The sequence below is a fragment of the Vanellus vanellus genome (genome assembly GCF_965231255.1).
Source record: "Vanellus vanellus genome assembly, chromosome: 15".
In the NCBI taxonomy this organism is placed as follows: Eukaryota; Metazoa; Chordata; class Aves; order Charadriiformes; family Charadriidae; genus Vanellus; species Vanellus vanellus.
In genome coordinates this window covers 2780991-2851732 of record NC_138920.1, presented here as the reverse complement: position 1 = coordinate 2851732, position 70742 = coordinate 2780991, and the positions used below count along the sequence as shown (strand labels likewise).

Below are 70742 nucleotides of genomic sequence, written 5' to 3'. Positions count from 1 at the left end.
CGAGTTAGGGAATGTGGAAGCCTGGGAAGGATGGCAGCTGTCCCGTGGTGGTGACCCCGGCTCTGGCAAGGGACAGGGGACGAGTGTGTCGTTTCTGGGGTAGCTCATCCCCAGGGATGTGGTGCATGGTCAGTCCCGCTGTGCCCCAGCGCTGGCCATACCTCCTCCGTGGATGTGGGATGCCTGGCATTTATGGGTGGGCTGGCAGAAGACACCAGAGCTCTGACCAGCCCTGGCCACCGCAGGGGTGGAGAAGCCACCTCCTGGTCCAAACTGCTTCTGTGGGCACCGTCTCTGGCTGGTGACAAGGCACTACTTGGGCAGCAGTGACTTCAATTCCCTGGTGGGGACACATTCAGGTCCCTCCCGCACTGCGGTTCCCGTGAAGCTGACGGCCCCAATTCCATTGGTGTAAATGCAGCAAACATTTGCCACAGGGAAAACGGAAGCTTTCCAAAAACCTGGAGAAACTTTGGAGCTTGATCTGCCAATGCCTGTGGGCAATCCCAGCCAGAGAAGGGACTGAGGTGGCGTGTGACCATCTCGCCATCTGGCTGCTGTTGTTAGCAGCCAGCCGAGGAGCCTTTTGCCTCGTGAAGGGCGGAGAAAGTCACCCCCAACCCTCCATGATGGTGACACTGAGGAGCTGATGTTCTTGGTGGCTTGCAGGGAGGGTCTGGAGTGGCTCAAAGACCATATTGGCCAGGAGCTGCTTCCTTCTAAGATGGAATAGACCTTAAAAGATCATCCAGTTCCACACCCCTTCCCTGGGCAGGGACACCTCCCCCCAGCCCAGGTTGCTCCCAGCCCCGTCCAACCTGGCCTTGAACACCTCCAGGGATGGGGCAGCCACAGCTTCTCTGGGCAACCTGCACCAGGGGCTCACCACCCTCAAAAGGAAAAATTTCTTCCTTATGTCCAACCTAACCCTCCCCTCTTTCAGTTTAAAACTGTTGCCCCTTGTCCTATCACTACAGGTCTTGGTAAAAAGGTGCTCTCTCTCTGTCTAATAAGTCTCCTTTTTATAGTGAAAGGTCACTACAAGGTCTCCCCAGAGCCTTCTCTTCTCCAGGCTGAACCCTCCCCAACTCTCAGCCTGTCCTCCCAGCAGAGGGGCTCCAGCCCTCCCAGCATCTCCAGGGCCTCCTCTGGCCCCGCTCCAACAGGTCCATGTCCTTCTGCTGTTGGGACCCCCCGAGCTGGAGGCAGCCCTGCGGGGGGGGGGGGGGGGGGGAGGGGGACGACGACTGTCTCTCCAGAGCAGAGCCAAGGGGCAGAATCCCCCCCTCGCCCTGCTGGCCACGCTGCTGGGGATGCATCCCAGGGTGCCGGTGGCTTTCAGGGCTGCCAGCGCACGTTGCCAGCTCACATCCAATTTGTCACCCCCCAGTATCCCCAAGTCCTCTGCAGGGCTGCTCTCAACCATCCATCCCCCAGTCTGTGCTGGTACTGGGGGTTGCCCCAGCCCAGGTGCAGGACCTTGCACTTGCCCTGGTTGAACTTCATGAGGTTCACATAAGCCCACGTCTCCAGCCTGTCCAGGTCCCTCTGGATGCCATCCCGTCCCTCCGACGTGCCAACCACACTACTCAGCTTAGTGTCATCCGCAAACTTGCTGAGGGTGCATCTCGGAGATAAAAGCCTGATCCTGCCTCTTTAGCCCAGCGTTGCTGAGGATTTCAGAGCAGACAGGATAAAGTGAGGGTGAGGATTTAAGCTCGTTTTGGTCCTTGCTTGCCAGGATGTAGCTCCTGCTGCCACCCCGCAGGTTTGATCCTGAGGGCTTTGCCAGCTGCCTTGGCAGGAGCTCCCCCGCAGCTCCCCGAGCGCCACCGGGGCCGGCCCTGGCAGGGCTGCTCCGACTCTGGGGAAGCCTTTGCTCTCTTCCCACGAGGCCTGGCTGATCGCGCCGTCTGTCCCTCTGCCCAGCTCCTGCTCCAGCCAGGACAGGCAGCCAAGGCAGAGTCTGGCCAAGCAGCCCCAGGCAGCCGTTCCGCCAGGATCACGGCACGGCACCCTGGCTTTGCCGGCTCCGTCCACGCTGCCACCAACCCATGGTGATAGCTGGTGCTGTACTGAAATTCTTTAGGCAATGATCCTTTAACGCGATCCCTCTCAACTTTTGTTCTTGGGGGAGCTTTCAACTCTTTCTTGCTGCCCCCGGAGCTATCACAGCTGCCTGCGAGCCCCCGTCCCCTTTGGCCCAGCCCTCCCGGTGTGCCCCGGGTTTGCTCGGAAGCAGGATGGCCCCTGACAGCCCGTTATCGCGGGGTTGGCTGCACACGATGGGAGTGTGGTTATCCCGGGGCCTTTAATTGTAGAGATAAGGAAAACCAAGTTAAATTTGGGAGAGGGGGGGCAACTGAAACTAATAGTATATCTGCTGTGTCTTCAGGAAAGGAAAGTTATCTTTGGGTTAGGGTGGGCACCTCTGGAGTCCGGACACTTCAGCTCCTGACTTTCCTGTTGACTCACCCTGTGATTTTTTTGGGGACTCATCTCTAAGCAGGTGGGTGCCGGGGGGAATGAGCGCTGCTCCAGGGGGCCGAGGCAACTGAAGTCACCTGTGGCTTGAGACCTGCTCAAGGGGACAGGTAGTGTCACGCTGCTGCTCTGGCCGAGCCAGGGAGGGAGAGATGGCTGTTGCAGGGCTGACTTGACTACAAACTTGAACATAGGAAGTTCCTTCTCAACATGAGGAGGGACTTCTTTACTTTGAGGGTGGCGGAGCACTGGCACAGGCTGCCCTGTGGGAGTCTCCCACTCTGGAGCCGTCCCAAACCCACCTGGATGCCGTCCTGTGCCACTGCTGTAGGTGACCCTGCTTTGGCAAGGGGTGGGACTGGGGGAGCTCCAGACGGCCCTTCCAGCCCCCACCTCCAAAACTGGGAGACCAGTTTTGCTACTGTCCAGTGAAAGCTGCTGTCAAGTTTTAACAAAATAAAAACAAAGAGGTTTTCTACTCTCTGTGTTGACTGTGTAGTTTATCATCTGGCTTTGACCTCGCTGGAGGATGAACTTCTTGCTGGGGGCTCTCCAAGCTGAGCCCTTAGAGCGGAGGGAGCGTTCTGGTGCCGTCCAGGCGAGGAGTGGGGCTGTGCGTGCCCAGCCAGCCCGCGGGCCAGCAGCAAGCTTGTTCTAGGCTGGCTTTGCTGAGGCAACGGGGAAAATCGCTGCCTGGCTTGGGTGCTTTTCTGGATCGTGTTCCCCTTGCAGTCGGACTGGGACCACCAGCCTGCCCCTGTCCCTCGTGTGCCAGCTCTTGTCCCCAGCTCTCTGCTGTTGTGTGGCATGCATGTCTGCAGGGGGTGGGGTGGGAAAAGACTTAAATTTGCACGTAGACCACTGGCCGAGGCAGGCTGAGAGTGCGTCCTCCCCAGTGAGGTGGGCTCAGGGCGCAGCACAGGGGACTCTGCTGTCCCCAGCCCCGTTCAGCCCTGAGAAGCTGCACGGTGACACTGGGGTCAGCTTCAGCTCAACAATTCTGCCGGCCTGGGAATGCCGCAGGCAGTGCTGCCCCGGCTCAAAAAGTGGAGGAACCTGCTCCTGGCCTTGCACTGGGCCAGGGCATGGTGGCCTTGGGGGACTGGACCCCCCCCGCCCCATGCCTGCCACAGGCTGCTGGGTGCATCCCGCCCCTCTCCTCCTGCCTGGGGACCTGGGGAAGAGCAAACAGCGGGGAGCCCTGAGACATCACCAGCAGGTACCAGGGAGCAACAGGGTTTCTGCTGCAATTAGATATTTAATAAATGTATTAAATAACTAATCGTAATATAATATTAAGGGATATTTACTAAATAGGCAAGTGCTCCAGGCAGATGCCAGATTTCAGGTTGCAGGCAGGGAGAAGCGGTGTGTAGTGGAGCCGTGGCTGTGTACCGCAGCCTTCAGGGCTGTCCTGGATGCCTTCTGCCAGCCTGGCCCCGGGGAGGATGGATGCGCACGTCGGTCCCGTGGGAGGGAAAGCCCCGCAGTGCTCGGCACGGCGCACACGAGAGAGTTTCCATTCATTGTCCAGCTGGATATCAGCCCCTCTTCATGTTGTTTCCCTCGCATATTATTATACTTTAATGCTGCAGGGGAGGGGGGGGGGGGGTCTGGCTAATTTAATCGTGAGTGCGCTGGAGGATAACGTGGCTTTGCTACAGTGGTGGCAGTGATGGGGGGCTGGGAGGCGAGAGCTGCCTTAGCTGAGCCTGCAGCTCTCGCTGCAGTCGGAGGAAACAACTCTATCATGTCTCTGTGCCCCAAAACTCTCCGCTCGGTGCTTCCAGGGGACGCCAGGAACCCTCTTAGGATATGGAGCAGGGAATCCTCGTTGACCTCTGATTCATCATGGCGAGAAGCTCCGTCAGTCTCAGCCAAGCCATTGTGAATGCGCCGTCCCAGCCGAGACCCGGCTTGTTTGGCTGCAGCCTCTCCCCCCTGATGGATCTGGGTGCAGGGTGCGAGCGGAAGGGATGAACCAGGGCGGTGGGGGGCTGCCACCCCCAGGGCAGTGGGAAACGCGTGGCGCCGGACCCCCGAGCACCGGCATCTGGAGCTGGGCACGGTTGGAGCCATGTCATCTGCCCTGCACCTCTGGGGCAACTGTCACCTGTGGCTTGAGACCTGCTCAAGGGGACAGGTAGTGTCACGCTGCTGCTCTGGCCGAGCCAGGGAGGGAGAGATGGCTGTTGCAGGGCTGACTTGACTACAAACTTGAACATAGGAAGTTCCATCTTAACATGAGGAGGGACTTCTTTACTTTGAGGGTGGCAGAGCACTGGCACAGCTGCCCAGAGAGGGGGGGGGGAGTCTCCCACTCTGGACGCATTCCAAACCCACCTGGATGTGTCCTGTGCCACTGCTGGAGGTGCCCCTGCTCTGGTAGGGGGTGGGACTGGGGGAGCTCCAGAGGGCTCTTCCAACCCCCACCATTCTGGGATTCTGTGATTCATGCTCCAGCTCTGCCTTCTGCAGCCGGGGGCGGCAGAGATCAGGAGGAGCCCCCAAAGCCTGGGGGATCCCACCCATGGGGAAAGGCTCCCCTTGGTTTTTCATTCTGCCGCCTTGTGGAGCAGATGTTGTACCTCCTGAGGCACCGAGGAGAAGGCAAAAGACACGATTTTCCCACAACGGAAAAATATGAGCATGCCTGAGCACCAGAACCTCAGGAAACGCCCAGGCCAGCCGCCCTTCCCAGCAGCCTTGAGACTGGAGGGGCCACTTCACTGGGGGGTCTGAGCTTGAACTTGAGCTGTTGGAGAACTGGCACAGACGCGTCCTGCCCATTCTGTGTTGCCCAGACCAGATGGGGCTTCACCAGGGTCCAGGACCACTTGCAGGCTCTATGCCACCTTGGTCGACAGAGCCGTGAATTGGGCATTTGGCCTCTAAATGCACTCACGGCAATGTGCCAAGCAGGGCAGCACACAGCTGTCCCCTCTCCCCGCAATGAGTTCTTGATGGCATTTTAATGCCCTTTAATGTCTCTGGACCAAAAAGCATTTTCTCCGCGCAAATAGCACTCTGCACCTTGTGGTGGCCATCTGTCTGCGCCTCTCCGAGAGCTTTGCAGTCGTTAATAAAATTAGTGAGTCCTAACCTCCCCCCGAGCTGGGGAAAATGTGTTTCCTCAGGGGTGAAACAGTAATGAGCAGAGACTCACCCAGGGCTGGGATAACGCCGTCCTCGTCCTGCCCCGCTGCGAGGAGGGCAACGCGCTCGCTGCCGTGTGCTGATGCCGCTCGCTCCTGCACGCTGATGGCCAAGCGCTTTGTCCCGTGGCTCCTTGTAAGGTCCTTGTGAAGCAGCAATGGTGACACCTGTGACAGTGTCATCTTTTGGGGCTGGAGGGTGGCAATGAATCGCGGCTGCATCAGAAGAGCATCCCTGCAGATACACACACACGGCGCGACAATAACAGTGACGATGTTCAAAATTAAACCAACCTCAGGCAGGGCTCGAGCAAAAGCTGGCAAGGGCTTCTTGGGACCCCGCTCGAGGAGGGGAGGGCGGCCGCGTTGGTGTGGCCGTCAGTGGGTTAGTGGTGGGGTTTAGGGATGGCTCGTGCCATCGGTCCTCAGATAGGGCAGCAGCACCGCACCTTTTGCCCTGCCCTGACAGCAAAGCTTAGTGCCACCAGCCATGCTCGGTGCCCGTTCAGTGCCGGGGAGTCAGGTCCCAGCCTGACTTTGGGACAGTGTTTGGCTCTGCCCCTGCCAGCTCTGGTGAACGGGTCCCCTGGGACACACCACCCATGAAGAAGGGGACACGATGCGGGGCTCGGTGCAGGTGGAGGGCTGCAGGGCGCAGGCACTCAGCCCTTCTCTGCTGCTTTCGGACACGGTGCGTGATGCCCTTGGAGATGCCGGCAGCTGGGACAGCCCATGGCACAGATCAATGCTGGAGTCACCTTTTCACTATCCCCTCCAGCTCGTCTGAGCCCCCGGGATGTGGAAGGGCCACACTACCAACCAGTCCAAATGCATTATTCCTTTTCCTTTCCCTTTTTCAGGCCTTTGCACTGAAGCCAAGTGAAGAACCTCAGAATTGCACTACACGCCGTTTAACTCAGCTACGATTTCGCTAGCAGCAAAGCATCTCCGCCGCCGCCAAGACCTTGAGGGCTGTTTTTTCCCCTCCCTGCCCATTGCTCCCGTCTCCGTGCCTGGAAGCCGGTGCTCAGCAGTAGCTCTAACTCACTGTCCGTCCCGTTGGACCGCTCCCCACCATGTTTCAGCGTTTCACCAGCCTCTTCTTCAGTGACAGCAGCACGCCAGAAGGCTTGGAGGAGCCCAAACCCTTTGTCGAGGAGGAGGAGGAGGAGGATGGCTGGCTCGTAATTGATCTTGCAGGTGAGAAAAGCTGGGGGGGACTCTTTTCCCACAGCCTCTGCTGCACTTTGTCTCTCCGGAGCTGGGCAAACCCCTTGAGATGACAGCAGATGAGCTTCCACCACGTGTGATCAGCTCTGCCCTTCATCCTTCCTCCCCTGGTCCCCTTGCCCTGCCCACGGTGCCCAGCCCTGCGGTCACTGCAGCAGCCCCCGACCTGCTCCTCCTTTTTCCCTTTCCCAACGATGGTTTCTGACTTTCCACCAGTGTGGGAGCGGCAGCAGCCCCGTCCCCAGCTGGGGCTGCTCCTGCCCGGGAGCCTCCAGATGCCTCCGCACCAGGATGGCACCCTGGCACAGTGCCAGCCCGGGGAGGTCACCCAGAGTTTCGGTGTGATTCTGCCCGCCGGGGGCTCGGTGGGGTTGGGGGACGCCAACCCCCCGCCGGGCTGTCTGCCTGCGAGCTGCGGCAGTGCCGTGGCCTCGGCTAGGCTGTGCCGTGGGCAGCCCTTTGCCAGGAGGAGCTGGGCTCGGATGCTCCCTGCGATGCCCCTGCCGAGAGCAAACTGGGAGCCTGTTCCCCCGGGGGAAACCCCAGTTCATGGGTGCTGGTGGGGGGCCAGGGTTTTCCCCACGCGGCGGTGCCTGCCTGTCCCAACTGGGGACATGCTGCCAGCGATCTGGCCACGTTTGGGTGATTTGAGTCCATCAGGGGAGCAAATCTCAACTCCGAAGGGTTTATCTTCCGAAATCATTCCCAGTGCCCATGCCAACAGCACTCAAACAAGGGATGTTTGACACAAGGTCCCCATTCCCAGGAACGGCGACAACCATCCGGAGCCCCGTTTGACATCAACCAGGCGGATCAAATTCCTTGTGGGTCGAGAGCTTCTCCAGCTCCATTAAGACCTTGGCGTTTCTGTTGTAGGGTCGATGACTCAACTAATTGCAATGATAATTTCATGACCTTTTGCTTGCAAGTTGAGCAGCGAACTTAGACAAACAAGCCTGCCTGTGCAGGAGCTCCTCAACGGCCATGGTCTGCTTTTGCAGCCTCTGGTTAGATGGGGTGCCCCAGCCCAGGGGACCACAAATGTATCCTGCGGGTTGAGGAGGAGGGTTTTGTCATCCCTCTTGCAGGCATCTGTTCTCCGAGCGGATGCTCCCTGCCTGTCCCCCGTGCACTGAGCAGAGCTCATTTTCATGGTGTGAGTCATTTGTTAGGGTTCCCCCCCCCCCCCCCCCCTGCAGTGAGCTGGAGAGGGGACCGGAGAGCGGACAAGCCTGGGATGGGGGATAGGGACAGCCCCGTGCCTGGTGGGAGCGCTGCAGAGAGCTGGTGGAGGTGGATGGGTGGTGTGGGCACGGGCAGCCATGGAGGATTCCATGTCCTCTGGGCTCTCTGGTGACTGTCCTGGGGGGGTCACAGCAGTGACACAGGAGGGGGCTGGTTGCAAGGCGGTCCCTGGAGCAATGGGCACACAGCTGCCACGTGTCTGGGCCAGCTGGCGGCAGCTGCAGCGAGCCCAAAGCATGCCAGAAGGAGCCAGGAGCTTCCCCCGACAGAGAAATGCTGGGCTGTGCCCTGATCCCCTGGGTCCCAGCCTGCAGCCGGCTCAGCGGGGACCCAGGGACGACTTCGGTACAAAAGGTTCCCTTTTTGTTTTTTTTCCATTCAAGCGGCCAGGCTCCTGGTGCACAGCCGCCTTTCCGCAGTGTGCTTGCCTGGGACCTGCCACCCCACAGCTAATCCCCATGGGCCGCCTTCTGCCTTTTCCCAGAGCATTCCCCGGCCAGTGAGGGACTGATTTATTTCAGCCCTATTTCTGAGGCTGGAGTTATGCAAAGCACTTTAAAAACTAAACCCGCCGGCTCCAGCCCCCATCCTTCACCTTCAAGCCACGGCGGCCGGCAAGCATCTCACAGCCCGGCTCCCTCCCAGTAGCGGAGCAGCCTAACGAGCCTCCGAATTCATTCCCTCTCGCCGGGTCTTTGACTCACATGTTGCAAAATACACTCCTATTAACCAGATCTCCCCGAAGCGTTTCAGATGCCCCTCTCGCCCCATCGCCCAGCCTGGCTCCGCTCAGCACCCAGGGAGGGAGCAAAGAGCATTTCCCGGTGCTTAGCGATACGGCTGCAAGTCACCCAGGGATTTGGGGATCCCGAAATATTCCTTGTGACATTAAAACCCACCTTGGCGAAGGATGGGGACAGGTAGCCATGGATAGCTAGGACAGGGTTCAGCCACACCAGGTCCCCTCCTCCCCACGCCGGCATCCCCCTTGTTGTGGGAGCGCTGCTGGACTGGGAACGCTCCAGCTGGGCTCAATGGTTGTCTCCCGGCTGACAAATAATCTCCAGCCCGGCATGTCAACAACTATTAATAGCTTGTTATCCACTGACCTGAAGAAAGACGCTCTCATGTTCGCAAGGCTAATTGTGGCCTGGGCTGGGGCATCATCCACGGGAGGAGCCGGGGACGTGCCAGGTGGCGAATGCCATCCCCATGCTTCCTGCGCTTGTATTTCTCCACCGCAAGAACACATTCACCTCTGATTTCTCCTGCGCCTTCACCCGGCCTCAGGGTCACACATGTCCATATACATACTGCACCGCATCCGCCCCGCTGAGGCCGGTTCCCTCGAATCCCCCTGATGAGGCTGGGAACGGGTCTGGGTGTCCCGCTGAGCCCAGCATCAGGTGCGCAGGCTCCCTTCGCATATCACAACTGGTAATTCAGCCCAGAAAGGCACCAGCCCAAGTGCTTTTGCTGGGAGGAGGTGAGGAAGGGAAGGTGAGGAAGGCTGGGGAGCCGGAGGGGGGTGGGGGGCAGGTCCTGGATCAACCACCTAAAATTTGACCTCTAATGGATTGAAGCTGAAGGCGTGGCGAAAACCCTTGCTGAAGAATTAATTCCCCTGATTTCTTCCAGAAAAACAAGGTGTGAGCTTTTTTTTTTTTTTCCTCTGTGTGTGCTTGGTTTCAACGTTTGGAAAGTGCCGGGTGGTGTTTGGAAGCGCAGGTGGGCCGGCGTTCCTCTGGCACAGCACGGCACGGCTCAGGTGCTGAAAGAAAAGGCAAAAGCAGTATTTCTCGCCGGCTGAATTTCTTCCTTCGTTTTGAGAAGGAGAAAAAAAAAAAAGAAAAAAACAAAAAAAAATGGCTGTGGTAAACCCCGCTGGTTTCCCCCACTTTTTGGTTAAACTGCCTAACCAGAAGCATTTCCATTGCTTGCTGGCTTAGCAAAGCCGGACCCAGCAGCCCCAGCAGCCCCCCCCGGTGCGGAGGGTGCTGGTTGGGGTGCGGTGCGGGGCACTGCTGGCGTCTCCCTCCCCACGAGGTCCTGTGGACGCCGTGCCCGTCTCTAGTGGTGGTGATGGCGGTGGGGTGTCTCTTGCACTAACGATGCCCCTTTCTCTCCTCCCTCCCCTCCCCACTGTACATGGTATGTGTGTGTGTCCCCGCTGCCCCCCTGCATGGCTCTGCACCCCCGCCACCCCCAGGCAGCCGTGCCCGCCCCGGCGCAGCCCGGCGAGTGGGTGCTGGCGGTACTGGGCGCTCGGTGCGATCCCGCCCGGCACCCCCAGGTCCGCCGCTGCCGCTGGCCGCTTCCCCGGCTCCGGCCGGTCCCTGCTTGATGGACGAGAGTTGGTTTGTCACCCCTCCCCCCTGTTTTACTGCAGAGGGGCCCGGCCCCGACATCGTGGGGAGCAGCCCCATGGAGGACCTGCTCATCGAGCACCCCAGCATGTCCGTCTACGTCACCAGCACCCTCGAGGTGGACGGGGAGGGCCCCGAGGACGATGCTGCCGGGTGAGTGCACCTTGGGGTGCTCAGTGGGGACTGCTGGCCCCAGCACCCGCTGGGGGACTGGGGTGGACGATCAGTCCCAGCATCCCGCATCACCGTGAAAGGCCAGGAGTGTTTTGCCCATGCTGCCCAGAGATGGAGTGGGGCTACGGGAGACCTCGGTGTCCCCATGTCCCACCTCAGGGAGCACACTGCATGCCCGGCACGTTGCCCCGGCCGGTGCTGTGCAAGGATGGCAGCCTCTGTGTCCTGAAATACTCCGTTAAGGGCATCTCAGCGCCATGTTGAGACGGCCATGGGTGCAGGACCGTGAGCTCGCTGCTGGGCTGCAGTGGGAGTTGGCTGTGTCCCTCTCCCCTGTCCTGAGCAGAGTCTCCTGGTGATGCCGCCTGTCACCCCACCGCCCGTCCAGGGGGGGTTTGCCTGGCTGGGCTTAAACACGGGGTTTTGCACAGGTATGACACAAGCAAAGCAAACCCAACTGGACAAGGTGGCCTTTGGGCACAGTGGTTCCCCCAGGACCACTGACTCCCTGAGGCAGGAGGGTGCTGCAGCCCCCCTGGTCCACCTCCTGGCACAGCACTGGGGTGTCCCACAGCCGTGGTGGAGCGGCACATCACCAGCCATGGATGCAGACATTTCTCCCTGCCCCAAGGTCCAGCTTAGCTGGGGGGAGTAAAGTTAAAACAGAAATGCCCCAAATCTCCCCACTGCCATCTCCTGTGGCTGGAGCACCCCACAATCCTTCCCGGGGCCACAGTCTTGCTGCAGCCCCTGAGGAGCTCTGCTCTCTCCCCGTGACTGCCCTTGCTGCCCTGTGGCACCAGGAAAGCCCTGACCATGCACATGCTCAGCCCTGCCATGGCCGGCCGAGCCCCGGGTCCCGCTGTGCCACAGGGTCCCCGCTGCCCCCAGTCCCAACCCTCCAGCATCTCCCCCGCCGGAGCCTCTCACCCAGGCAGGGGAGGAGGAAGAATTTGGGGTGAACCTCCATCTGGGCTAGGGGACACCGTTCCTTCAGGGCTTCTCTCTTTGCAAAGTCTCCCAGAGGGCCACAGCTTGATCTGAAGAGCTTCAGAGGAACCTCAACGCTGGAGAGTGCAGAAGGGGGGCCAAAGGGAGCTGGAAATGGGCCAGGAGACCAAATGGGTCACAAGTGGGATGGAAATGGGGCCGGGCTTGGCTTCTCTCTGCTGGGTTCAAGGGACTTAGCCACGGTGTGGGACTGTGGGGACGCCCCGTTCCTGGTGGCACCTGGATTTATCCCGGGTGTCCTAGAGCCTGCCTGTGCTGGAGCCTCCCCCCTGCTCGGCAGGCTGTGGGGCAGGAGGGTCTGGGTCCATCCTGGGGGCACAGCGTGATGGTTGGGGGGTTGGAGACCCCGCTCCCCTTCTTGCCAGGGTGGGTGAGGGCCGAGTGCTGGCGGCCACTGATGGCTCCTTTCTCCGCAGGGAGGTGCCGGAGCCCCGGCTGGAGCGCCACGTGCCGCACCACAGCAGGTCCCTCTCGGTGAAGGCCGCCATTTTGGAGAAGGTGGGGCAGGCGCGGCGGGTGCAGCGGGCCAAGCAGCTGGCGGAGAAGCACCAGCTCAGCCAGAAGGCGCTGCAGCGGCAGAACCGGGCCCGCCAGCGCCCGCTGCGCCGGGCCAAGCAGTACGCCGGGACCTTCGTCCACCAGCCCTGCCAGCGCCACTGCAACTACTGACCTCGCCGGGACGCCCGCGCCGCCGCTCCCCCCCTGCCGCCTCCCCCGGCGGAGGGAGACCTCACCCCCCCGCCCCGACACCAGCCGCCCTGGGGAACGAACACCGGTGACACCGGGCTGCGGTTTCACTCCACACATCCCCCCACACACACACCCGCATCCCCCAGACCCCCCACGCCTTGTCTTCCTCACCCCGCCCTCCATGGCTCCCCTCACCTTTCGCCCCCGACGCCGGCCGGGACAGCAACCCCCGGCGCTGCCGGCACCCTCGCAGCCATGCCAGCCTTCACGCGGGAAATCGATATTCCCGGTGAAATCACTCGTTTCCGAAATCCACAGCAAAGCCTGTTTGTCCTGACGAGCCTGTGACATCAGTGCCTTTCTTCATGACGTCATGACTCCGCGTATAGCCAGGCTGGGATGTCACAAGCAGAGACACTGAGCGGAAGTGAGAAGAGCAACGATGCAACAAGATTTGGGATTTTTAGGAAAACCTCATCAATGACACTAAATAATGCTTCCTCCCCCCAAAACCAGCAAATAACCCCCTCCCTCCTTGATTTCTTAATTACGTTTTGACCGTGACAAGACAAAAACCCCGCTGCCGGTCCCGAAAGGGCTTGTTGTGGGGAAGAGCTGGTGGAAACCCTCATGGTGGGATCGGCCCGGCGGCTCGCGGCGCCTCATGGTGTTTTTTTTTTTTAAAAAGACAACCTTAAAAGCAATCTCAGGAAACAAAGCACCGTCCCAGCGCCTCGCCGGAGCCATTGCCGGCCACATTGGCGAGGGGTTGTCCGGCCCAGGGCCAGCGGGAGCGGCACCATGACTGGTGGTCCCGCCGAGCTGCTGGCTGCCTCGTCCAAGCAAGCCCCCTCCTCCTGGAGCCTCTCATCTGCCCAAGCCGCACCTATATACATACGTATAGATGTGCGTGTATAAATTTCTCTATATACTCGGAAAAGGCACCGTTTAAGCCAATGAGCGGTGTGAATCCCTGGGAGGGGAGCGGAGGCAGCGACCTGCGCGGCTTCCCCGAGGTGGCAGAAGCACGTCGAAGTTGGTGGTGAAGGGCTGCCGAAGAGGAGGCCGGAGGGAAGAGGCTGAATTAAGGCAAAGATGGACCTGGGAGTGATCGCAAAGGGACAGGATGGGGCAGGCCTGGGCAGCGGGGCCGGGCGAGGGGATTGCTGCAGCGGAGCTGTAATGGGAATGCCTCCTTCCCCCACTAAAAATTCCATCCTTTCCCGGGAAGGGCCAAATTCCGCCATGGGCAATACTGATTTTTAATGCAAATCCCTCCCCTCCCCGTGACAGACTCATTCTGCCTTTCGAAGGACATGGTCCAGACTTTTCACTGGCTCCAGCACCAGCTGAGATGGCTCCAAACACAGCAGAAATTTGCTGATCCCCCCCACCAGCTCCCTCCCTCTAGAGACTGGTTTTGCACCCTGTGCCCTGGGGAAGATCTGGCCACCGTGTCCTGCTCGTGGCCAGCCGACAGCATGGATTCCCATCCTCTGAGACAAGAAATATCCCCTCCCTCCCCCCAAAAATGCTGATTTCACAGGAGTTTCTTCCATTCACCATGCTATATCCCTTATTATCAGCTTGGGACCGAGGTTAAAGGAATCATGATAAGCCCAACCTCAGACAGCTGACATTTATTGATTTTTTTTTTAATGAGATTAAAAATAAAACAAACCCTCTTACAAGCACCAGTCCCCAGCTCTGTGCCTGGGAGCCTGGACCGCGGAGGGGCGGGCTGACGATGCTCACCTGCAGTGTTTATCTTTCACTCCGATGACACGGCGTTCCCAAAAGCACAGAAAGAACGAAGAAACGATTTCAAATAGCTCTTTTCAACCTTTCCCTTTCAATTCTTCCAGACCAGTTTCTTGTTTCAAGCCTTCCTGAGACCTGGCGCCCTCATGACACGAGTGATGTGATGCCTCCTGCCCCTCCGGCTGTGGCAGCTGGTGTCCGCTGGGTCAAGCGTGGCGCTGCCTGCTGTGCCGGCGGAGATGCTGGGCCGTGTTCCGCGCCTGCCACAATGGTTTATTCCGCTGCTTTTTCAGCCTTTCTGCTAAACACGGCGGCACCAGAGCTGGTTTTTCATAGCCGGTGGTTTATCAGCAGAGAAAGAGCAGGCTGGGGAGCCCAGCGTTACCCCCCCCCCAGCCCTCGGCATCGCCCACCGCTCCTTGGGCCTTGCCGCAACCACCGTCCCTTCGCTGCCGAACCCAAGACCATGCTGGAGATCGCCCTATTTCATCTCTGGTGTCTTCTCGGCGAAGAGACTGATGACTCCTTGACTTAAGGGGAACGTTTACATCCTTTGGCTTCCTGGGCTTCACATGAAATGCCTTTTTTTCCCCCTGAAGTGATGCCTGGTATAAGCCGGGAGCATGGCATTTGTAGGGACGCTGGCACAGGTGCGCGTGAAGACAAGCGGGCGCTGAGCCCGAGCTCATGCATGTCTGATGAGATGCTGCCTTCCCCATGCCGCTCCTTCCCGTGTCACTGGGGGATGTGCTCCGTGGCCACCAGGCATCGCCGTTAGAGGAAGCATTTTCTCTCTGGCCCCAGTACACACCGAGAAGTGGACAAGCCAAGCAATGTCCTGCCTCCCAGCCTGTTCTCCGTTGCAAATTCTCCTCCTGCACATCCGAGATGCTGACAGTGCTTCTGGAGCGCTCCCGAAATCAGAGGCTGGCTGCGACACCGTCACCCCCTCCGCAGGTCCCGGGGGAAGACGGGCTGGGGGCAGCAAGGCTAGCTGGGCACCGCGTCCCCGGGGCGGATCCTGACGTGGCTCTCCTACCAGGCCTTCCCGTGCCCACCAGTCTGCTTGCAAGTGGTACCCCAGTAGGAGAAACCCCCTCGTCGAAATCCTCCTCTGTGTCCCGCTCATCCATCACGTCCCAGAAACCCTCGGCTGTGCTCCCGGGGGCCTCAGCGCAGCCGCGGCTGCCGACAGCCGGCACCCGGCACCCAGTTCAAACGGCTGATGCTGTTATTCCGTCCTGGTTTTCGGAAGCAAATGCAAACTGTTTCCTTTTCCTTTCTTCTTTCTGTGCCAGTCTGAGACATCTTTCACCACGCTGTGCCCAGCCAGCACAGGATGTGAAGCAGAACTATTGTCACACTTTATATCAAGAGTATGTTTATAAAGGATTAATAAATTATTAATAATGTTTTCATGAAGAGGTTAATCCAGAGTCCTAGCATCCCGCAGGTCAACGGAGCGTGCTTACCACAGCATATATGGGATCCCGCGATCCCCCTTCTGTTGTTTGCACACTTGCTTGTGTATTAACATCTAATAATCACCTATTAACCCCCTGCAAAGCGACTGTCGATCCACCGGTGTGACCAACCCTTCGTACGCTGTGGCAAAGGTGTGTTCAAACTGCGCTTTGCAGAAGCCCTACGATGCTCCTCTCCTGCCCGACGGTGAGCACAAGACCTGCCCAGATACCAAATCTCCTGCCCAGTGTTGCCAGAGCAAGAAAACCCCTTTACACTGAGGTTACGAGTCTCCTCGAATCTTAAAACAAATGAAAGGTGCTTAAAAACTGAGAACTTTTCCTGTCTGTGCACATGTCTGCATGTGTAGATATTTCACAACACGGCATGGGTGTTTGGTAGGTTGTTTCGGGGTGCGGGTTTTAATTTTTTTAGGGGTTTGTTGGTTGGTTGTCGGGGTTTTTTTTTTGCACCCGGTATTTTCAATTTGTGACTAGCTGTGCGACGCTCCCGGTGGGAAGGTGAAGCAAACGCGGCGCTGGCTGGCAGGGAGGCTGGTCGGTGTCCTGCTTGGAAGGCGGGGAGGAGCCTTGCTTTCTTTTCTTTACTTGCTTAGGGGGAAACTACAGCATGGACTCAGGGACAAAAAAAAAAAATAATATGCTGGGGTCTTTAAAAATGTGGGTTTTTTTTTTTCCCGGGCTTCTCTGTTCAGATGTGGGGTTTGTTTCTGTCTGTGAGGCCTCTGGTTGCGCCGTCCTGAAGGATGCTGCAGGGATGTGGCCAAAACCTTTGGCAGCACGTGTCGGTGAGAGGCTGCGCAGGCTGCCGCGCGTTGGAAGAGCTGCAGGGTTCGACGCTCCAACATAACGCCTGCATGGAAAAGGAGCTGTGGCCACTTGTGGTGAACCCATCGCTGAGCAGCAGCTCCTCTGTGTTTGCCCATGTCGTGAAAAATCACCTTACAGCTGCTAGAATGCGGCTGGTCCCTCCTCGGGCTTGTTTGTGAAGAACCAGGTACGGATTTTAAGCCCTGAGCCCCCGAGGATTTGGGAAGTGAAGCAGAGCTGTGCTTTCTGTGCCAGCAGCAGCTGGCCTGGCTCCCACCGCGTCCCTGGGATCAGAAGGCAGCCGGGATGGGGAAAGTTGTTGGAGCAATCATGTAGAGAAATGCAGGTGACAGGCAGATCTGTGGGAAAGAATTTTTGTATTTCTTGCAATGAAAGCATTAAAAAAAAAAAAAAAAAAAAAAAAAAAGAGGAAAAATCCCCCGGTGGAGAGACCTGGGCAAATCTCTTCTCAGTAAATGGCAGCTTTGCCTGGGCAGCGTGGCAGTGCCACCACCATGGCTGCCGGGGCTCGGGTGGGCGAGCTGGATCTGCCCCCAGCAGCAGCTTCTCGGCCCCGGGCGCTGGCACCGCAGCGAGGAGCGGGCATGGACGGGCAGGCTTGGGGGCATGGGGCACTGTGGGCAGGCAGGGGCAGCGCTGGCAGCACTGCCTGGAGCTTATGGAGGCAGCAGAACCGTGTGGTGGAAAGGATCTTTCCACCACTCGAAGTCCCTGTGGTGGAGGGGATGTTCTCTGAGCAAGGCATGAGAGATTTGCATCTCAGTTGCCTTCTTCGGGTATGGGGCAGGGCAGCCCAGCTCCGTAGCAGTGCGATAGATGAAACCCCCCCGAAGCGAGCGGCGAGGCTCTCCCCCAGCCATCAGGACAAGATGACCCAGGACAGCCATCAGGAGAGGCAGCCGTCCTGGAGAAGTGCCACCTCTCGAGATGAAAACCAGATCACGCCAGGACACGTCTAAACCCGCATAGCCCCATGCGAGCCACCTCCCGGGGCAGCTCCCCGCGTGGCTCTGCTTGCCGCAAAGGCAGGCTACCAGCCACGGCACACCAGGGCACCTCACTGGCAGCCACGTTAGCCACAACAAAGTCCTCTCACTGAATTTTGGCTCTCACCTGCACTGCCAGGCGGGGGGGAGCTGCCAGGGGAGGTGGGGCAAAAGTCCTTGTCACCCAGTGCTCTGAAACGGGCACTCACGAATGCGCTTTCCAAAAAAGCTCTGCTGTAAAAGCTCGATCTGGAAGGAAAAGGATTCTTTCCGTGGGAGTCAGCGTTTCTTTTTCATCGTGGATAACATAAACACGTGGCTCATCCCAAAGATCACCGCTGTGGGACTCTTCGTTCTTCATTTAGGCATGTTTCTAATCAACAGATAATCTTACATTTACATCTTAGTGATACCTTTTCCTCTTCCATCCAGCCCCACTGGGGAGAAAAAAAAAAACAACCACTAGATGTCTTGTCTTACCAGTCAAAACAAAACAAAACAAAAAGATGAAAAAATACTCCAGTGAGGTTCTAGACTTGAATCACAGCTTTGCATTTGCTCCTGTGGAGGATAAATATCCGTTCCAGTGCCCTGCATAAAGTGGAAATGAAATTTCAGGTGAATTTATTGAAAAACAAGTGGGTCCCCAAAGATCAAACCATATAACAATTAGAACACAGCCAGTACAAAGTGGTAGGACACCTCAAGTCAAGAAAAAATGGTTCTCAGCATCTGCCTGGTGCTGTCTGCCAGAAGGCAGTGCCGAGCCCCAATTCCCTGGGCTGGAGCTGGGGTGGTGGCCGTCACCGAGGCTTCCCTGAGCGTCCAGATTTAAACCAAGAGGCCACCCGTGTCCAGCTGGTGCCACGGTGACTCTCTAGCCACCGGGGATTGTCAACAGCAACCGTTTCCACAGGTGGCACAGATGTGCCTCCAGTTTGCTGCGCCTCCTTTGCTGTCCACCCTCAGAAATAGCTGCTGGCGGTCCTCAGAGCTTTCCCCCAAGTCCTTCTCCACCACAAGACTGTGTCTGGTGACCTCCTCAGCACAGCTGCTTGCAGGGACCAGAGCCCGAGGACAGACACCCACCGCACTCACAGCCTCTCCATCCCACTGTCACACCGTCCGGGGACATTAAAGGGCCTTAAGTGGGATCAATCGTCTTGGGGCTTGTCTTCTTCCAGGTGGAGCTTTGCACCTCTGCCCGTTTCTCACAGATCTGCTCAGTACGATGTCAAAGTCACGAATAATTTCCCGGCGTCTTCAAGGGCTCAATCCTTGTCCCATTAACATCACCAGAGCTGCTCTCACGGGTCGCATGAACATGGGCCGCAGAAGATGCATGAAGCGGTGGGAGAGGCTCCGCGTGGTTGGCAAGTCCCTCTTTCAACGAGAGGTGTCCTCAAACCCACCAGAGACGCTGCCTTCTCCCCGGTTCGACTCCAGGATGCCAACGGCGGTGGGAGCACGCATCAGCCGCGGGCTCTGGACAGCCAGACGCAGCTTGGCCGGGAGGTCTCCCCGCGGCGGCCCGTTTCATGCCGTTCCTCGATGCGTCATCAAACAGCCTTTTTTTTTTTTTTTTTTGCTTCTCATTAACTAAACCCACAACTCTTTGCTTAAAAGGATGAAGATGACAAAGATGAGCAGCTCCATTTAATAACAAAGATGGCTCTTACGTGCAGTCCTTCTTTAAATTCTTTTTTTTGCAGAGAGGTGACACACAGGTGTCCCCCCGCCCTTACACTCGCTCTGAGCTAATACCTCCTGGGCTGGTCGGGGGGGTGTGTGTGTGTGTGCTTTTCCAGCTTTTCCAGCCCCTTACCCAGGGCAAGAGTGATGCTACCGCATGAAAACACTGCCACGAAGCTTTGGCTCCCTTACAGCTAACCACGAAAATCCCGCTACCTTCCACTCCGATCGTATTTTATCACCTGGGGGGGGAGGGAGATTTTATTCCTGGCAAACGGAGGGGGAAAGCAGCACAGTAAATTCTAAGTGTAGCTTAAAAATGGGTTGCGCAGGGGAGCCCAAAGTTTCTCCGCTCTTTCATGTCCACCTCGCGCATCCACGTCAGGGAAGCCGGGAGCAGCTATGCCCAAGTGTCACGGAAAAATTCCTCCTCGGCTTTGTATCGACACAATTACCCTTCAGGAAATCTAGGGATGAGGGAACAGCACAAGGCGTTACAGTAAAATAGTAATATTTTCTCTTGTATCATAAATATATCCATACAGAGCCACCGAGCACTGCAATATTTTATTTGTATGTATCAACCTTAGGTATTCTGCTTGTAAACCCCATCCACGCGCATTATCCGTCTCCATGCTGGACTGACTGTACATGTGCCTTTCACCCTTTTTCATGGTTTGTCATCTTTTTTTAACACAACTGCAGAACTTGAATAAATCAGTGAACTACAGTTAAAAGTCCTATGCAAGAGATGACTGGGGAGTCAGTTTTCGATATTTCTGTGTTTCTATGTTGTTTTAAAAGTAGACGCTGGGATTTTCAGAGAAGCCTAACAGAATTAATGCCCTAAAAAGCATTTAGGTTTGGGTTTTTGTTTGGTTTTGTTTTGTTTTGTTTTGTTTTAGCTAAAAAGCATTTAGCATTTCGGATGCTAAACCTCTTAGGCAGCTTTGAAAAACTCAGCCTAAACCCCAGTTCTTCAGCGCTTCGTGCGTGGAGAGCGAGCGGTAGAGGCAGAACGAGCGCCAGCGCTTTGCCAGGACGGACGGTGCGTTCGATAGCCGGTGTTTTCTTTCAAGGGAAAGGAGAAGAAAGTGCTATTTGGTCGGAAAAGGTTGCCTTAAACCTTCCCTAAAATGCGTCGGAGAACGTGATGGTCCCCCGGCCGCCAGCCCTGCGCCCGCCCCACCCCGGGGCACTGGGGAGGACCCACGCCATCAAGCAGATGTTCACGCAGCCGTTCTCTATCAGCCGTGCTCTGCTGAATGCCTTACAACGGTGGGACAACTTCCACGCCGGGATTTGGAGAAGAGGGAAAAAGAAAAAAAAAAAAGCCCCACGTTTTTCTACATCACCTATGCTGTAGGACTGAAACCTCATCCGAAACTCGAAGCTAACAAAATACGTCCTTTTTGTGTGTTACGTGTTAGATCGGTGTAAGCAAGGTTAGTAGAGAAAGGGTGTCTACTTCTCGTAGGACATTGTTTAAACATTTGCCGTGTGTCAACAGACTGAAGGACACGACTGCCTGGAATACGTTACGTAGTGTGCCTGTGTGTATGTAACCTGGTTTTGGTTGTTAGGTTGTAAAGCTGTCTTTTGACTGAAAAAAAAAATCTAATATAAAGAAAAACCACAAGAAATAATAAAAAAAATATATTTAAAATCTATTATATGTGTATTCCTCTAAAGCCTGCAAGTAAACCTCTTTGCAAAAAGCTTTGGTTTTTAAAATCATAGAATCATAGAACGGTTTGGGTTGGAAGGGACCTTGAAGATCATCCAGTTCCACCCCCCTGCCCTGGGCAGGGACACCTCCCCCCAGCCCAGGTTGCTCCAAGCCCCGTCCAACCTGGCCTTGAACACCTCCAGGGATGGGGCAGCCGCAGCTTCTCGGGGCACCCTGTGCCAGGGGCTCACTGCCCTCACAGGGAAACATTTCTTCCTGATATCTCATCTAAATCTCCTCTCTTCCAGTTTAAAGCCATTCCCCCTTGTCCTATCACTCCATGCCCTTGTAAAAAGTCCCTCCCCAGCTCTCCTGTAGGTCCCCTTTTGGGACTGAAAGGAGCTCTAAGGTCTCCCTGCAGCCTCCTCTTCTCCAGGCTGAACAACCCCAACTCTCTCAGCCTGTCCTCACAGCAGAGGGGCTGCAGCTCTCGGATCATCCTCGTGGCCCTCCTCTGGACCTGCTCCAACAGCTCCGTGTCCTTCTTATGTTGGGGGCTCCAGAGCTGGAGGCAGTACTCCAGGTGGGGTTTCACCAGAGTAGAGTAGAGGGGCACAATCACTTCCCCAACCTGCTGGCCACACTTCTTCTGATGCAGCCCAGGATACGGTTGGCCCTCGGGGCTGCGATCGCACATTGCCTGTTCATGTTGAGCTTCTCATCAATCAGCTCCCTCAGGTCCTTCTCCTCAGGACTGCTCTCCAGCCATTCCCCACCCACCCTGTATTTGTGCTTGGGATTGCCCCGACCCAGATGTAGCACCTTGCACTTGGCCTTGTTGAACTTCATGAGGTTGGCATGGGCCCACCTCTCCAGCTTGTCCAGATCCCTCTGCTTTTAAAGCTTTTAAAAGTCAATGCCGTGACTATCGGACACAGGTCGATAGAAACAAATCCCCTTTGAAGAGGAGGATGCACAGGGGAGGGGATGGTACAGGCTGAGTCGGTTGAGGGGATTTTTTTTCCCTCCCCATTAACAAACCCTAAAACTCAGTAGATGATTGCATGGGCCAAAGCAGCTGCTGGTTGCCTGGAGCACGATGAGTCCCACATCAGCCGGTCTCTACAGCACCAGCTGTTTCTCCGAGCACGTACACAACACCCTGATATGTTCTTACCACCCACCTTATAATCGAGAGGCAGAGACGTCTCTCAGGTGGCTGAGAGCTTGGAGCATCCGACCACCGAGGAGAGGCTGAGAGCTGGGACTGCTCAGCCTGGAGGAGAGAAGGCCCAGTGGGATCCCATCCATGAGAGCAGATACCCGATGGGGGGAGTACAGAAGAAGAAACCGGACTCTTCTCAGCCCAGAGGCAGGATAAGAGGCACAAATTGAAGTGAAAAAGAAGAGAAATTCCACTTAAATATAAGAAAATATTTTTTTTACTGTGAGGGTGGTTGGTCACAGAAGCAAGTTGCTCAGTGAGGCTGAGGAGTCTCCATCCCTGGAGACATCCAGAATGAGAGGGGACACGGCCATGAGAAACCTGCTTTGGGCAGGTGTGGGACGGGGCTTTCCCAGGCCAGCAGCCCCGTGGCTGCACCAGCTCCAGTGGAGCAAAGCCATGGGGTGCTACCCCCAGCTGCTGGGAGAAGCACTTCAAGGAATCATTAGGTTAGATATCGGGCATGAAAAAATAGTTAAGAGCGAGCTTTGATAAAGCTTCTCATGGGAAAACCAAAGTTGGCAGCAGGAGACAAAGCACAGGGTCATTCGGGCTGGGATGGACCTCAGAAGGCCTTCAGTCCAACCTCCTGCTGACAGCAGGGTAAATACCGCGTTCAGACCACGTTGTACAGGGCTTTGTCCAGCTGATTCTTGAAAAACTCCAAAGAGATCCCACCACCTCTCTGAGCCCAGTGCCCAGCTGTCCCCAGGGAGATTTTTTTGTTCTGTCCCACCAGAACGTCCCCTCTTTCCATTTATTCTAGTGGTGTCCCCTCATCCCAGCACCCACCTCCGTAAGAGCCTGGCTCCGTCTTCTTCTCCAGTCCCTGAAAGGGTGATGAAGCCCATCTCCCTCAATCTCTCCTCTTCAGCCAGGTGTTCCCAGCTCCTGGCCATCTTGGTGGCCCTCTGTTGGGTCCCCTCTATGTTATCAACATCTCTTTTGGGGGGGGGGGGGGGAAATTGGGGGGTGGAAAACAGGGGATAATATTGTAGATATGGTCTAGCAAGCAGCAAGAAAAGGGGACGGATGGCTTCCCATACCCACGGGCTGCACCGTGGCCAGCAGAGCCCGGTACGGCAGCCCCCCTTGCTGCATCGGCCAGGCCGAGCTCGCCCTCCCCACGGGCTCTGAGCACAGCGCTGCTCCCCAGCTGGCCACTGCCAAGCGCATCAGTTGTCACCAGTACAAGGGTACTCGGCTCCGTCCAGGGCTCCTTCCCAGCCATAGGATCTTGCATTTGTCCTTTCCCAAGGTCCATGTCCCTGTAAACACTGACCCTGTCCGCTGGCTCATCTGATTCCCCCAGTGCGGTGTTTACCACAAACCCGAGTCGATCCCCTCTCTTCTTCTGCCTCATTTATTGGTTTTCTGGACTTTGTCCAGCATCTCATTTCCCAAAACATCCCAACAGACCTGACCAGCAACGGCAGCAGCGAGGCCAAGCAGAGATCAGGGCGCACGCGCGGCTACCTCCACGCTCGCCCCTCGCGGTTTGGGCAGACCCAGCGAGGAGGACATCAAAGAGTGACACCGCAACGGGGTCTCTCCCACCCCCCCCAAAAAGCTTCTGGCAGGCGCCGGGCAATCCTGCCTTGTCCTCAGCACAAACCGACGTGTATAAACCCAATTTTGTGAACTGGCCAACGAAAGACGAGGGTTGAGAAACACAAAGTGGAGGATGGAAGTCGTAAAAATGGGCCATTTCAGAAACTGCTTCCTATTGACTGTACTCACGTGTGTGAGCGCATATAGAAATACAGACATTCGTGCATTTATCATAGAACCACTGAATCACAGAATGGTTAAGAGTTGGAAGGGACCTTAAAGACCATCTCGTTCCACCCCCTGCCCTGGGCAGGGACACCTCCCCCCAGCCCAGGTTGCTCCAAGCCCCGTCCAACCTGGCCTTGAACACCTCCAGGGGTGGGGCAGCCACAGCTGCTCGGGGCACCCTGTGCCAGGGGCTCACCGCCCGCACTGGGAAAAATTTCTTCCTGATATCCAATCTAAATCTCCCCTCTTCCAGTTTGAAGCCATCCCCCCTCGTCCTATCACTACATGTCTTTGGAAAAAGTCCCTCCCCAGCTTTCTTGTAGGCCCCCTTCAGATACTGGAAGGGGTTCTAAACTCTCCCTGGAGCCTTCTCTAGGCTGAACCCCCCCAACTCTCCCAGCCTGACCTCCCAGCAGAGGGGCTCCAGCCCTCGGATCATCTCCAGGGCCCTCCTCTGGACCCGCTCCAACAGCTCCATGTCATTCTTATGCTGGGGGCTCCAGAGCTGCACGCAGCACTCCCGGTGGGGTCTCTCCAGACTGGAGTAGAAGGGCAGAATCCTCCCCCCCCCTCACCCTGCTGGCCACGCTGCTGGGGATGCAGCCCCGGATGCCGGTGACTTTCTGGGCTGCCAGCACCCATTGCCAGCTCACGTTGAGCTTCTCACCCACCAACACCCTGAAGTCCTTCTCCTCGGGGCTCTCTCAATCCATTCCCTGCCCAGCCTGGATTTGTGCTTGGGATTGCTCTGACCCCAGTTGCAGGACCTTGCACTTGGCCTTGTTGATCTTCAAGAGGTTTGCACGGACCCACCTCTCCAGCCTGTCCAGGTCCCTCTGGATGCCATCCCTTCCCTCCAGCGTGTTGACCACACCACACAGCTTGGTGTCGTCGGAAAACTTGCTGAGGGTGCACTCCATCCCACTGTCCATGTCACAGACAATACACATATATAAATGTGTATGCATGGAACTATAATCCTACACGCATATATAAATGTGTACACATGGACCTACAATCCTAAGGGAGTAGATACCTTTTGTGGAAACCAACTTCATCCCACCTCCCTGTGAAGTATGAGAAGCGTGAGTCCCTGGGGGACAGCAGGGGCTTCAGAGAAGAGGGGCTCCTGGGGCGCGGGAGGAGGCAGCATCCCCCCACCAGCATCCCACTTCTCCCGCGCAAAAGACACAGAGCATCCAAACTCCGACGGCGAGGACCGGAGGCATCAGCCTCGCTCAGTCTCCATTACCTTGTGCACAAATAGGTAATTTCTGTCATTAGAAGAGGTGACGACTTGTATTTAAAGACAGTTTATATTTAATCAGCCTTTTGATATGCATAAATATATTATTCAAATTCCGTATGAAAAGAAAAAAGAAAAAAAAGGTAAAAGTATCTATTTGTGCACAAAGCAACAAGCGATCTGAAAAGACTGGTTCCGCAGTTTCTCGCCGCGAGAGGTTCCCGGAACAAAGAGCCCTGACCTACTTTCCGTGGCAGCACACGCGAAGCAGTCACCGCTGCTGGCAGTATCCTTATCCTGATAAATATACTTCAGGCTACCGCATTTCAGAAAGTCTTCAAACCCTTTAATGCGGCATTTTTCTCTGCCGTGTTTTCCCGCTGAGAAGCTTTATTTGCGGGGAGTGCCGTCTTCTGGGTTTCCTCGCTGGGTGTTCATCCCGCGTTATCCCCAGGGCGGGAGGGTGCCCCGGGAGGTTTTTTCTTGCTTTGCAAGAACAGCTGCATCAGTTAATTCGTTTGCGGTTAAACAAATTCCTTTCTAAAGCTCCATATAAGGAGCTTGCAGGCCTAGAGCTCGAAATAATCCCTTCGCTCTTCCTGTTTGGAACGATGCTGTTGTCGCTGCTAATAATAATACAACCCAAATTATAGGACAATAACATTTATTTAGAGCATGAGGGATTCCACATTATACAAACCCTTAAATTTTTTGTTTGTTTGTTTGTTTCACTGGTCCATTTCTACAACAAATACATCAGATCTACTATATAATAAAATTATTTACATTTCCAAACAAGATCGGGTTTGTTTATAAACCCTCTTACTGCTATTCACATACAGTACTTAAACAACAGCACAATACATTATTTTAATACCTAAAAATGACAACCCTGTATTCTAATTTGTTTATGAAAAGTGGAAACAAATAAATTTACAATTTTCTTCCCCTCCCCTTCCATTTCATACAAACACATCACCCTAATGTGCTAACCCTGGAGTTCACTTTGTAAATCCAGGGGGTTTTAGAAGAACCCAGTTTTTATATCTATTTATCTGTTTTTTAGAAAAAAAAATCATTTCTTGGGAACAGTATAATATTAAAACGACTTACTGTACAGAATTTTATTTAAAAAAGAAAAATCACAGCTCAAAATTCCTATCGGTAAATTCACACTCATTTACAAGTCTCATGTTTCCATGCAGTAATTTACTTGGATTTTCTTCTTTTTGACTGCATTGCACTGGCACTCGTTTCTGAAATTAAGAGAAGAAAAAAAGCATGGATACGAAGTCGGTAAGCCATTCACCAGAGGTGCACAGATTGCCTTTTTTTTTTTCTTTTTTTTTTTTTTTTTTTCTTTTTTCCTTTCTAAAATCACACCGGGGTGGAAACCTCTGGCGAGCAGGATTTCCACAGACCCGGGACTGACGCTGCGCACGCCGTCCCACCGCGGGAGCCTCGACCCCGGCGGCAGCCGTCAGCCCGACACAGCACACAAGTTCCCCCTCGCTTCTGTTAGGACGCTATTTCCGAGCGTTGCGAGCGTAACATTTACGAAGTCCTAACGGAACGGCCTTAAAAACGAGAGCCGTCTATTTTTAACTGGTCTTTAACTCGAGTTCCCCGCACTCGCGCAGCCGCACCGCGGAAGGACGCAGCGGCGCTGCGCTGAGCACCACCTGCGGTCATCGACCCGGAGCATCTCCGAGACGGTTAGGAAAAAACGAACTTCGGAAGAGATTTTGGAGCCTGCCAGGCAAGTTAAGAATCTAGTTGTTTGAGTCCCTGGAAAGCCAGGTCATTAGAAAACAAGTCTCTTCAGCGTACATTACGATTCACAGAAAAACAGCTTATGCAGAAAGGTACAAAATACTCCACAGCGCTGCAGCAGAACAACCGGGAGCACTTGCAGAAGCCACAGTGAAAGCAGATGACATTTTTCAGTGCACTTACCAAGGCACTACGTTTCCGTTTCAAAACACACCAAAAAAGAAAAGAGTAAGGACCAAGGGGTATTTGCATCTTTAGATTTTTTTTTTAAAAAATGTGATTTTAAATGTTGGCAAAGTATCTTTGGCTCTCTACAATATTTTCCAAAAGCTGTTAGCGCTGTGTGTATCTGAAGAGTCAAAAGGGGAAAAAAATTCCGCGACGTCTAAAACTAGAAAAGCAACGGTACAGCTCCGTGGCTGCTGAACTTTGTATTAAAAGAAAACCCAACATTTCAAAATGTAACAAGCACAAAGGTACAGTAAAAGCTGAAACAGCCCTTGCTGGAAAGGTACTCCAAAACGTGAAAATACCAATACAGTACCAGTTTTTGGAAGTGAAACATCTTAAGAGGCACGACTGCCAGTCACCAGGGCTCCCTCCAAGCAGCAAGAAAGCTTTGGAGCAGCCTGGTCAGCAGCAGCAGCTTTCGCCAGCCCGGCTGCGGCGGACACCTCCGCGCTGGGGAGAGCAATTCAGTGCCTGTCCCAGTGCCCAGGCGCTCCTCAGCATCACCAGCACCTCCTGAGCATCACCAGCACCTCCTGAGCATCACCAGCATCTCGTGAGCATCACCAGCACCTCCTGAGCATCACCAGCATCTCGTAAGCATCACCAGCATCTCGTGAACATCATCACCAGCACCTCCTGAGCATCACCAGCATCTCGTGAGCATCACCAGCACCTCCTGAGCATCACCAGCACCTCCTGAGCATCACCAGCATCTCGTGAGCATCACCAGCACCTCCCTCGCCTGCTTCCACCCCAAACCCGCTCACCGAAGTGTGCCATGTATGTATGGAGGAGGGCTGACTTTCAGTGTGTCCTCTTCTCTTACAGTTATCCTTCTGCCTCCTCCCTCCTGATGCTTAGCAAGGGAATTCCTGCAGGAACTGGTCAAAGTCCCCTTCTCTCTCCCTGCGATACTTCAGTTTTTCCTATGCGCCATTTTTATAATGACCTCAACCAGCCTCCGTCTCAAAAGGTAACTTCTCCCATCCCCGCATTCTCTTTAACGTGAGTCAGCGAGTTTCTCGGGACACGGACAATGTGACCGTAGATGTCTAGGAGGAGGCCAGGAGCATACGAAGCAACTGTGCTTTTTTAAGCTACGATTCACTGATAAAAACGTAGACCAGAGTAGGCACAAGTGGCAAACCTCGGTACAGCTCTTCGGCTACCTCCCTAACCCTCCAGCCTGTCCTCTTCCACGAGAGAGTCCCGTTTTGCTCAGTCGCTTGCACGGAGATAAGGTAACCAGAGCCCAGGGGACTACACGGTAAGCTGGACCTCCGTTTTCAAGCACAACCTTTAGGTACCGCAGCAGTTCCAGACACATGTTTTAAAAGCAGTGATTTTACTTACAGAGGTAAACGAATAATACAGTCAGTACAAAACCCCTAAGTGAGTTCTGGTATTGTTTCAATTTCATGTACTTTCACGTTCCCACGTTTTCAGGATTTGACGTGCCACTGGTTGTCATCTTTAGGTTTAGTCATTACAGTATGTGGGGCAGGTCATACGTTTCAGATCCCCCCAAACTCAGGAAGGTATCACCGAGTCGATTTTACATTGGCTTCACATCTTTCAACCTTTTTCTTCACAATCACGAAAGAGAATTTATTTTTACAATACAGACTTAGATTCTTCTGCACAATCCTGCCACAAGAAGTAAATTTAATTAAATTCAGCAGCCACAAAAGTGCAGAACGTATAGGTCCCTCCAGGTAATCTTTGAGAGTCGTTGCACAATTACATATAGCTGGAAGTCTTCTCTGAAACTCTTAAAACGCAAATATTCTTACCGTCAAACTTTAGTATCTTCAGTATGGGAAACGGTTGCTGAATTCAACTTGACTTCCTTTCATAAGAATTTTATATTAATACCTCTGTTTTCTGTATGTTATCTTTAAAATATTGGTCGAATGGTGCCTCTTGAGGGTCTCTCTTTACCCTCTCGCACAACTTTCGTCCATCAGACTTTTTCTGACCCTTAAACACAAGGAGCTGACACAGTTAGCTTCAGAAATGCAGAACGGCACCGGGGAGCGTGCACTCCGGTCACGACCCGGTGCGTCACACAAACGCTGCAGGCTTTGTTAAAAGACCGTAACCTGCGTAGAAATAAGGCACGTCAGCAGCTGCTAATGCCGCGGGTTAATAGCTGCGACTTTAGGATTTCCCGTGTTCTCGGCAAGGACAGCTGAGGCTCTGTGCGCTAACGCACAGCGCTCCTCGACGCTGCGGGCTGCCGCCCAGGCCGCGGTCTGAGCGCGCCTCAACCACAGCATTTGGCTTGGCAAGAGCTGACCGTGCACTTGGGAAGACTTAAGCATTTGTCTTGTGTCTTTCAGGCTTCAGGCAAAAAAAAAAAAAAAAAAAAAAAAAAGAAAAAAAAGAAAAAAAAAAAAAGTCCCTTTTTGACTTGAGTACAGTCCTTTTAATGGCAACACATTTCTGCCAAGAGAATTCAACTTCACCTAGGCAAGCGTGCTGGCCACTACGTTGATGAGTACTGCGGCAAACAAGTTCCACAAATTTAACAAGGGGAAATTCATACAAGATTTACTGCCAGTGCAGACGTCGGTAAATATTTCAACACCAACCTGCGACTAAATCATTGAAACTAGAGTTAACAGCACACAACGCTTACAAGCTGTAAACCATCGGTACGAGCCGGTTTTTAAAGGGTTATTATTTGGGGAAGTACGTTACTTCCTGCCCTCTCCAGAGAAATGATGGCTGTGCATTTTACCTTTTGCAGTGCTGGATGCAGACGCTGGTCTGGAGGATCTCTTGCGCTGTCCATTCTCTACAGTTTCCTGTGAAGCGGCAGAATCCTCTGTTCTTGAATTTCTTCTATTTGGAGTTTTAGACTTTTCACAATTCTCTTTTGTCTCATTACTAATAAAGTGGGACAAAATATTTCTGATGAAGTGTAAGAAGAATTATGTTTTTCTATGCAACTCAGACAAGCTGGAGGATGGACCGACACAGGTATCAGTTCCGGACTATTAGCACTGAAGGTATGAAACGCTAGAGATACCAGAAGTTTTATCAGATGAAGAATGACCTGAGTAAGCCAGAGTATAGTCCATTTCTATTAAAAATTATCAGAGGATACAGAACTGAGAAGTCCTCAAAGAGAATATTTTCAACATTAGAAGACCAAGAAATTAGATGCATTATAAATTGTCTGCTCTGTTTTCCACAGGCGCCACCATTACTGAGGTCTAGGAAAAGCAAACAAGTCACATTAGAGACTGCTACGGTACGGGAACACAGAGTTGAAATTGCAGATGAAGGTAAGGAGGAGTTATGAACTCTTCGGTGAGCGTGCCGGCTTTTGTTCCCACTAAAAAGACTCGCTCCATTGAGCCAAGTGATTTCTTCACGTATTAAAAAGCTTAAAGGTTTATTTAAAACTTCCTTCGAGCTTTAAAGCTTGAAGTTAAAATACTTTTTTTTATAACAGACAGCTTTTTCTGCTATAAAAAAAAATAATTTTAGGTCGTGTGGAAATCCGCGCTTCTTGTCACTGAGACAATAAATGGAGTGCGACATTTTGTAATTAAACTCCTCTTTTATTTCATCCCTCTTAACCCTGTAAATTCATCCTGTTTTCTCCTTAATCCATTAAAGCCAGACAATTTCCGATGACTAAGTGGTTTCTGAAGATGAAGCTAAACTTATCTCCTGTGAATTCAAAGGTAAGTAATCAAATAAATTACGCTGCCGATAACGGAAAAGGAGAAAGAAAACTCATTTCGTGCCCTTTGGGTGATACTTGCAAGATTTCAAGGAAGGCTGCCTTAACCAGAGACCTGACTGAAAGCGCACAGAGCAGACCTGTGCGTTACAGAGGTTCCACGACAGCGTCAGCGTTTCAGAGGAAGTCCTGCTTTGAGAGGAAAAACTACTACAAATACTTGGCCTTTTAAGTAACAGATATCTGAAATAAAACACAGTTTGTCAACGAAGGGAAAGACAAACCTTCCCAAGCAAGGAAACACACAGTAGAGGAGAATATGGAAGCACGTGGGTTGTCTCAGATATAAAATAATTATTGAAATCTATTTCCCTGTGGGCAATCTATAAACTGAACCCTCCCAAACAGGTCACAAACTGGTCTTCTGGGGAGTAACCTGGGCAGCGGCAGCAACAGCCGCCTACTTCAGAGGATACCTGGAGGTGAGCGACCAGGCACCATCAGCCGAAGGTCAGTTATTACAGATCATTTGCACAGATTCTAGTGCCTAATCCATAGTTTGGATCATCTCATAGGAACCAACGCATCACTTCTCTCCTTTTATAGGAGGAAAATCAAGTTGGCCCAAGTAAAAATATTTCTGGTGCTTTGTAGGTTGCAAGGTTCCTCTACGGTTTGCGCCGTATGGCGTTGGACTCCAGGAGCTCAAAGCTGACTGCTGTATCAGCCAGCACTAAATTCACAGTTTGCCTGAAAACTTCCCTTCTTTTCCGGTCTGGTGCAGAAAAGCGCCAGTCCAGAAAAATCCAATCAGAAATGCATTTGCGGTAATGTGATGGGCTGGAATGACTTTGGAGAACGGTCACGCAAGGACACTTCCTTTGGAGAATCTGCTCATCTGCCAAGTGTCGCACCTTCAGCGTTTTAGAAAAATTCTACCCTAAATCAAACGTGTCGTGCAATTTCAGTTCGTCTTTGATACAACTGGAAAGATCCCAATCCGAGTGAAGGCAAATATAGTTCAATATTCAATTCAGAGTCATTCCTGATCTGAGAAAGAGTATCGCGTCACCTCCCCTACAAAAGAAGACACCGCCTTATTCCCTGATGACCCAACCGAGCGAACTGCACCTCCTGCCCTGCCTTAGGGGATCACTCACTGACCAGGGAGCACCAAAAACCCGGCCAGCTGTGCCACCACAATTAGCCAAAAACCTTACAGAGGTCTGACTCGGCTGAGCGTAAGAGCCTGGTGGGTTTAGGACCTAACAGAAATAGATCTTGGAAACCGTGTTTTCTTCTGACAGAACACAACCATTTGAAAGCTGATGTTTTAATTACTGAATGTCTTCATCGGGACAAGATGAAGTTTCTACTTGGCATTCTACTTGGTTTGGGCAAGGTGTCAACAAGCAAACTCAGAGGAAATCTGGAGAAAACGGTCACAAAGGCAGAAGAAGAGCAAACTTTAGAAAGAACTACTTTCAGAAAACTGAAATTCCCATGACAGCTACGCTGCAGGCTTTGGGGGGGTTAGTTTTGATTTGTTTTCAGAAAATAACGAACGGTGGAACCGTCAAGACCCTTCCAGGACGTGAAACAAACCTGAAGGGATAAGAGGAAACACGGCCCAAAGCCCGAAGACAGACTCGGGGAAAAAGTGACCTTACGTTCTGCATTTCGGCAATGCTTTGAAACATTCAACTAGCCCAAGTTCTTAGCAGGACAGAAAGGGGATGGACAAGAAAATGAAAAGCAGTAGCAGAAGTTGAGCAATTGAAGCGAAGAGAAAGGGACTTCCTCCCATGAAAGCTACATCTATTCTGAATCTACACAAACTATCTCCTTACCTTTGACCAGCAACTACTGGAGCATTTGTTTCAAGTTCTACAAGAGAAAAAGATAAGTTTTAAGTCCACTGTAGAAGTACGTACCCGCTGCCAAGGCATGACTAGCTTTTTTCATTATGCATTAATTCTGAAGAATCAATTTCTCTCATCTATCGTTACTCAGAGCAAGGCAAGCTGACGTATCAAAGCTCCACATCAGCCGAGGGCTCTTCCTGATTGTGGCCTGCACCAGCTGGGACAGAGAAATGTTAAAAGGAACCCTGCAGAAGAAAACTGCAGAGAAACGGCCGGACTGTAGCCCTCGTCCTCTCCCTTTTTAAACTTCCATTTTAGACAGTTTATTCCTTCTAAAACGTCTAGGGTTTGTTAGTTTTAAACCTTAAAAACACTAATTTGGCTCTACTAAGCGTGTAAAATTTCGCCTTATCCCAACCACCTCTCACAGCGATATATTCTACTGCAAAGGAAGACAATCATACTTCTACTGAATTGGGAAAAAAAACTCTCCGGAGATGATGTAAAGAGAAGTCTGAGCTGCCCTCTTTCTCTCCCTGTCTCGTGGTGATTTTACACATCCGGATCAGGTTTCCTTTCGAGTCTTCACCACAATAAACAGCTCTCCTTTTCATCATGTAAGACTGCGAATCTTTTTACTGTCCATCTTTTAATTCTCCCCATATCCAGCAGGTCCTTTGTTGGGAGGGAGTAGCTATACCCAAGCACAGCGCGTCTCGTGAGAGGCTGCCCCGGGTTGAGGGATTACCACTGCAGCGTCACAGACGAGCTCCCCGGTTCGTTTGTCACCCTGCCCGTAGCGTCCTCCCTCGCACCACTAAACACCCGACAATCTTTGGGACAGCGCTGCGGTAAAACTGTGGCTTTGGCTTCAAGATCAATTTAGTACCCCCAAGTTTGCTACGGTGTGCGCGAGGTGTAAAAAAAAAAAAAAAAAAAAAAAAAAAAGTAAGAAAACAGATTAATATCTGTCCCCTTATGGTAAATACCCCTTACAATTTGTACTCGTGGAACATCAGACTCTTCGGTGTAAAGGCACACAGCACTGTCTGGGAAAAACAGACGTCTTGGTAACAAGAGAAAAATAGACTAAGCAACACAAGGAAAGAGCTATCTTTCTTCCTAGCCAAAATTTGAACAGGGAGAATATCCAATAGTAAAAATCGATAACGTCAGTGCTTTTTCCCCCAGCTGGAGGTCCCTAACACAGCCACAGCAGCACCGGGGCAATGAGTTGGACGTAGAACGACGGGGTGCATGAACATCTCTGTTGAAGTGGAAGTTTAAAGAAAAAGAATTTAGAACAATTTTTACTCTCTGAAAGCTCTACTTCTAATCATATTAGAGATGGCAAATTGATGGAGAGTGGCACTTCCCATGTGCAAGTCCACGTCTATCCACTTTCCCTACTCGTCTGGGGAATCGTTTTTTAAAAACACCACAGAACTGACGGTGAAACACCATAATCGATGGCATCAACAGAGAGTCATCTGCCAGGGCTCCATCCCTGAAACACTGCTGAGGGTTCATTAAAAGCTGAACAGAAAAAAAAGGATTACAACTCTAAAACTGACATTCCCAGCACGGCTTTTGACAATATTTTCAGAAGCGTCCCATATAAAAGAAAAACTCGTGTTTGCTCTTAACAAAACTTCAGAACTCAAACACGACGTATCGTTACAAATCCACTCCTTCCAGCCAATGACTGTGTATCTAAAAACTGCCTTAGTGATTTTTTTTCATTTGTTTTACTTGATCCCATACTGAATCGCCAATAAGGCTTTGGAGACTTCTAAAGCACAACGTATCTAACAAAGAAAAGCAATCCCAAAAGCACAAATAATAAAAAGAACCCAACCCCCCAAGCTATCAAGCATCTTAGTGACCATTACATATGCATTAAAATAAATGTATTTTCAGCTACAAACATAAAGCGTTTAGTTCACCTATATTCTGCTTTTCCAAAGTGAGATTTACCTGTTCTTTGAACAGTACTTTCTGATGTTGCAACTGAATTTTTTTTCTGTGTTAAATGTTGAGAGGATGCTAGAATAAAAGCGGAGGGAAAAAGTGTTATTTTCAAAGGGAGCCACAAGAATTTTCTGCTGTGCAATCGGGCTGCTTTTACAAAACACTCTATCTTCCAGCTTACTGCATTTTGTCATTCACAGATGCAATTTTTTTTAACCCACCCTCTATTCCCCTCTCCCCCACCACCTCCCCAGTTTTAAAAAAAAACTTTGGCAAAACTATCCCGAGCAAGTTTTCTCGACCAGAATAAGCGATGGAATTAAGTATCATAAAACACATTTTTAAAGGTAATAGGTTTTCACCAGACTGAGAAATTAAAGAAAGTCCTAGAACTTCAAAAGTTTAGTCTCTCTCAGGTTAATGCTCATTTCAACAGAAGTTCTGGGGAAAAATAGCATCTTTGTTAATGAATCAATGCTCTCACTCTTTCAATTACATTGCAAGAGTGTACAATATGCTCCACAGGCTCCCTTGAAGTCCTTTGGCAATATGATGACGTGACTTAACAATTCTCAGGTTGCCAAGTTAAAAATAAGATGGAAAACCAATTCTTGTTGAGCTAATGCTTTCTAGCCTTCTCTTGTATGCGATAATGAACTTATGAAGAACACGAAGACAAGAAGTTAAACTTTCCTGTTTAAATAAAGAATATCCACTTTCATTTTTCTCCTAACAAACCACAATCCCTTCTGTGAAGCTCAAAGTAAACATTTCCACTTTCCAGTGGCGTACAGCTACGACGGAAAGTCACTTTCAAGCTGAAGTTCTCAGTTCTGTGGATTGTTTTCTTCCATGATTTTACCTTCTGTGTTTAAATTAATGATGTCAAGCACAGTGGCTATTCAGACAGCTTACTTCAAGACTGATGGTTTATTTCCACACCATTTTCAATAGATTAAAAATGGCATCAAGAAACAGCAGCAATGTCATAAATAGAGTCTGTCAGATGCTCAAATTAAAACAGTAAAGGAAAAAACAGTTCAGACGTGAAGGTATTTTATGTTTTTGAATTGGGGGCAATTCACTTATAATCACTTTTTCAGGTATTTCTCTGAAATGAGCATTTTCATTTTTCCCTAGACGTAAGTGGTTTTGTGGTTTGTTTGTGTTTTTTTTTTTTTTTCTTCTGGAGGTTATCCAGCTATTTCCTTACAGGGTTAAGGTTATTCAAAGAGGGAACTAGTACTATTAGGATTAACTCAAAATATCAAAAATTACGTCAATAAATTGAAATAAGTTACAAAAATAAAAAGTCTCCGGCAAGACCGAAGCAGAATACCAGTATATCTACCGGTACAAGAGGCACCTTAAGTATTACTTTTGTCATTACTGATACATCCACTTTTTCTCCCCACTTCTAACAGTTAACGCAAAGTCACTCCTCTGTTACCGCATCATATGTTCATGACAAATACCCCATTTAAGCAGTAAATGGAAACGGAAATAAAACATCTGAAACACGAACCTTAGTGAAATACAAGCCTGCGCATCACCCAGATATTAGAAACAGAAGAGCAGTTGTCAGCCTTGGCTACCGTGTCTAAATTTCATTACGTTCATGGCAAAAAGCACCCAGGAAGTTTACAAAAGCAACCTCGTTTCTCCCGCGCAGGCAGAATGGACTTACCTGCACTTTGTAGCAGTTCCTGATGCGCTCCTGCCTTTTCCTCCGCCGCACCACCCGCAGCCTGCTCAGCTGGCAAACCGCCGTGGCTACTGCCGTGGCTAGCTCCGTGGCTACCGCCGTTAGTGCTTGGTGCCGCGGGAGCGGGCTCCGGGGCTGCGGGAGCGGGTACCGCCGGCAGCGCGCTCGCAGGAGCGGTGCTTGCTGACACGCTTGGAGACGCGGAGGCAGGAGCAGCAGCCGCAGTGCCGACGCTCGAACTGCCAGGCCCAGAAGTGCTCTGTTTTGTAAGACCGGGTGCTGGGGGGGTCACAGTTTTATTCTCTAGTTCTGCTGGCGATGGCTCTGCTCCCAAACTATTTGGGACCGACGTTTCTAGTCCCTGACCTTCTCCTTCTCCATCCAAAGCATACTGCTCTTCCCCTTTCTCAAGGGAGCCAGTGACTTTCTTGCACGCTTTCGTCAGCAAGAGTTGGCCAATCTTGTCTACTTTGCCCTTTCCTTTACTCGATGAAACAGGACTGCGTCTGTTCCCAGATCCTGGACTACTCGTAAGAAGAGGCGAAACAACAGGTCCAGACTGCGTTGCTGTAACAGAGCACTGGTCGCTCGACCCACCGCTTTGAGAAGAAGTCTCCTCTGGGCTGAAGTCTTTGACTTGCTGAGCAGGAAGATGTGAAGGAACACTGGAAGAAGTTGTAGGGGTAGAAGGCAGCTGAACAGGAGGTGCCAAGGGGTTAAGAACCAGTGACCTGCTGGTGGGAATACTAGAAACAGGACTGCTGGACGATGTGCTGGGAGGAGTGGGCCCGGAGGAGAACTTTATATTCTGCGGTATATGCAAAGGACCAACAACTGCGACCGACTGAGGCATTAGACTAGAGCTAGAAGTCATCGGGGCTGCCGGAATTGTACTTGATTGAGAGCCCTTCATAACCTGAATTATTGATGATGAGTTAATAAAAACGGGTGTAATAAACTGTGGCCGGGCGTTAGACTGAACTGCTGACTGTCCCTCAGAAACCATAACTTTGTTCCCTACGTTGGGCATTGTGACAACAGTCGACACTAATGCAGGTTGCAAGTGAGACGGCAACGGTGCTGATGTATTAGCAGAAGATGTAATAGGGTTTGAAGTTACAAAAACTGTTATCTGGTTGGGGGGTAAAGAACCCGAAATAGAAGAAGAGCTGACAGGCCTTTGCATTACCGGAGGAACACTCTGTGCAACGTTTGAGTTTACTTCTCCCGCTTCCTGGTGCCCTGGATTTGAACTGGGCTCATTATTTTGGGGCAAGCTAAGCGAATTAGACGGCTCTTTGCTCGAGGATGAATCCTGCAGTGGAGGAACGACAGCGATCTTCTTTAGCTCCTCACCAGTGGTGACTATCGGCGCCATTTCAAGACCAGACAGCCCAGGGGGCTTAATGGTTACATTAGGAGCTCCAGAATTATCAAGAAGTTGACTTAAAGAAGTTGGTGCCTCCCTCATAGCTGGAGACACCATGGTTTTACTTTCCTCCAGGACTGGAAGTTTACTGGTGTCTAAGGCCTGCCCATCTTTTTTCGACTGTTCTTCCGGAACTAAAGTTTTCACTTCTGGAGTAGTAGGGATACCTTTTAGTTCAATGCTGGGTTGGTCTTTGTTACCTTGGCCACCTTGTGCGCTTTGACACTCGTTATCTTGAGGCAGACTAAGGCTCTCCTTATTGTCTTCAGGAATGCCAGTCATAGCAGGCACAGAGACTGCGGGATTCTGACTACTTAGCATGTTATTATTTTGAAAACTTGTAGTCACAGGCGTTGGCAAAGAAGAGGGACCAGCCATCATATTTCTTTGTAATTCCATGTTCTGCAAGAGAGATGGATTCTGCTGAGTGGTCAACGATAATTTAGCTGCTTTTGAATTCTGTCTGCCAGGGCTCGGTGTAGTTTTCCTGCTGGATCCAGGACTGGACCTTCGACTATTGCTTGGACTTGCTCTCTTTGTTCCTCCCGCGTTGGTTTGTTTTCCTGAATTAATGACCATGCCTTCCAATTTGTGTGACTGCGGAGCAGCAAAACTAGACTGATTGTTAAGTGTGAGATTTGATGGGGCTTGTCCAATGGCCTTCAAAGTAGTTGGATTAAGACCCTGCTGATCAAATCCTCTATTGAGACTAGGCCGGGGAGGTAAGGGAATATTAATTTGGGGAGGGAACAGACCAGCTATAGAAGCATTGAGTCTCTCTGGAGACAAGCTAATCTCTGACGGTTCTGTGCTAGGTGGACGGTTATTGGGAGTCTGAGGATAGTATGGCCTCGGGCTTGCTCTGTTCGGGGTTTTAGGCCTTGAAGTTTGTGATGGGGTGGCGACATTTGGAAAATGGTGTGTAAGAGTGCTAGGCAGAGAATTAGACTGCTGCTGGGGACTCGCACCTTGGGCAGCTGAAAGCGGGGATGGTCCAGGTTTGGGTCCCGTCATCATTAATTGGTTCTGTGAAACTACTAAATGAGACGTCAAATTGTTCTGAGCTCCCGATGCTGGGGGGCCTTCAGCTCCAGCTCCTTCTGGAAGGGAGGATACCGATGAAACCTCTCCGAGGGGTGAGCTGGAAGGATTCTGTACGTTATCTTGATAAACCATTTTTCTTGCATTGTTTCCCAGAGGAGGATTGCCTGGCAAGGAAATTCTTTGTTTATCAGGAGATGGAGGCACTGATCCAGGACCTTGGAGGTTAACCATTACTGGCATGTTACCGCTTTGCTGCATCGGCATTCGTTGCGCATCTGGATTCAGAGGCCCTCTAGGCGGGTGAACTCCTTGTGGTACAGGAAGCCTGACTGATTTAGGATCCTGCTGCATCATAAGCATCATCATCATCTGCTGCTGCTGCTGCGGTGTCTGCGGTGGTGCCTGGGCTTGCTGTGGTGGCGGCTGTGGCTGCTGCTGCTGCTGCTGCTGCTGCGGCTGCGGCTGCGGCTGCTGCGTATGTGGCATGAGTTGAGGTGGCATCTGCTGAAGTGGTCTTTGTTCCACTGGCTGAGATGGATAACCTAAGATGATAAGATGACACATTCATTAAAACCAAAGATCAGAGAACGTTCTGTAACGAACAGGATCAGACTGTTTATCTCATGTGAGAGCCACATTAATGAACCAGGCTTTACAAACAAGGACAAAGATTTTACTTAATTCTTAAGAATATTTTTACTTAATGTATGAATGACTTGCGTGACATTTAATTGGCGATCTCTTGGTGTATTGTACCAGCTACTCGCTACTACTCCAGACTCATGCCACCCGAAAAGTCTCTGCAACCGTTCCATGCTTGCTTTCACTTAGAAATGCAGAGTTGGACTTTCACTAATTATTACTCCTTAAAACAAACTTAAGAGTTTGACAGGCCTTGCGGTACACGAACTCACATACCTGCTACAGATCTCACATTTTCCAGCGTATAAAGTAGAATCTGCCATGTACCACTTGGCCAAAATGGTGCTAAGAACCACCCATGTGCCTTATAACAAAAATTCCTTCGCGGACTTTGGATTTAATCCTCCCTATGTACAAAAGATAATTTCAACTGCAACCTCTATTTCCTAGTTCTGAAAAATCAGCTATTGGTTAACTTTTAAGGCATCACTCTGTGCTACAGCAAGAAATACAGATTTTTTTCTCAATTATGTTATTGATGAGTAACTACAATATTCAATACGATACCTGCGGGATGATGCATGAGAATGTGTCCACCTCTTCATTTTGAGCTACTTTAAAGAATTTCAGCATTTAAACAAGGGTACCAATTAGTTACAAGGAGGAAAAAAAGCTTTGGACTTGAATGTGTGATGACACAAATAAAATAGTACTGTCACAAAGATCAGTAAAAGCTCTCCTATAGTTATTACATTCGGATAATCCACAGAAAAATCCCACTACCTGGTGGCCTACTTGCAAAATCTGAAAGTTTAGGGCCTGAATTATCTAAATTCATTCCTTGTTCTCCAGACATCGACGACTGATCGCTCTCCTCCAGGCCAGCTGGACGTGGTTCTGAAGAACTGAAAGAAAAATAATTGCAATTAAGATACAGCCTTCACATCAGTGTTTGGCTTCTGCTTCCGTAACTAAGTACTCAAGTAATTAATTCCTAGCATTTTTCACAGACCTGCAAGTAACTCACTAAAATGTGCCACTACCTCTAGTGTAACATGACAAACTTGAACCCAGAGCCCAGATCTGCCGACAGTCACTCCTGTGCCTAAACACTACCAAAAAGGAAACAAGTTGCATGGTGCTCTATTGATCTTAAACATTTCTTTCCTTTCTTTCTACCTCGAATCTGAGTTTTATAACTAACAGAATGCCAATGGATATTCCAAACAATATATATATTTTTTTAAACTAAATAGGTTTCTCTCTAATACTGCTGTGACATCTGTATAGATAAGTATCACAGAATCACAGAACGGTTGAGGTTGGAAGGGATCATCAAGTCCAACCATCAATCAAACACAGCCAACACCACTACTAAACCCCGTCCCTCAGCACCATTCCGCCACTTCCCTGGCCAGCCTGTTCCGATGTTTGACAACCCTTTTGGTGAAGAAATTTTTCCTAATATCATGGGAAGATGTATAGAAATTTATTTTAATGGTAGCACCATTTCTTCCAGTATTGTAGCCAGAAGTGACCAGCTCAGGGTACCAGAGACATCTGTTAACCTCACAGCAAAAATGTATGGACATATCAGACATTATAAGTCACCCGCCAGAGCACAGACCTCTGTGGGATACTGAGGCTCTGGAAGTGCTCATAGAATTATCGAATGGTATGAGTTGGAAGGGACCTTAAAGACCATCCAGTCCCACCCCCCTGCCCTGGGCAGGGACACCTCCCCCCAGCCCAGGTTGCTCCAAGCCCCGTCCAACCCGGCCTTGAACACCTCCAGGGATGGGGCAGCCACAGCTTCTCAGGGCACCCTGCGCCAGGGGCTCACCGCCCACACAGGGAAAATTTTTTTCCTGATATCCAGTCTAAATCTCCTCTCTTCCAGTTTAAAACTGTTCTGCATCATCCTATTGTTCCCCCCCTGACCAAGAGTCCCTCCCCAGCTCTCCTGGAGCCCCTTTAGGCACTGGAAGGGGCTCTAAGGTCTCCCCGGGGCCTTCTCTTCTCCAGGCTGAACAACCCCAACTCTCCCAGCCTCTCCTCCCAGCAGAGGGGCTCCAGCCCTCCCAGCATCTTTGTGGCCCCACTCCAACAGCTCCGTGTCCTTCTGCTGTTGGGACTCCCCGAGCTGGAGGCAGCACTGCGGGGGGGTCTCCCCAGAGGGCAGCAGAGGGGCGGAATCCCCCCCTCGCCCCGCTGGCCACGCTGCTGGGGATGGCAGCCCGGGGTGCGGTTGGCTTTCTGGGTTGCCAGCGCACATTGCCAACCTCCAACACCCCCAAATCCTTCTCCAGGGGTATTTGATGCTCCAGGGGACTCACTGGGACAATTTAATATTGTTCTGATTCAATGCTCAATATTTCCACTAAATCAAGACAGTTTTTGCAGACTTAGAAAAAAAACAAGTTTCTATAGCTGTCCATATACATGGTCAGAGGATGTAAGATAAAGAGGAATGAAGAGTAAAAGACCTTAACTGCTTATCGGCTTCATGAATATATGAAGGCTGTAGAGAGATCTATGTAATAAAATCTCTGAGTTAAAATTACAGACATCAAAATAAGCCCACTGCCAACAAAGAGAGGCAGTATCATGCAGAAACGCCAAGGACGAAAGACATTTCCAGCAAAATAAGAATTTGAAGTATATAAATGCAGAGAGATCTATCTTATTTAATTTTACTTGAGTATTAACAGTTTCTGGCATCTGAACAGCTGACATGGGAAGACCCGGGCCTGTCCTAATGTCCTATCAACTATCTAACCAAGGTTCAAAAAGCAGTGCGTGACCTCAAAGTCCCCGATGTTTTGCTGGTCAAAACCGGGGAGAACATAAACCAAGAGAGAAGAAAGGTAAGACATGGGGCAAATGGGGAACTGTTCCAAGCACAGCTGCTGAGCGGGCAAGTATTCCAAGGAACGTATTTGGAGTTAAACCCTTTGGCTAATCCAGCACACCACCAATTTTTGTGATGCAGTTGTTAGAGGCTTACATGCCTCCACCAACACATTTGATGAAAACTGGCAAAATGCATACACGTGCCCCAGAAGCATTATATCAGCAGCCACAAAGGAACAAAAATTCTGGCAACAAAATCACCCAGAGGAGCTGCAGCCTTCGACGTAGGTGCCAGCAACGTGAACTGGAATAACCGCCGAAAATTGTGAATACAATCTTAAATGTGCCATTTATGATTTCTTTATAATGGTGGGAGATTAAAAATGCTACAGTTAAAGCTTAGGTAAAAAGCCTACGAAGAGCATCACTGCACAAACAGGCTTAACCTAGAAAACAACCGTGGTGCAAAATCGATTCTTAGAAAACATCTCCTGCCAGATGGGACTAACGGGGCAAGCTGTACGAACCTGGCAAACAGACAGTTTTGTCTGCTAGCAAAGAGGAGCAGTTATTGTAGGAAAGACTGCTACTGTAATTGCTGGAAAATTTAAACATAACTTGAATTTTGCATGTAGCTGAAATTCACTGGGCATATTTAACAACCACCACTCATCCAAAAAACCCTCAAATTCTGAATACAAAAAACAAGCAAGATGAGAAGTTTGTGTGAGACAGACAAATATTCCATCTTTGTTCTTCTCTCCTGTTTCTCCGGATGTAAAACAAAACACAACTGCACATTAGGTACAGTATAGATTGTCACAAGTTGAACCCTTTGCTCCACCAGCTGCATTCTCAAGCACAACCTCCAGACACAAAATCCCTCATCAGAGTGGAGAGAGAACCCCAGAAGACAAAAAAAAACCCAACAAACCAACCAAACCAACCCAAAAAGGGCTGCAGATGCCAAAACAAGGTGTGCAAAAGCACAATTACAGTACAGATGCAAGCAGAACCAGCACTGCCAACGTGGTACAACGCTCTGCGACAACTTCTGCTTTTCTTAGAAGGACATCATCCTCTGGTCCTAAATGAGTCTCATCTCCCATGCGTACGGGGGCCGTCACCTCCAGCGCTGTCACCTCCAGCCCTACGGTTAAAAGCTCTGAATCTGGGTGAGGAAAACTTCTTTGCCCTGCAGTGCTCTTCACCCTCTGCACATCACCTCTGCACATCACCCCGGGTACTGCCAGTCGGAGTGCCAGCAGTGATTTCCCCCAGTGGATTATTTCTGTTCTCCCAGTGCACGTGACGGTTATGGTCTGTGCACAGGGGAAACATTAAACAACTGTTTGTTTGTGCATGTATTTAATAGAATTAACAAACACATTTTAGCTACAGTCACATTTCATCTAGCATCTTTTTCCTCAGATTACATCCCATTACCTGTCTTCAGGTTCAGAAAACACACGCAATCCCTTTTGAACAACCTACTTTTCCAAAACGTCTCGAGTTTCATTCCCATGCCGAGATGCTCAATTAGGCAAACTGTTAAAACAATTCCGGACTCAACTGAATAAACTCTTTCAATAGCTCACTTTTCCTATTTACATTCCAATGTGGCTCAGCCTACAAACCATATTACTAATGGCACTTTTGTCACTATATTATTACATCTCGGAAACGATTTCTAAGAAAAAAAACCCCAGCAACAGAATATTTTTTAGCACGTTTATCAAATTAGCTGCATTTCCAAAGAAGGTTTGCTGCTCTGAACTGTAAAATTTCTGAGGAAGAACGACAGAGCAAAAGCCGAGATGAAAAGCACCCTATTTGCCACCGACGCAAAAGAAAGGGATCCAAATCAGGTTTAAAACAAGCAGCAATTCCACGACAGGAAAACGCTGAGCTTGCCCGACGATGCCAGGGGAGCCGAGAGGGAATGAGGCAGGAAGGTATCAGGGCCAGTTTTCATTGCAGCCGCCCTCCTTTTGCTGGAGAATAATCTCAAAAATATTTATAAGGATAGCTCCCTTGTTAAGGCTGCTGCAAGGATAAAGTGATTAATATATAGCCTGTTAAGAAACACAACACTAATCCGTATCAGGTGCCGAAACAGCATTCCGCAGGTCGCAACAGCAAGAGAACATTCACTGCAAATTGAAGTGATAGAGTTAAGTGCAAAGCGGTATTTAAGTACACCAAAATCTGATTAAAAGCCTTATTATTTAAGAGCTGGGAATTCTTTTGAGTTGTCATAGCTCAGTAGAAAAGCTGGAATATAGTCTTCTTTTAGAGCTATAGATGTCCATTTATTGATACTCCCAGGCCCAATGAAGCTGGGTGATCATCACTAAGAGCAATGAAAATAGAAACCTACCAAAGCTTTTGTTTAACGATTAACGGATTGTCTTTTCAGAAGAGTGCCAACTCGTCTGCTCCCTCCGAACCCTCTGTCATTTCCATGGCGGGACAGTTCACTGGAGTAGTGACTACTATTATTTTACTGGAATCTCTTTAGAGTCGAAGCATTTTATTTTAGAAATAACAGCAGCCTCCCAGTATCTGAAGGGGGCCTACAAAAAAGCTGGAGAGGGACTTTTTACAAGGGCATGTAGCGATAGGACAAGGGGGAATGGCTTCAAACTGGAAGAGAAGAGATTTAGATGAGATATTTGGAAGACATTTTTCCCTGTGAGGGCGGTGAGCCCCTGGCGCAGGGTGCCCAGAGAAGCTGTGGCTGCCCCATCCCTGGAGGTGTTCAAGGCCAGGTTGGACGGGGCTTGGAGCGACCTGGGCTGGGGGGAGGTGTCCCTGCCCAGGGCAGGGGGGGTGGAACGAGATGGTCTTCAAGGTCCCTTCCAACCCAAACCGTTCTGTGATTCAATGACCACGAATGCTTTTGATGCAGAGAAAAGTAAGACATTGTTATTGTCTGAAAGACATCTGGATAGGTTTGAATGTCAGGTGAAAAACAAACAGGAAAATATCTGCTTGCTGTTTATTTGAAGGTCTCCGCAGGATCTCATGTATAGAGAGCAGCATGACGCACGTTCTACCATTATGCCACTACTATTCTTTACAACTGGACCACAGGACACTACCTCATGCAACATGCTGTTACAAGCCACTCTCACCAAATTACTTACACTTAAAATTTCTGGAATTGCAAAAGGGAGACACCAACACGCCCTCGTATACCTCCCTTCCACGTAGGCAACGACTATCAGAGTTACAAAGCTCGACACACCTATGGCTTTTCCTACAAGCCTGCCCCGTCCCCCGCGGCAGCACTGCGGCAGGATGGACGGTGGCCGCCCGCGACCGCACACCCGGGCACGAAGGAGCCCTGTTCTACACCTTTCAGAACCCGTCCAGTTGTAACAACTTCGGCACCGCAAGAGACGAGCTGTATCTCAGCTACCATTTCCCATTGTCACGGTTTCTGCTGGGATGGAGTTAACTTTGTGCTCGCAGCTGGCGTAGTGCTGTGTTTTGGATTTGGGACGGGCATAGTGCGATAGCGCACCGATGGTTTTGGTTGTTGCTGAGGTCTCAAGGCCATTCTGCTCCTCACACCGCCCCACCAGCGAGCAGACTGGGAAGGCACAAGGAGTTGGGAGGGGACACAGCCGGGACAGCTGACCCCAACCGACCACAGGGATATTCCATGCCATGTGACGTCACGCTCAGTATATAAAGCTGGGCAAGAAAAAGGAAAGGGGGATGTTCAGAGCGATGGCGTTTGTCTTCTCAAGTCACCATGACGCGTGACGGAGCCCTGCTGTCCTGGGGACGGCTGAACACCCGCCTGCCCATGGGAAGTGGTGAATGAATTGCTTGTTTTGCTTTGCTGGCGTGTGCGGCTTTTGCTCTACCTATTAAACTGTCTTTATCTCAACCCAGGAGTTTTTCCTCACTTTTACTTTTCCGATTCTCTCCCCCATTGTAACTGGGGAGAGCGAGCGAGCGAGCGGCTGCATGGTCCCGGGCTGCCAGGTGGGGTTAAACCACGACAGTCCTTTATGGTGCCCAACATGGGGCTTGACAGGTTGAGATAACGACAGATTTCATTAGAGCGTGCTAGATGGGATTTATAGCTGTTATTGCCCTTCAGCTATTAATTGGCAGGCTCCTGCGCTTGCCTCGGGGCTCGCTCGCCTTCCTGTATGAGAGGGTCTTGTGCTCGTTCGTGGTTGCTTCTTGCTTTCGCCGCTTGCTGTACTGCTGACTGCTTATCATCTTACTCTGCTGTGCTTGGGAACATTCCGATAACAGCAATGGCGACGCGCCTGGGCTGGCAGATGGCCAGGGCTGCCGCTTTCTGTGCTACCGACGGGACGGGACTTCCAGTCGAAGTAACTGCAGATGCTAAGGCCAGCAAAGAAGGAGGGAGAGGAGATGCTTTAGGGACCAGAGCAGAGATTTCCCCGTGGTGAAGACCATGGTGAGGTAGGCACGGCGAGTCCCCCTGCGGCCCACGGGGGTTACCGCTGGAGCAGGCGATGCTCGAAGGAAAGGACCCGTGGCGGAGCAGTTCGTGAAGAGCTGCAGCCCGCAGGAGGGAACCCCCGCTGGAGCAGGGAAGGGTGTGAGGAGTCCTCCCCCTGAAGAGGAAGGAGCGGCAGAAATGACGTGTGACGAACTGACCGCAACTCCCATTCTACGTCCCCCACCCCCCGACTCGGGGCAGGGGCGGGGGGGGAGGGGGGGTAGAGTTAAACCCAGGATTTGAGTTGCACGTTATGGGAATGGCTCTAGCAGGAACCCCTTGTTGCTAGCCAGGCGAGGCGCATGGGGAGGAGCTCATCGCAACGTTTAATCCTATAACCCGCCCCAAAAGGACCAGGGGGGGGAGATTGTAATGGATATCCTTTTAAATTGTTGTAACCCATGATCTAAGTTGCATATTATAGGAATTGCTACAGCAGAAACCACCGGAACCAAGGGAGGAGAAGCCTCACAAGAAGCAGTGCAAGTGCAGCAGTGACCTGACCTGAGCCGGCTTTGGTGCCCAGTTAACTCCACACTACACACCATCTCTCCTGTCCTGGGTGACTGCTCTGGCAGACGGAGCCCGAGGTCATGGACTGGATGAACTTAATGGACATTTTGTGGACATCTGTGGACATTTACAGACATTTTACAGACGTTCCACGGGGTGGTCTGTGGACTAAGGGAATGATCTCTGTGTATTATATCAAAGGATGGGAATGGGGTTGGGGGTTAATGAGGTTGTATTGGATAGCGTGGGACCCGAGCATGACATAAATGGTATGGAATAAGGGGTGGAGAATGGCACAGTTTCGGCTGGGATAGAGTTAACTTTGTGCTCGCAGCTGGCGTAGTGCTGTGGTTTGGATTTGGGACGGGCATAGTGCGATAGCGCACCGATGGTTTTGGTTGTTGCTGAGGTCTCAAGGCCATTCTGCTCCTCATACCGCCCCACCAGCGAGCAGACTGGGAGGGCACAAGGAGTTGGGAGGGGACACAGCCAGGACAGCTGACCCCAACCGACCACAGGGATATTCCATGCAATGTGACCTCACGCTCAGTATATAAAGCTGGGCAAGAAAAAGGAAAGGGGGGAACACAGGAAAGACATGGACCTGTTGGAACAGGGACAGAGAAGGGCCACAAAGATGCTGCGAGGGCTGGAGCCCCTCTGCTATGAGGACAGGCTGGGACAGTTGGGGGGGTTCAGCCTGGAGAAGAGAAGGCTCCAGAGAGACCTTAAAGTCCCTTCCAGTGCCTAAAGGGGCTCCAGGAGAGCTGGGGAAGGACTTTTTACAAGGCCATGTAGTGACAGGATGAGGGGGAATGGCTTCAAACTGGAAGAGAAGAGATTTAGATTAGATATTTGGAAGACATTTTTCACTGTGAGGGTGGTGAGCCCCTGGCACAAGGTGCCCCGAGGAGCTGTGGCTGCCCCATCCCTGGAGGTGTTCAAGGCCGGGTTGGACGGGGCTTGGAGCAACCTGGGCTGGGGGGAGGTGTCCCTGCCCAGGGCAGGGGGGTGGAACGAGATGATCTTCAAGGTCCCTTCCAACCTGAACCATTCTATGACTCTATGTTCAGAGTGATGGTGTTTGTCTTCTCAAGTCACCATGACGGAGCCCTGCCTTCCTGGGGATGGCTGAACACCCGCCTGCCCACGGGGAGCAGTGAATGAATTCCTTGTTTTGCTTTGCTGGCACGCATAGCTTTTGCTCTACCTATTAAATTGTCTTAATCTCAACCCATGAGTTTTTCCTCTTTTACTTTTCTGATTCTCTCCCCCATCATAACTGGGGGGAGTGGGCGAGCGGCTGCATGGTTCTAGCTGCCAGGTGGGGTTAAACCATGACACCAAGTCACTCCAAAGTTGCAGTCTACCCACACGTTGGCCGCTTGGTTCTAGGCGAGTTACTTGAACCAGGTTTTCACAGCTGGCCTTAGATTGTGTACTCCTTCAGATTTAATCTGAAATCACACAGCCTGTTTTGCAGCAGTGTTGAGCTCATAGGCCATAGCATGACCATATATAATTGTATAGCAGGTATTTGAAAGACTTTTTTTCAAGGCCTATTAAGTTAGCATGCTTTGCTTTGCTTTACCTCTGCTATGCAGCATTTCTGCTCCTGTAAAAGACAAGTAACAGCTCCTGCATTTTATTTTAGCACTAATTAAGCCAATTAAGGATTGTCACAAAAGATCACTTGCTATAGATGATGCGAGTCGTTTCAGTCCAGAACTAAAAAGTCCATGAGAAAATTAATTCCATCTTCACGAAGGAATCTTGATATTGTGCAGAAAGTGCAGCTTGGGGCTACACACTGAATAACCAAGAGAAAAAAATAAAACACTGAATAGCCGCTTAGTACTTGGACACCATCCACTCTTTGCACTGAACTGGACATCTACCTCTGGAAAAGGTAGCATAAACTTCAGGTTAAAAACTTATAATGATTATTTAAAGAACTGGGACTGGTGGAACTAGAGCCACACCAGCAGCTTGATATGCTATTTCTACCTTTTTGTTTGTTTGTTTTTAAGAATTTAATTTTGAAATTTGGATATTTGCTGGGTTATTATTTTCTGTGCAAAGTTTTTCCATTTTCTTCTAAAGCAAACTGAAAACAATGCCCAGAAGTTCCATCAGGTGGATTCCTGGCAATGCCCCTGTGGCTCATTTGCAGCATTAGCATAATTAGATACAGCATATCCGCCTTTACCGCTTTAGCTGAATAATGGTATAGCAGCAGTAGTCCACCTCCCTGTGCTGGTATCAGTAGACCGTCAACAGCAAAAGGACAGCTGGCCAGTTAAAAATACGCTGGCCAAAGAGGAATGAAGAGATTCAGCAATCTCGTATTTCCATTGAACAGGTACATTCGTTATCTCTCAATATTATGCATTTGCCTCTTCCCTCTCAAGATCCGGGTTTGGGTTTTTTTCCTTCCTAATCTCTCCCAGGCCAGGAAGACCAGTGCTGCTTGGGCTTGTTTTCCCCATACCCAGAAAATACCGAATTCCTCCCTCTAATTTCTAGCTGCAGCTTCAACTAAGAGAGAAGTCCAGCTCAACTCCAGTCAGAAACATGTCAGGTTATACACATAATTCAAGAAACAACCCCCCAAAAATTTCTACTGCACAAGTTACACAGAGGCTTATAATTCTTCTGAAAGTACTTCCCAACCTTTGTGGCCGTCAAACTGCTTCAAAAAGGCGGCCTCCTCTTCCAAGGGCCATGGCACCACGTGCCCACTGATATACTGAAACAACTCTACATTTCCTTCACCCAGTAAATGTAAGGAACGGTGCCGTTACAATTAGGTTTATAACTGAGCTGGGATGTTTGCAGGTTGGTTTTTTTTTAAATCTTGAACGAACTTTCCAGTGGCAGACTTGCCAGTGGGTTATCATTTAACTCTTGAAAGAAATTGCTAGAATATGAAATAATACAGGTCTTTTCTCACCCCATACTTGCTGAAAAAATAATGACAAGTTGCCTGCGGAGCTTCCCCACGCCCCTTATAAAAACAATGTAATATTAAACCTACGTTGTTTGTTCAAGTTGTTGATTATTTTTCTTCTTCCTTGGAGGCTTCTTCTTCTTGGGCTTGTTGGCATTCTGATTATTTTGTTTGTTGTTCACACCAAAGTGTCCTGCTGATATATCGCTTTGTAGAAGGTTAACCAAGAGCGGACTTGTGAGCGTAACGTCTTTATTGACGGGAAAAACAGGATTCTGCCCACAGGAAATCTGATTCCCATTTGGCGTTCCGCTAAACCCTGTATTGAAAGGCAGCCCGTGGCCAGAGAAGTGACTCCCTGAAGCACTGTTGTTTCCTTGCATTGGTTGCATATGAGAAGGCACCATGTTTGGCTGCTGCACAGGAACGTCAGGTAACATCTGCGTCAAGTTCACATCATTATTTGTTGTAGTAGTAGTATCCCCGAGTTGCTGAGATATGTGAGGACCAGGTCCAGCGGGTCTTAAAACTTGCCCTTGAATTCCCATCACCTGAGAAGGATTACCGTTCACAGGGCCTTGCTGTGCCATCATCTGCCCAGTGAACTGCACCATATTTCCTTGCATGTTTGGGGTTGGTCCTCTCATCAGCTGAGCTGGCCCCGTCATAACATTGGACTGGTTTTGAGCATTAAAAGGCTGTTTATTCCCTTGCATCTGAGTGGTCATCATCTGTTCCATCATTGAGTTTTGCTGTAACAAGACCTGGCCCTGAGGTCCCATCATCTGATTGTGTGTAGACATCATCTGTTGTCCCTGCTGGGGAATCATCTGTTTGGGTGGGGTCATCCTTTGGGGAGAAGGACCAAGATTTTGGTTTTGTGGTGTCACCATCATTTGGCCTTGCGGCATGAGCTGAGTTCGAGACAGTATCATCTGGTTTTGAGGGTTCAGCGATCCCTGAGCCTGAATGTTTACCATCTGTCCTTGAGAGGATACAATTTGCTGATGCATTCCCATTAGCTGCGACTGTGGTCCTTGCTGAGGCTGTCCCTGTATGTTGCCCATGTTAACTTGTGGCACCCCACTAGCACCCGCCTGCTGGTTGTTCATATTTCCATGAAGTCCCATTAGATTGGTCTGCATCATATTTGGGGGGCCATGTGGTGCTTGCATCTGATTTTGAGGAGGTCCAGATCCTTGGCCACCTTAAAAAAGAAAAAAAAAAAATACTAGTAAGAAACTGATTGGAGTGGTATAAGAGTTTTTACAACTTTTGACGTTGAGTAAGTACTCCAAAATTCTTTTCCTCCCTTTTCCAAAGAACTGGTATACTGGACTTACTTGCAGTCCTGTCATGCAATGTTTGATGCTACAGATATTAAAAGAGAACATCATACTTCTCAAAATAAACACTTAAACCGGTACTTCCCGTGTACGCCACTGCAGAAGACGTAACAGAAATTTCATTTCAGTTGTTATCTGTACATAAATTCGACAATCTTCCATAATATTACTGAACTCAACAGAACGATTCCTAAACAAAATAAGCTTCAAACCTTGAGGTTATTTCATAATGGGTTATAAAATAAATACACACGGAGTACTGATGAAATCACATTATCAGGGTATCCATGATCCAGACAAAAGACTAATAATTGAATTGTTAAATGGAGGCATTTCTGAATTAAAGATTTAATTTTTACAGAACTGTCTGTAAGTAGACTTCAAAGCTTTCAAAGGATCTAATAAATAATTTTGTATATTTTGTTCTGCTTCTGAGATAATAACACTTTTTCTTTTTCTCTGAAGTTCTTTGTGTGTTGTATCTTTATTACCCCTAGCCTCCAAATTTCGATGCCACTTCCATTCAATTTCTTAACAGATACTTCTGGATCCTTGTATGGCAACCCTAATCAATAACATAGTTGTGTTGTCTGAAAAACACGAGCAGCCTCCTGCTTTTCTTTTCCTCATTCAGCAATCCACACAGCACACCCCTGCAGCCCCGCCAGCTAACTCCGTGTTAACGACAAGAGTTTAATGTTTTGGTACCCGTGTTACACCAGTAAAGGCATTGTTTTCTACAAAAAAAAAAAAATAGAAAAAAAGAAAAAAAACCTGAGGAACACCACATTCCAAACAGACCTGTGTGCTGCACGTTTTGGCTAGTTTGCAGCTGCGGCGCTCCGCTGTTCACCGGTGTTCCTGGAGCTGTGGAAGGGACCTGACCTTGCATGAAGTTCTGGTTAGCCTGGCCGGCAGGGAACCCCGGGGGCAGGCGCTTGGGCATTCCTGAACACAAGAATTTTCTTATTAGTGCGTGTGGAGAACAGGAAGAAAAAGAAGAGAAAAATCTATAATTAGAGTACAAGAGGAAGAATACCTTTGAGTCTGTACCGTCACATTACAGGTTTAGGCAGAAAGTGCTTTTGCCAACAAATGAAACCCACTGAAGGCATTTATAATTCTTACCTGTGCAATAATTCTGCCTAACAAGCTACTAGGATTCAGTTCAAACTGCCATTTAACTACAAAACTTGCCCCGAAGAGAAGGCGAAAAGTCCATGTTTGACTTTTTAGAAACTAGAAATTAAAAGTAACCCAGTTGGCTGTTTTCTTAGCAGCTGCATCTCAACTCTAATCAAACCCTTAACCTACCCCACGTATTCAAACACAAATATCTTGCCGTTTTGTTACAGTGATGTGCTCCTCTCAACAACTGGCACCGTAACACACCAGGTACACACTCCTGAGCACTCCTTTGCCCTGCTGCCGTGTGTATGCATGCTCAGAATACCTTCTCAACCCAGAGTGGGCTGAGTAACCTCATGAGAGAGCACGTCCAGAGCCCACAACGGCCGCGCATTCAAGTATCCCTGCTATTCCTACTGCAAGAGCAAGTGATTCTATCAGGCCCCTACCTGGCGCACTTGGACATATTAAAACATCACCACTGCCCTGGGACAGAGAGCAAAACCATCCCTCTATCTATTTATGTGAGCAGCAGCATGAATGGATTTAACAGAACCCGCTTCTTTTTAACTCACTGTCAAATAGTTGGTGCCACAGACCTAGAGGCAGCCCCGTCCTCCCTTATTTTTCTGACCCGCGATACACAGCCAGAATTTGACCCGAGTTCCCTCTACGGTTACAGCTTTCTTGCACGCTTAATTGTATTGCTGGTGTTAATTCATCAGGTCTTAGGTTAGGTCTTAGAAATTAATATTTCAAGATCATCGAGTTTACAGGCCAAGCAATAAGACACATCTGCAAATATGGACCGTGTAATTCTTGGAACATCACATCACCGGACTCCTAAAAGTTTAGCGGCGCTGAACTGTAAAGTTTTGCACACAGGAATGCTTGAACTGAGAAAAAAGAAGCGTTAACTTGGCCTATTCCAAATCTAATATAAATTTTGATTTGCTAAGTTAACTAGGTGAAATGGAAAGCCTTTGAATGCATTCATCTGCACCAAACCTTTAAATCCAAGATGGCTTAACAATTGAAAGATCCATAATTACAACTTAATTAACATATAAATTGCAGCAAGGAATGAGCATGCACAGAAGCCAGGCAAAAATCTCAGCGAGCGGAAGCGACACAGCTTTGCTGAAACCAACAATATCCTGTCCGTATAAATCAGCTGAGGCTATAGCTCACAGCAGGATTACTGATTTTACCAATAAGGTCTACAGTGAGTACAAATAACCTATTTTGATACTTTATTTGGGGTGTCATTTTCAACTCAAAACCATAGGGTTTTGTTTGTAGTAGGTTTACTTAGAAAGGAAGGAGAATGCAGAGGTTACAGTACCTCGAGGTCATGGCTATACTACCCAGAGGAAATGATTCCTGACGGGGACGTACGGCTGGTAAAGCAAAACTGTAGGAAAACGTGACTATAATAAATAATAAATAACTTATTAGTTATTTAGACAGGATAAGATATCCCAAGTACAGGGCACTGGCAGACCCTAAGAACAGTCTGGAAGAGGAGAACCTTGAAACCGAGACAATTCATCTAAATTAAATTCATCTGAATTCAAATGAGACCCACGGTACAAACAGTGAAAATAAGAAGTTTGTCCAGATCAGCAGACCAAGAAAAGTGTATTCCTCACAGCTTTTGGACAGATTTCAGATTTACAATGTGAGAATGCAAGAAACTAGTATATAGGTATGTGTGTTGGGGGAGTCGGGCTAGATGATCTCCAGAGGTCCCTTCCAACTCTGAAAATTCTGTGATTCTGTGTGCAGGTGGACAAAGAATACGGCTCCTATTTTATAAGTACAGAAAGAAAGTATTTTAAAGGCTTGAGCAGGAGGTTGTGTATAGGTATCCGAGAGCAGCCACTCAAGAGAAAGACGAACAAATGAGTGAGCAGAGAGAAGTGCTACAGGGCCGGCACAGAGAACTGCAAAGGGCTGACGAGGAAAAAACACCAAGGACACAAAAGAGATCTTGGGATAGACAAATGAAATTCCTTCACTGTTAGGGAAGAATTCTAGTAGTAGTAAGTGAAAGATGTGAGCGCGGAGGTCTGAGGAAAAAACTAAAGACAACACAGCCAAAGGGGAAGTTAAGACATCCCTTGACCTCCTACTTTTAGAGTAGGGAGTACAACAGCATGGCAATAACACCTCTCTCCTCTTTTATATGGGAAGAAATCGTGACAAAAAAAAAAAGACAGGGTCAAGAAGAGACATCCACAACCTAGAAAGAAAGATGCAAAATAATGCCTCACTTCTAAAGTAGAAAATGTAAACGGTGACAGAGAAAGCTGAAGAGAGAAAGAAAATGCTCGTTCGTTCTTATCACACTCTGCCTCTTTCTCAAAAAAAATCTCCTTCCGCCCCCCTCCAAAAAAAAAAAAGGAAACCACGGAAACAAAATCCCCACACCATCTCTGAATATCCCAGACTCGCTTAAAGGCAACAGAAGAACTGTCAAGAGGACAAGTGGCAGTCATAACCAGCAATGGCATACAGGAACTTACGCAGTGGCCCAGAGTCCACCCTTCAGCCACCACTGTGACACTGCAGGACAGAGACAGGTAGTAGAAACGAAGCGACGCTGCTGCTAATTCACCCGTACTCTCTTTATACTCAACCTATGCCTTTATTCTGCCTTTTAAAGGATCTTTTCAAAACTACCAGCAACATTAGTTCTAGCCGTTTTATGTTTCTTTTCGTTTGAAAATAAAAGAAGGTCTCGGTTCTTCTTACCTCCTAAGCCAGGGTGTAAACCTTGCGGACCTTGGTTTTGCTGCTGCATCACCATGAAGTTGGGGGGTACGTTCCCCTGTTGCACCATAGGATTACGACTAGGAGAACTGACAGGCTGCTGAAATCCCTGGGGAAGCGTGCTACTCTGGGGAGGCCTTGGTCCCATCTGCGGCTGCGTCTGGTTAACTGTTGGAGATGATGCAGGAGAGCCCTGCTGGAAGGAGGAGGGAGAGGAAGCAGGAGACTTGTTGGTCAGGTGGGGTTGTTGTAGTGGCGTAGGAACCCGTGAGGGCCCTCCCTGAAGGCTTTTCATTTGAGGAGCAGTAAACTGGCCAGGATTGCTCATTTGGGGAAAGTTTGAGTGAGCCTGGGAAGCTTGCTGGCTTCCAAAAGGATATGGAGGTGGAGGATGAGTAGGAGTTTGTACTGTTGCTAGAGATGGTCTTGCTTGAAGTTGCTGCTGCATTTGTCCAGGCAGCGGGGCCTTTTTCCAACCCTGGTTTACTGTCAATGTACCCAACGCTCCCTGGGTTGGAGGAGGCTGAAGTGCTCCAGAAGGAAGCTGGTTCCAGCCAGGGGGAACTGGAACCTGTGCTGGTGAAGTAAATGAAGGTCGAATACCCTGCTGTGGCTGCTGATGTGGCTGGGGAGGACGCGTCTGCAACTGCGTCTGCTGCTGGAGCTGCTGAAAGTTGGCTGAGTTCATCTGCCTGTTTACTGGAACTGACTGCATTGAATGGAGCTGGGGAGCTAAAGATCCAGATGGATGATTTTGCTGCTGGATATTTAGCCCAGATAAGAGTGGGTCCATTGCATCTATTAAAATAGCAAAGAAAAGTAAAAAAAAAAAAAAAAAAAAAAAATAACCTACTGTAGACAAAACCCACCCCAAAACAAGAAAGGGTAAATTGCTTGCTTGCATTTGCTTACTCTGCACCAAAATTCACGCTCCGGTGTTCCAATTTCTCCAACAGACAGAACAGGCAATGCTCTAAAAGTTTTCAAAACGTTTGGGAATCCCGAGAAGCCAGGTCTTATCAATTTATAACCTCTACAATAAAGCACAATAGCTCCACAGCACTTGTTACTGCAGACTAACGTAGGCCTTCTACACACTCAGAATCGTAGAACCACACTATTTCTCGAGTTGGAAGGGATCCATAATGATCATCAACTCCAACTCCCCGCTCCTCGCAGGACTATCTGAAACTAAACCATACGACTAAGAGCATCGTCCTGATGCTCCTTGAACTCTGACAGGTTTGAGGCCGCTCTCTGGGGAGCCTGTTCCAGGCACCCACCACCTTCTCTGTGAAAAACCTTCTCTCATGTCCAATCTGAGCTTCCCCTGACACAGCTTCATTCCATTGCCTCCTGTCCCGTCGCTGGTCACCAGAGAGAGGAGATGAGCACTGCCCCTCCGCTGCCCCCCTTGAGGAAGGTGCAGACTGCCATGAGGGCGCCCCTCAGCCTTCTCTTCTCCAAGCTGAACACCCCAAGCGACCTCAGCCGCTCCTCCTAAGTCTCTGCCCTCGAGACCTTTCGCCATCTGGGTCGCCCTCCCCTGGACACACTCCAATGTCTGATGTCCTTCTATTGAGGTGCCCAAACGGTGCTTGAGGTGGGGCCACACCAGTGCAGTGCAGAGTGGGACACAGTCACCTCCCTCGACCGGCTCTCGATGCTGTGCCTGATGCACCCACCCCAGGGCACGGCTGGCCCTTTGGGCTACCAGGGCACGCAGCTGGCTCCTATTTAACTTGCCATCAACCCAAACCCCCCAAGCTCTTTCTGTGTGGTTGCTCTCCAGCCTCTCATCCCCCAGTTTGTATGCATAACCCCACTGTCGGGGTTATCCCTACCAGATAAAAAAAGTGGCATAAGAAGGAATTAAGGTAGTATCATAAATCAGTATTCCCAGAACTTTTAAAACATTTATGAAAAATGCTGTCTGTAAGAATAAATACTGCAGAGATCTACAGAAGTTGGCAAAGTACTGCCACAATTGTATGGAGGGACAAGTAATAACCGCCTCTGCTTTTCTATAGTCCCAAAATGCAAGTAACATGTACCGGCACAGTTGTGAAGAATAAACCCTAAACATTCACACCCCTCAGATCCCCAATCCTCAAACTTCCAGTCTACCCACCCCTCCTGAAGAGCACGTGCGCTCAGTCTGGTGCATTTGCTTCCTGCCGGAGACATCTGCCTCGTTCAACCAACCCTTCTCTTACCTTTATCTAAACATAAAGCTCAGTCACAAAATTCTACTGCAAAAATACGGCTGCTGCTGCTCAACGCATTTGAACAAAATACCAAGCAAGCTGGGGACTTACTAGGCACCCAAATTATTTGAAAAGTTTTACCACATTAATAGGGGCAGAGAGGCTTCCACAGAAAGAATAACTCCTGGAAAGGACGGGGGAAGTACTCCAGGACAATTCTGGAGTACTCTTACGAGTACACGCTCAAGCCTGTGTGCTGAAGAGTAAAAATTCAAGAATGTTTTTGGTCAGTACTGTGACTAAATTTTACCACCTGGCTGCGAGGAAGGCCGAGGTGTTCTTGGCTGCAGCTCAGCACCGGCAGCACTCGCCACCATAGAGGAGGGCACACTTCCACCCTGGGACATCATGACAGCTGCAGCATTGCTCATTCTTATTAAACCTTAAAAAACAGAAATAAAAATTATCAAGTCTTACATAGAGAAGAATCTTAGATTATTTTTTTTTTACAAGAAAAAAAAAAAGTATTTGTTAATAAAACATTTCTTTAGACTTTAAGAATTGTTTGTCTGAAATAACCTGAGGACACCTACCTCCCTCTGAAAGCTTAGATTCCCTGGTATAAAACAAACAAGTTAAGGTCATGCTGAAGCTTTTCCTTTAGCCCCAAACCTTTATAAAGGTTACAGAAGGAAACACTAACAACCCATGAATTATTTCAGCCTGACTTGCCACTAAAATCACAAAGTGACAAGACTGTATCAAAGTTATATATATGTACTAAGGTTTTTGCAAAATCTGATACTAGAAGGTAACTGAGGTGTTGTAAGAGGGAAAAATGTCAATGTTTCACTTCCACAGGCTGCTATTTTATAAAATGGTTTATATTATTGACCTGTTGGTTACATTGCTGTTGTATTTATACTGTTTACGTTCATATTGTTGACCCGCAGGCAGGAAACGAAGCTCGTGATCCCCGCAGTGAGGATCAGAGCAGCCGCTTTCACAGTAAACCTTTCTTTAAATGGTTTACATTCCTTGTTAAGCACAATGATTTTACTACTGTGTAATCAGGTTTCTACAGAGGTGAAATATTCTTTCCATTCCTTCTCATCAACAGCCACACACACATCTTACATTAACTCTGACAAAAAACACTCCCAGGTTTTTTTTAATTGCTTTACATCCTAAGGTACTGATGAGTTTATTTTGCCTCATGATTCAGCTATTAAAATAAATTACATAGCAGCTTTCTTTTAACTCTTCATAAAATCTGACTTTTGTAGTTTAAAATTACTTATCGTGCCTATACAATGCTCTAAAACTTAGTTTAATAAAACTACACCTCTCCATGAAAATTATTTCTCTATGATCAGATCTCAGAAGTTTATCAGAAAATAAAACGAGAGACTAACAATGACAGCGTCCTGTCCTTCCCTTAATTATAATGGATTTAATCTAAAATAGCTTATTATTGTACACCGAAAAAAGGCTTATGTTCACTTTCATAAAAGTAGCCAAACAGAAAACTGTGATAATTTGTGCACATTTCAAAGTGAATTCACTAGACTAGACTCACCTGCTGTAACAGTCTTTAAGTAAAAAAAAAAAAAAAAAACAACAAAACAACCCAACCCCAAACCACCAAAACAAAACCCCAAACCACCAAATCACAGAATCACAGAATTATCAGAGTTGGAAGGGACCTCTAGAGATCATCTAGTCCAACTCTCCTGCTAAAGCAGGATTGCCTAGAGCACATTTCTCAGGACTGCATCCAGGCGGGTCTTGAAAATCTCCAGGGAAGGGGACTCCACAACCTCCCTGGGCAGCCTGTTCCAGTGCTCTGTCACCCGAACCGTAAAGAACTGTTTCCGTGTATTTGAACGGAACTTCCTGTGTTCTAACTTGTGCCCATTGCCCCTCGTCCTGTCACTTGGAACCAATGAAAAGAGCCTGGCTCCATCCTTCTTCAACCCACCCTTTAGATACTTGTATGCCATAATCAGGTCTCCCCTCAGCCTTCTCTTCTCCAGGCTAAAGAGTCCCAGCTCTCTCAGCCTTTCCTCATAAGGGAGGTGCTCCAAGCCCTTAATCATCTTAGTTGCCCTTCGCTGGACTCGCTCCAGCAGTTCCCTGTCCCTCTTGAACTCAAACCCTCAAAAAAATCCCCAAACAAACCAATCTGCCTCACCCAAATTACTCCAATGTTTGTGGGGAAAAACGCAGCCAATTATTTAGTTTACATAATATGGGACATGGTTTGACAGTACAGAAACAAGAACGCGCAATAATTAAAATGGCAATTATAATTCTGCAAGCAATAGTTGCTCTAATCAGTGAAATGTCATGATTAGCTTAGTAACAAATTTCAAAGCATATAAGGCTAAACAAATAAAAACCAAAGGGATTTACCTTGTCCCCCTTGCATGGGAAACCCTGACTCCATTCGCACCGCGTTGCTGGCTCCCAGGGGCCCATTGATTCGGACATCCTGGCTTCTGTTTTGAGCTAAAGCTAAATTGATAGCACCTTCCCCTAAAAATAACGCACAATTTGGGTGAACCGAATGATACACAGCAAAGCAGAATACAGACATTTTCAAAAGGACATTTAAAAGATGTCAGGGAAGGAAGAACAAACTTTACATATAATGCTCACTTTAGGACAGTCACGCATTGGACTACCCTTATCTTCTGAATTTCAGTTTTAATTAAAACAAACACCACGATGAGCATTAAATGCCCCGGTTTCATCCTGAGCGTGCTCTTGGACAATTGTCCAGAATGGCTACTTTAATTGTGAAATCCACTGAAAACTCGTTTTTAAGAAAGCCCCATAAAAATATTAGGGCACATTTTGCTAGCTAATACTCAAAAAACATTTTTCAGGAGGTTTCCTGATGCTCAGAGGATTTTCAGCTGTCATGTTTATTATTGAACCTATTCTTGAAAGAATAAAAGTCTTGAGCTACCTTTTCACCGAAGTCATTTTCCAAATTACTAAATTAGAAATTTTGCAACATTAGCCAAGTACACAAAAATCGCTCGTTGAGCATACCGAAATTTTAGCCTAATGCCTTTGGAAGTAAATTAGATGTGAAATACCTTCAATTTGAACTGAGAGAATTCCCAGGTCACGAAGCTGTTGGTTATTATTCTGAGCCAGAATTCGCAGCCGCTCCGCGGCTTCACGGGGTATATTGAAAGTAACGCGGACGCTGTTCCAAGGCTCTATCTTCTGCAGTTTTAACTTGTTGGATTCTTAAAAGAAAAACCATCAAAGTCAGCACAAAGGCAGTTTTCAAACACATAGGATGAAACAACTTGGTAAAAAAGCACAGCTGAAAAAACTCAAACCAATTATTTGGCTTTGAAAATCATCAGTGGTTAGTCTCAGGTGTGGGAGATTTCTCCAGCACAGGGGCACAGTGACCGATAGAGCCAAATCACTGCAGGCAGTTTCCAAAAACTAGCAATATGGACACAACCCAATTGATAACCAATGCAACAGCCGACACAATCCTTTGATAATATTCTTCAAAAATTGAAATATTCTGTGGATAAACTCCTTTGGAAAGATATAAAAATAGCCAATAAAACAGCATTAGTAAATCTGTTAATGAACCAGATGGCTGTGTGAAAAAAAAACATCAAGAATGAAACCTTCATTCTTGAAATATCTGCTCTACAAACGCTTGTGAATCCATCTTTTTTTTTTTTTTTTTTTTTTTTTTTAAAGAAGGCCAGTGCCAACAGAATCCTAGCAGTATTTCCTTAATTTCTACCAAATTACTTAGTTCTTCTGAATAGGTATATTCAATCCACTGCAAAAAAACCCCATATTAAAGTCATGCAAAATATTTAGTTGCACCTTTTCTGAAAACCTATTCTATGTGAGTGTGTCTACATAGATCAGTTGTTTTAAAAGTAACAGGTGGGAATTAGCAAAAAGGTAGGGCAGTCACGTTGGATGTATTTATCTGAAGTGGTACCTAACTAAATCATTGCTCCAAAACGCATTTAAGGATAATTAAAAATATATTCCTAATACAGGTTTATAAGCGTCCAACTTCTAGCTTTCTGCAAAGGCAGTCCCTTTGAAACAGTAAACACTGGCCCAAATTTTGATCAGCCAGTTCTTTCACCGTAAAATCAGATTTACTAAAAGTTTGCTAACTTTTTGATTCTGAAGAACATGTCATTTAAGAATGCCAAGAATTCATTCCTATTAAGGGTATCTCTTGTCCTTAACACCACGTCCTCTCTGCTGCTACAGTAACGGTGTTACTAAATTCATCCTCCTCCTACCTACAAACACATTTTTTGGCTGGAAACACAACAGGAGAAGTTTTAAAACCTCCTTTTGTGGAGGTTTGAACAGTCTTATATGTACTGCTATTAATGTTCCAAAATTTTACATATAAAAATTGCATTATCAGTTTCAGTATTTCCAGATAGGAGTACCTGAGTTTCTTGTTTTTCAAACATTGCATCTGCTAAGCCTAAACCAATGTTATTTACTAACTCCACATCCTGAATACTCCATTTTGCTCTGAATCACTTTAAATACCTTGTCATGTTGATAATTTTCAAGTTAATTTGACATGGATTTCAAAAGTTCGCTTTCTGCTTTATCAGCTGAGGTCTGAATCGTGTTTATTACTCCTGCTGTTAATATTTATAACAAAGCCAGCAGGCAGATGCCTCCGTATAACAAAGAGAAGTCCCTTCAGCTACAGATTGAATTTGTTTCCATTCAAAAACTACGCAATTCATCTATGGTATCAACACATACCCTTTTACACCAGTAGCTATCTGTTAGTTTTATGTCTATTCCAACTGTTTATAAGATACAGCTCAAAACAGTGGTATTTTTATCTTATCCCAGCATTTTATCTCCCCGAGGGATAACGGCAACAACCCAACAACTGACGCCAGACCCAACTGACTGCAACCGGCCAAAATGGAAAGAACAGAACGAAGTGACAAAGAAATTCAGTTTGGTTATTCAGAAGTCACAGGTTATTCTTCTGAAAACGTGTTTTCCGTTATGCAATGAACATTTTAAAACCTAACAGAGGAAATAAGTTTTGTGTAAACGCAAAGATTGCCTGCCTGAAGAAGAAAGGTGGATTCTTCATTGTATGGTGTGATTTCAAAAGACCGTGCAACAGACGAGCAGCGTGCTGGGACGGTGGGCCACAGTCACCGGGAAAGGCTTGGTTCACGAACAGCAGAAAGAGGGAGAGTGTATGGGCAATTCCATGGCTTTTAGACTGCAGTTATATCACAGAATTGTCTGAGTTGGAAGGGACCTTTATGATCAGCCAGTCCAACCATCAACCCGACACTGGCAACACCACCACTAACCCACGTCCCTCAGCACCATGTCTCATGTCTTTTAAATACCTCCAGGGATGGCGACTCCGCCACTTCCCTGGGCAGCCTGTGCCAGTGCTTGATGACACTTTCAGTGAAGACATTTTTCCTAATATCCAATCTAAACCTCCACTGGTGCAACCTGAGGCTGTTTCCTCTTGTCCTATTGCCTGTTCCTTGGAAGAAGAGATGAATCCCCCCCTCGCTACCCCCTCCTTTCAGGGAGCTGTAGAGAGCGAGAAGGTCTCCCCTCAGCCTCCTTTTCTCCAGGCTGAACACCCCCAGCTCCCTCAGCCGCTCCTCACGAGTCTTGTGCTCCAGACCCCGCACCAGCTCCGTCGCCCTTCTCTGGACACGCTCCAGCGCCTCAAATGTCTTTCTTGTAGTGAGGGGCCCAAAACTGAACGCAGTACTTGAGGTGGGGCCTCACCAGTGCTGAGTACAGAGGGATGATCACTTCCCTAGTCCTGCTGCTGGCCACACTATTTCTGATACAAGCCAGGATGCTGCTGGCCTTCTTGGCCACCTGGGCAACCTGCTGGCACCATGACACCACACAACACCATGCCAAGTCAGATCAGCGCTGCTGTGGTCCCAGTCTCCAAGGCTGTTCTGGTTATGCGTTCCCTCCACTGCACTTGAGGCAACCTGCCTGGCTTTAATCTGTTTCTAGAGCAAACTATACTAATGGCAAGAAATTAAGCTGTTAACCTGACCGTTCAAGTAATACCAGACGAGGGGCATTGCTGGGGAAACTGGCGGTGGGGAGGGAGCATACCATGGATCCAAGCACACGGACCCAAGCCATCACACCGCTGCACCCTCACCAAGGGAGGGCTGTCTATTAAGAAAGATTTTACTTGTACAAGCAAGACTACATAACTGAGCAGCTACAAGTAATCATTGTAAGACTCTTTGCAAAGATGCTCAGACAGGGGACGGATGTCTTTTTCCAGATCTAGACGTGCTGGTAAAAGATGTTATTGTCCCAAAAGTCTGTTATCACTCGCTAGCCGTGCAACTGTCCCCAAACCTCGGTGGATGTACAGTGGTACGTGAGAGCACTCCACGTCCTCCATCAGAAAAAAAAATATAAATCGGGGTGGGTAGGTCAACGCAGCAGCAAAGGGGCAGTAACATCTTGAACTGATACAGTTACTTGAGAGTAAACCTATTCTCAGATGAACTGCAGTGGCTTAAATTGGATGGGTTTGGTAGTAAAAAACACCTTGGGTGGACAAGCCTGGTTTCATTTTCATATAACAGAGGGCTGTGTAATGGAGGGAGATGAAAGAGGGAAAAAAAAAAACCAAGTCAAACATGCGACCTGAATAGGAATAAATAAACTCACTAATGAAACAGTTTTAAACAATGAAACAACTGCAGAAACTTGTACTCTGTGTCTCTGAGAAGAACAACTCCCAAATTCACTAAGAATAACCTCAACAAATCTTATTACAAACTAAGTCACTCGAAAACAATATAATACAAGCACCCTGACTATGTAAATAAATATTTTAAGGACAGTTGAAAAATGACAAGAAGGTACGTTACCCATGTGTAGAAGCCCAGGCACATTCTCCAGTATGATATCTAGTTTCTGCTCAAAGTCTCTGTCACCTATATTTCCTTTAAAAGCTACAAAGATCGTGGAATCCTCAGGAGCAGCCTCCTGTTTCAGTTCATCTTCCTCCAGTCCTGAATCAAAATCCACCTCTAAGTCTTCCATAGCTGAGGAGCACAAGGAGGCATACGTATCTTTTAAGTTAGGTAGATCATCCAAAACCATTGTTTCTAACAATGGGAGCCTGTCAGACGTTAAGATGATGCTTGGAAGGGAAAAAAAGAATTATACTAAGTATAGTAAGTGCGTAAAGACATTAACAACTGCTTTCAACAGCATATAAGGTCATTGACAGAACAACCTACCGGGTGACCCAATGCTAGGGTCTGTGAGACAAACTGTGCGACTTGGAAAACCGTGGCCATTGCAGTACCCGAGCTGCTCGTCCACCACAACAAACAGAAGTGGTTTCCTGACAGAATCCTGCCGCACGTGACTTGAGAAATATTCCAGTTGACCTAAACGATAGTCAGGTAGAATGGAAAAAAAAAAAAAAATTAAGAAAAATCAATTACATTCATCTCCATAGCGTAGAGAGAACGTGCAAGCGCCCGGTAGCAATTCTGCAGTGCCTGACCGCCAGGAAATTATAAGGCTCACAGCAGTACTTTAATTATAGAAAGACAGGGAAAAAAACCACCAAATTTAGTTTTAGGGACTGCAGATGCAATAGGCACTCCTTTGTCCAACAAAGCAGTAGGAAAGCCATAGCATTTTTTCCAGGAGAAATTCAGCATTTGTCAAATATTTTACTCACATCCAGGCAAATCTCAAGCATAGTATGTCTTCTCTCTAAAGGTTTGTAAAGAGGTGATTTCAGCTGCTTATGCACATTACAACCTGAAATTTGCTCCCCCTGTGCTAGCCCACAACGCTCCCCGTGCCCCTGTTGAACTCGGATAAGAATGAATTCCATAAATCAAGTCACACACCTGATGTTTTTTACTTAATAAAACGTCTAGACATTGCAATAAATGTTACTTGACATTATGATAGTAATCTAAGCTGTCATCTGTACAGATGTACAACCTACGACAAAAGTTACCCCTACAACTATGGTGAACAATACCAATGTTTAGTTAAGCTAGACATTTTTCCACTCCAACACAAGCCGTTACACGGGCTACGGCATTAACTCCTCCAGGCGAGACCTCTATTCTCACCCTCAACGCTTCGCAAGTATTGCTAAAAGATTAAAACCACCTACAGCAACAGCCAAAGCTGACGTCAAAACCAAAAAAGGGACCTGTTCCTGACCACCGCTGTCAAAACCAAATCAACTCCACAGCCAGGACTGTCAAGACCTCGTAACTCCAAAGCTGTCGGTATTCAGCGCAGCCCACCGAAAACGTTCCGTTCAGGATGACATACCCTCGAATAGGATACAGATTGGGGGTTTTGGCAGAGGTTCAAGTTCCCAACACAAATTAAAACCACAACTCTGACATTAAAGGTGAGCTGCAGGTACCGGCCAGAAAACAGCCTTTTTTAAATAAAAAAAAGATAACTGTGTTAGACAAGCTTAAATTCAGCTCTACGTTGTTTGCACACTTGCAAAACGTTGCTGAAGGGACAATATTACAAATGAAAAAAACAAGGATTGGGAAGTCACCAAATACCCACAGCTTTTGGTCAGGTCTCTACGCACACACTTACTGTGATTTTTGCAAAATCAGGTTTTTATTCTCCCTAACAACCCTACACCACACTGGGCAGGCTAAATGGCATTCATAAATAACCACCTATTTCACACACAGTTACACCCTCTTCATACGGCAGCACCAGGGCTTCGTTTCTCAAACACAACTCCAATCTCGGATTAAAACAAAGCCAATTTTGTCTCACAAGCTCTTCTGCAGTCCTACAACAGGAAGCAAGTAAAAATGTTTCACAGTCCCTGATTTACTTCCGTAGTGCTTTCATAAGTTACTTACTATCACCATGGAAATTTTAAAGATGGGGAATGGAGACAAAAATTTTAAAACATTCATTACCAGGTGAACATGGAGACAATTAAATCTTCTTTTTTTCCCCCCAGACTCCTTGCTGCTCAGCTCTGTAGCTAAATTGCAAGTCTGAACGTTTGGCACCTCCATGAAGTCAAATTACTCCGTTTCATGCCAGGTGCCCAGAAAATGAGAACGACAATCAACAACCATCTGTGAAAAGATATTTTAATTGATTTTCAACCACAATTTCTTGGACAGGGAACTTCCTCTTCAGTTGGCGTTACACCAACCAGGAGAGAATTCCTTCTCCTTCTGCATCATTCATTACACACACACTGACTTCAGGGAGAAAGGAGCTGGGAGTGCTACACACAATATCTTTTTAACGAGCAAACACAGTCATTCTGTGCACTGAATGAGGCAAGCATCCTGTGAAACACAGGCGCTATACGTTGAAGAAAATTACACAGAAAATTATTTATCTGAAAATCTCGAGTAAGTTTTTCAAGGAGAGAGCTCTCAGCTCGATATACAGGCTCTCACGTGTTGAAAAAGCACAATTACTTTGAGGGGATGGGGTGTTCCACCTGCAGCAAGAAACATGACTACTTCTGACAATCCCCGGCAGCAAAGAAATAAAACTTTCTCTATGTGAACACAAATATTTCAAATCTTTTTTTGAACAGCAGTATCTGAAGCATCCATCTTCTCTGTGAAAGAGCAAAAGACCCCCTGCCTGCTTAAACCGTGGTTTTAAAGACTTGATGAAAATGCTGCAGGTGAGACCAGATTCCACCAACCTCACCTCAAAGTGCCAAAATCTGACAGGATTTGCTAAAATTATGGTCCTTCATGAACACCATTAAATTACAGTTTGCTAATTCACAAAGGACCACAGGGCTTGTTCCATTTGACTCAGACAATCACAGGACTGCAGGCAAAGCTTGAGTTAAGAAAAAAACCAAAACAAAACAGGATTGAGCTTCAAATTTTACTATCTGGATAAGCACACGCATCTACAGCTCCCATCGCATTTTTTTTTTGGTTTTCCACATTATGCCCCTCGGGGATCTCTGCTACATCCATCTTCCCTCTCTCCCACTCAAACACACGCAGTTTAGTCTGTTCCTATATTCCGGTATAATTTATCCCAAGTATGACAGGAGGAAGTAAGGATTTGCAAAATCTTCCTCTTCAGGCAGAGCCCAGCACGCCCATCATCTCCAACCAAATGAATCCCAGCTGCATCCCTCGTCCTAGCAAATTCCGTAATCTCCTGGTTATAGGGTTGACTTCCATAAATCTCGGGCCAGCACGTGACCATAATTAGCGTGTACCTTCGCTCAACACTCTTCCGCATAAACACAAAAAGCTTTTAGCGTAAGCACAGACAGGTGAAACTCTGGTCATTCAACAATTCCTGTAAAGTAGATGAACTTCCAGAGGGGGACAGAGTATGTCTGACGAGCAAGAACCATACCTGAATTGACCTGCGTAACCGCAGCACGTTTCATGAACTCGAGCGCTCATGCTCTCATGGCAGCACAAAATGGTCTCTGAATATCATCCCCCCTTCCTGCCCTCGCACCCCGTTGTTTTAGAGTTTCCAATTTAGTATTTCCTATTACACAATTGTTTCTGGAAACTCAGAGCAAGTCCAGCGCTACCACGTGGCAACCATCTATCCACGAACCTGGCCTGGGACAGGCTACAGCACCACCAAAAGTACCACGCCTGTTTATTATAAAGTTAGTCTTATTCAGTGTAATCTATTTATTAAAAATACGTAACTGAAGTAAGAGAGATGGAGATAAATAGCCAGATAACAGACTAATAACAACAATGCGCCTGCAGTACGGTATGAGGGTAGGGGGTGGCAGGGGACAGCCCATGGAGATGGGAGAGTCCGCATCCCCGGGCTGCTGGAGGCTGGAGCTCCTGGGTACGCTCAGCATGTGGATAAAACAATTGATCGACTGAAACGTGCAAGATAGAGACTATCGGGAGGAAGAACTCATGCAGGATACAGCAATCATGAAATCATGGAGTTTCAGAGTTGGAAGGGACCTCTAGAGATCATCTAGCCCAACTCCCCTGCCAAAGCAGGATTGCCCAGAGCACGTTACTCAGGACTGCATCCAGGCGGGTCTTGAAAACCTCCAGAGAAAACCTCCCTGGGCAGCCTGTGCCAGTGCTCTGTCACCCGCACCGTAAAGAAGTGTTTCCGTGTATTTGAACGGAACTTCCTGTGTTCCAACTTGTGCCCATTACCCCTCGTCCTGTCACTGGGAACCATTGAAAAGAGCCTGGCTCCATCCTCCTTCAACCCACCCTTTAGATACTTCTAAGCCATAATAAGGTCTCCCCTCAGCCTTCTCTTCTCCAGGCTAAAGAGTCCCAGCTCTCTCAGCCTTTCCTCATAAGGGAGATGCTCCAAGCCCTCAATCATCTTTGTGCCCTTCACTGGACTCGCTCCAGCAGTTCCCTGTCCCTCTTGAACTGGGGAGCCCAGAACTGGACACAGTACTCCAGTTGTGGCCTCACCAGTGCAGAGTAGAGGGGGAGAATGACCTCCCTCGACCTACTGGCCACACTCTTCCCAATGCAGCCCAGGATGCCATTGGCCTTTTTGGCGACAAGGGCACATTGCTGGGCCATGGATAATTTACTGTCTACCACAACCCCCAGATCCTTCTCCTCAAAGCTACTCCCCAGCAGGTCCGCCCCTAACCTATACTGGTGCCTAGCATTCTTCCTCCCCAGGTGCAGGACCTTGCACTTGCTCTTGTTGAACCTCATCAGGTTCTTCTCTGCCCAGCTCTCCAGCCTGTCCAGGTCACACTGGATGGCAGCACAGCCCTCTGGGGTGTCAGCCACCCCACCCAGTTTGGTATCATCAGCGAACTTGCTGAGGATACACTCTGTCCCCTCACCCAGGTCATTAATGAATATATTAAACAAGACTGGACCAAGTATTGACCCCTGGGGGACACCACTGGTTACAAGCCTCCAACTAGATGCCACAGCCCAGACCTGGGCTGATGGACAGCGGTTTGTCACACCGTGCCTTGTGCCCCACCAACAGCCCTGACAGTAAAAGGAAGCCTGCAGGACAAATCCAGAGCCGTCTGACCGGGCAATACTTCGAAAATCCCATCCAGTCCCTGGGAGAGATGGGATTTGAGCAAAATCTGAAACAGCTGGTTGTCGCTAACTGGGGAGCAGCTGAACAGCAGAAAGCCAGCAGGCTCTGGAGCGCCAACACTGCCAGATGGAAGCGCTGGTCTCGGGGGTTAAAAAAAAAAAAAGGGGGAGGGGGGGGAACCCCGTTACCTTGGTATCCTCATCCCAAGATCCACTCAACTGATCCAAACTTAAGGTTATGTCCATTTGTTTCTTAAACAGAACCTGAAACCCCCTTGTGTTGCTGTATTCTAACCATGGCACTACACGAAGCGCAGAAGCCAAAACAAGGCTTTGTCTCATAACTTGTCCCAGGTTTTCTGCGACACAGTCTATTGATTTATATAGTTGTTTATACATTTCGGGCAACTCAGAATAAACACTTTCACAACTGATGACACACCAGAACATGCACCCTCTCAAAACAAATACGCAGGGAGCCCAATTAAGTAAGACGTACTCAAATCCTGCTCTACGCCTGAGAAAGTACTCTTCCAAATTAAAATTGCATCAAAGACTGGAAAGGCTGAGAGCAGAAGGAAGGATGGACTGATGGCCTTCACTGGCAGATGGCAGAAGTTAGCACTGAGCAGGGTCCTCATCCTCACACTGACCGTTATTTAAAGCTGCAACAGGGAAAGGGAAGAAAAATGAGTCCACAAATGAGACTATAATCAAGTCCCTTAGGGAATCCAGAACTGAGAGGGAGGAGAAAAAGTCTTTGATAGCAGTAGCAACATAATTTCTGAAAGATACAGAACCCTCCTTTCTTCTGCCTTCATTGAAAAACGGTTTTCAAGCAACTTAATAGGAAAAAGAAAAGGAAATCAGAAAAAAAAAGCATGTCTCGAATAATACACTGGAAAGTTTTCTTGTTTCCTTTGTTTTAGGTGCCAGTGAGAAAATACATAAAGGTATTTAGTAAGTTTTTCAGAATGGGGACAGAGGAGGTTCAG

At 48.9% G+C, this 70742-nt stretch overlaps 2 protein-coding genes across 5 annotated transcripts in view; one reads left to right on the top strand and one right to left on the bottom strand.

Moving 5' to 3' along the window:
* The window catches only part of TP53INP2 (tumor protein p53 inducible nuclear protein 2), a 24456-nt gene extending 3677 nt beyond the window's left edge, over nucleotides 1–20779 (top strand). The window contains exons 2-4 of one of the 3 annotated variants that reach the window (XM_082490936.1): nucleotides 6500–6839; nucleotides 10504–10633; nucleotides 12082–20779. In XM_082490936.1, the coding sequence (XP_082347062.1) occupies nucleotides 6716–6839; nucleotides 10504–10633; nucleotides 12082–12334 (507 nt within the window). In that variant the 5' untranslated portion in view covers nucleotides 6500–6715 and the 3' untranslated portion in view covers nucleotides 12335–20779. Of the gene's footprint in view, nucleotides 1–6499; nucleotides 6840–9606; nucleotides 10266–10323; nucleotides 10634–12081 lie in introns of those variants that run through there. The other 2 variants (XM_082490935.1, XM_082490937.1) reach the window with 2 other exon arrangements.
* A 4896-nt stretch (nucleotides 20780–25675) lies between these two features.
* Nucleotides 25676–64834, bottom strand: NCOA6 (nuclear receptor coactivator 6). Of its 2 annotated transcripts, none has more exons than XM_082490925.1 (13): nucleotides 64585–64834; nucleotides 60757–60912; nucleotides 60065–60187; nucleotides 57960–58091; nucleotides 55425–56240; nucleotides 52341–52487; nucleotides 50281–51400; nucleotides 40169–40290; nucleotides 36253–39285; nucleotides 34572–34640; nucleotides 32580–32616; nucleotides 29776–29924; nucleotides 25676–26284 (listed from the first exon to the last, which is right to left on the bottom strand). In XM_082490925.1, exons 1-13 carry the CDS (start codon nucleotides 64817–64819, stop codon nucleotides 26238–26240), a joined length of 6186 nt encoding a protein of 2061 aa, XP_082347051.1. In that variant the 5' UTR covers nucleotides 64820–64834; the 3' UTR covers nucleotides 25676–26237. The 2 variants fall into 2 exon arrangements, with proteins under 2 accessions (XP_082347051.1, XP_082347050.1); XM_082490924.1 differs by having other exon boundaries at nucleotides 57963–58091; nucleotides 64585–64828.
* Nucleotides 64835–70742: the final 5908 nt, after the last annotated feature.

Excerpts from the sequence above, each read along its gene's own strand:
- NCOA6 (XM_082490925.1), bottom strand. The coding sequence starts at position 64,819 with ATGGTTTTGGATGATCTACCTAACTTAAAAGATACGTATGCCTCCTTG. Across the intron at positions 40,291-50,280 it reads CAACAACTTGAACAAACAAC|TTCTTCAGAACCACGTCCAG; the intron begins GTAGGTTTAATA and ends TTTTTCTTTCAG. Across the intron at positions 39,286-40,168 it reads TTTTGCAAGTAGGCCACCAG|GTTATCCATCTCAGCCAGTG; the intron begins GTAGTGGGATTT and ends TTATCATCTTAG.